The 58,057-nt window shown below is 39.9% G+C and overlaps 1 protein-coding gene across 2 annotated transcripts; it reads right to left on the bottom strand.

Annotated features, from left to right (window-relative positions):
* Positions 1–21,338: 21,338 nt before the first annotated feature.
* On the bottom strand, positions 21,339–43,288 carry PRDM1 (PR/SET domain 1). 2 transcript variants are annotated; one of them, XM_044674293.1, is made up of 7 exons: positions 43,082–43,288; positions 41,090–41,338; positions 33,417–33,536; positions 29,624–29,876; positions 23,107–24,218; positions 22,275–22,403; positions 21,339–21,914 (listed from the first exon to the last, which is right to left on the bottom strand). In XM_044674293.1, exons 1-7 carry the CDS (start codon positions 43,121–43,123, stop codon positions 21,339–21,341), a joined length of 2,481 nt encoding a protein of 826 aa, XP_044530228.1. In that variant the 5' UTR covers positions 43,124–43,288. The 2 variants fall into 2 exon arrangements, with proteins under 2 accessions (XP_044530228.1, XP_044530229.1); XM_044674294.1 differs by lacking the exons at positions 33,417–33,536; positions 41,090–41,338; positions 43,082–43,288 and adding an exon at positions 30,131–30,139.
* Between the last annotated feature and the right edge of the window lie 14,769 nt (positions 43,289–58,057).

The following is a 58,057-nucleotide window of genomic DNA, read 5'->3' as shown; positions in this document are numbered from 1 at the left end:
TCAAGTGACTTGCCCAGGGTCACACAGCTAGGAAGTGTCTGAGGCCACATTTGAACCTAGGACCTCCTGTCTCTAGGCCTGACTCTCACTCCACTGAGCTACCCAGCTGCCCCCACCTCCCATTTTTTTAATGCTAAAGCTTATTTATTTATTTATTGGTTACATTAGAATTCCCATATATCTCCTCCCCTCCCCCTCCCTGAACTAGAAAAGGCATCATTGGACAAAAAAATATCTAAATAGAAAAACTATGTCTTGCTTGTTTCTTGTTTTGTCAGTTCTTTCTCTGAAGGAGGGCATACACAAGTCATTCTTCAAACATTATTTTTGGTGCTATATATAATGTTCTCTTGGTTCTGCTTGTTCCCCTTGTTATAATTTCATGTAGGTCTTTCCATCTTTGTTTGTCTGTTTTTATCTTTTTAAAAATCCTTACCTTCTGTCTTAAAATTGATATTGTGTATGACTTCCAAAGAGAAAGAACAGTAAAGGCTAGACAATAGGGTAACAAAGCTGGAAGTGTCTGATGTCAAATTTGAACCCAAGTCCTCTTATCTCCAAGTCTGGCACTCAATACACTGTGCTACTTAATTGCCTCTTTTCCATGATATTTTTTCTTTGTTAAATTCTTACCTTCTGTGTATGGTCCCAAAGCAGAAGAGCAGTAAGGGTTAGGCAATAGGGGTTAAGTGACTTGCCCAGGGTCACACGGCCAGGAAGTGTCTAATGTCACATCTGAAGCCAAGACATCCCATCTCTAGGTCTGGATCTCAATCCACTGAGCCACCTAGCTATCACTCCCTTTTTTAAAAATTAAATTTATGTTAAGTATTTTCAAATTAAAATTAAATTGAAATTAAATTAAATGAAAAGTAATTAATTAATTTTTAAAATTTTTAATTAAAAAACATTTAACCTGCTTGTCATTTCTTATTGCAAAGTAATATTTCATCACAATCATATACTACAACTTGGTCATGCTTCTTAATAAGAATAACTCTTGTGTATATTTTAAAGTTCCCAAAGTACTTTTTAGTGAAACACCTCTACAGGTAAGGAGTTGAAAGAACTCTAGACTTGGCAGCAGAAGAAACCTAGGTTCACACCCTGGTCTCTTACCCTTGCTAGGTGCATGACCCTAGGCTGGTCACTTCTTAGATTCTCCATTTCCTCATCTTGACATAATAGACTCAGGGACTTGAGATTTCACCTAGTCTCACGCCTTCTTCTTGCAGATGAAGACACTGAGGCCCAGAAAGGTCAAGTGAATTGTCCAAGGTCACAAAGATAAGTAAGCAATAGAGTAGTGATTGTGTTGTTCAGTCGTGTCTGCTCTTGTCTAGTGATCATGGAGTTTTCTTGCAAGGATATTGCAGTGGTTTGCCATGTCCTTCTCCATTGGATACGGTGGATCTTTGTGTCGGGCAATCAGAGATTAAGTGACTTACCCAGGTTCACACAGCTAGGAAGTGTCAATCCAGATTTGAACTCAGGTCTTCCTGACTCCAGGTGCAGAGCTCTATCCACTGAGCTACCTAGTGACCTCCTAAGTAGCAGAATGGGATTTCCAAGTTGGAAAGTTCATAACTCCTACCACCATAATGCATGATAACATCACTTCTCTGTAAATCTGAAGAATAATGCCTGGAATTCTTAGTAGTTGGGGTGGTCAGGAGGCTCATATAAAAATAATGTACATGAAGCATTTTGCACACCTTCACATAGAGGGTTATTAGAATGTCAATTATGATCATTATGCCCATTTTGCAGATGATGAAACTTAAGGGCGTCTCAGAGAGGTGAGATGACTTGTCTATCATTACACAAAGCCAGTATTCAAACAAGCCTCTATTGTGTTCCAGGTGCTGTGGATCCAAATACAAAAATGAGATCTCCCCTTGCTCTCAAGGTGAGTACAGTCTAGTCAACCCAATTTTCTTGCCTCTAAGTTCAGAGTTTTCCCCACAACTTCTGAGGCATACTTGGGTGTGTTGATATGATTGCCTTTTCTTGTCTAAGTCCTTCACACTTAGAGTCATCACAAATGCAGAAGGCTACCATAAAAGCAAGCTTGATTGACTTGGGGCCATGGCGTTTGGCTTTTAAAGCCCTTCAAAGCCTGGTTCCAACCTTATTCTATGTTACTCATCCTACATTCTACCATCCAGGCAAACTGGTCTCCTTGATGTTCCTTATACATGGAGCCCCACATCCTACCTTTCCACTGGCTATCTCCATGGTTGGAATGCCCGCCTTCTTACCTCCGCCTCTTAAAATTCTCCTTCAAAATTGTATTCCCTTCACTCAGCTCCAATAGATTGTTAAATTTTCATTGTGAACATTTAAACCTTAGAAATCAACAAATACTACAAATAGAGCTTGATTTTTTGTTTCATTCATTATCAAGGCTTAAGAAAGTGATGGAGAAAGTATTAATCATTAGATTAAATTTAAAAGTGTATCATGTGTACATTATTTTTAGAGAGCTGGTGGTTAAACCTTTACCAGCATGCTCCTGACTCCCTCTTCCCCCATCCAATTCTATTTTTTTTTGTTGTTGTTGCTTTTAATTTTTAAAATATATTTATTACCAATTACATGTAATAAAAAATTTTCACATTTTCTAAAGTTATATGATCCAAATTATCTCCCTTCCTCCTTTCCTCTCTCCCCCTCCTAGAGCTGGTAAGCGATTTAATCTGGATTATACATGTATTATCATGCAAAATATATTTCCATATTCATTTTTGTAAGTGAATAATCTTATAAAACCAATACTCCCAAACATGTACCCAAATAAACAATTGAAAAACTATATGCTTTGATCTGCATTCCTACTCCAACAGTTCTTTCTCTGGAGGTGGATAACATTCTTTGTCATAAATACTTCAGAATTGTCCTGGATTACTCAGAGTAGCTAAGTCTATCACATTTGATCATTCTCTAATATTGCTGTTACTGTAGGTACAATGTCCTCCTGGTTCTGCTTCTTTCACTCTGCATCAGTCCATAGAAGTCTTTTCAGCTCTTTCTGAAATCATCCTGTTCCTCATTCCTTATAACACAATAATATTCCATCACCATCAAATACCACAATTTATTCAGCCATTCCCCAGGTGGGGGACATCCCTTTTGTTTCCAATTCTTTGTCACCACAAAAAGAGCAGCTATAAATATTTTGGTACCATAGGTCCTTTCCCATTTTTCCACCCAATTCTACCTTAAATTCATTTTGTATAAATTTATTTGTGTACCTGCTACTCCTATCAAATGTAAGCTTCTTAAGGATAGGAACAGTTTAAATTTTTTTTGGTAGGGTTTTTTTAATTTGTTACCTTACAAACTTGTAACCTTAGCACCTAACATAGTATATGGTGCCTAGGAGGACATTAGTAGTAAATACTTGTGAGTTGATTGATTGACTGATGGTGCTAAAATACTGGGAAAGTTAAGGGGAATTCATGGAGCTCAGCCAGAGCAGCAGTTTTCTATAAACTTGGGCCACAGTTGCCCGCTACAACCTCCCCTCCCAACACCAGTCCTGCCCACCCCAACTTCTGGCTGGCCGGGGACTTTCCCTCTGTAACCACTAGGGTCTATGGTGGTGAACAAAGATGATGACAAAAGGAGTTGTGTGGTTTTTGCTTTATTAGAAGTATAGGAAAAAGAGCTGTCAGGCAGCCCGTAAAGGGGAAGAAAGGTCAGTAGGGAAGGAGGTCAACATGGGTCCAGTACATAGACAGGTCACTTGGGCCCCATCCTTCTCAGAACTTGCATTGGTCTGTTCCCCCCAACCCACTGACTCCAGAAAATCTCTTTGGAGAGACCCAGGGCTGGTGGGCCCTGATCGAATAAAAGTCCTGAAGGGGATTCAGTATCTCTCCAAAGAGATAATCTCCCTTTCTTGTGAAAGCTCCCTTTTTACCTCCTTTCTCTGCCTTGACCAAGAGCCTGAATTTGAAGGCAGCATTTCCAGGCCAATATTCATTATTTCTAAGCTCTCCAGCTTGGTTTTCTGGGGAGGCCGGACCTCTTGAGGGCATATAATTCTTCGGGCTACAGAGGAGCAATAATATATTATGCTATTATGTTAACGTTGGGATTAGGGGTTGAAACAGCTGTAATCTATCTATGATAGGTTTGAAATGGTGTGCTTTGGGGAATGTAATTTTGGGTCTGGAACCCACATGTAGGTCAGAACCAGAGAGGACAAAAACCACCAATTTGAGACAGCTAGACCATAAATCTTCCGGGGTTTCTGTGGGTTGCAAAATCTTTATAACAGGTGGGAATATTGAAAGACGTCAGATAATCCTTGGGAGTAGGGGGAAAGCGGATCGTGCCTTTTGGGAATGCGTGGATTATAAAGAAAAAAAAGGGTTCAACAGCTTCTATTTATTCAGACTTATTCACAGCTCGCTAGAAATATAGTTTAATCATAGATAGAGAGGCAGACCTAAACTTCAGAAGAGACGATCTATTTTCTACATCCTTACATTAGAACCAATGCATCTTTTACGCCCTCCTGAAACCAACCCATGGCAGCCAGCTGTAGGCACTCCCTTCGCAGGAAATATAGTCTGGATGCTTTAAAATTTGATGAACTCTAAAGGCACTTCATCCAAAATATGATCCAGGAGCAGTCAGGGAGTTTTACAATTGGCCAGGGCTGTCTATATGAGGAGATTAATAGATTCTTTGTATAGAATAATAGAATCTCTGAGATTTCTCCATGGTGGGTATGTTCTCTGGGCCTCAGTTTGCCATTCTGGGTAGTTCTGAAGCCAGTAGTATCTTCCCTCCCTGAAGGCCAAATGATGACCCAAGGGCAAGACCTCTGACCAGAACTCTGCTCTCATCACAAAGCATCCCTGTACCTTGTTGTGGTGCCTGGTCTGGGTGAGCCGCAAAGTTCCCAACAAAAGGTACATTTGAAATGAACTCAGCTACAGGGGAGAGCATGGCATGTATGACTTCAGAGTTAGACAGATTATTAAAAACAATATTATGGAAAAGTCACCCATAGTTCTCTATGACTTTCTTCTCTCTGCTGAAATAGCTATGGAACCAGCTAAAAACTAGACTTCTGACAAGGGAAAGGATATCAATTCAATGCTGCACAAAATTTTGTTGTTTTGGCCATTCTGCCTTAAAAACAACATAAATGATTCCCAAGGGCCTTGCCCAAATTCAGCAATAGGACTGTTTGTCTGACTTGCTACAATAGCTTGAATTCTGTTCCCAGTTCCAATATTGACTTGTTGGGTGACGTTTGGACATGCTATTTAACCTCTACATATCTTGATTTGCCCATCTCCAAAATGGGTATATTGTAAGTCGGAGAGAAAAATTCTTGAGGATATCACAAACCTAGAATCAAAATGCTAACAAGTTCTATCACATGGCAAAACTAAGATGCAGGTGAAAAGACAAGGGAAGAGGGAAGAATACTCTGCCACCAAACTCTCCCCACCAATAACAGACCAAACACTTATTTTGGCCTCAATAGCACAGACCAAGATCTTTTTTGTATCTTTGAGGAAAATCTTAACAATTATCAGTCAGATTCCATCCCAGAATACACTGATCTTCCCAAACCAGATAAAAGTTCATGGACATCTCTACTAGTTCTTTTCATTGTACAGGCATCCCTTGATTATTTGTGGATTACCAACAAACTCTTTTAGATTATCCACTTTGGGGATGGTCTCTGTCACATATTTTCTTGGCCATCTGGCACATTTCAGGATGGCCTGCCCCTCCTAAACCATTTTCTTCAGCCAGTGTGTCCACAAAAAATCCAAACCCATTTTAATATGACTATAAATAAAAAATAATTAGGAAGATAAAACTGAACCCTTCCAAGTTCCCATAAAATAATGCTTATCATAATACTAGCTCAGATTTGTAGAGTCCTTTCTTATTTAGAACCCTTCGAGGTATGCAGAATAAGCATTATTATTCCAATAGAATGTAAGCTTCTTGAAGGCAGGGTCTAGACTATTCTATTTTTGTCTTTGTGAAGCTAGCCATTGGCACAGTATCTAGCATATAGTCGGTGCTTATTAAATGCTTTTTGAACCAATGAATGACTTCCTTATTTTACACATGAGGAAACCCAGATTCAGAAACATTAAGTGACTTGCTCATGGTCTCATAAATAGTAAATGTCAGTCAAGTCTCAAATCCTAGGCTCTGGACTCTAAGGGCAATGTTATACTTTCTCCAAATATAATCTATTCTAAAATAAGTAAAGATTGATTTTAGATTATCCATTGTGCACCATTCTTCTAGGGACCCAGATAAATGAGGGAAAATGATGTTGAGTAGTAGTGTGATGTGACAGAAAGGCCATTGGACTGAAAAGGTAGGAGAGGTCTGGGCTTGAGAATATTTAAGAAGAATGGATGTAGTGGAAAGAATGTTAGATTTAGAGCAATTATACCCTTGTGGCCTTGGGCAAGTCATTTCTCATTTTGTCCTCATCAGTAAAATGAGGATGTCAAACTAGTGCCTTTCCCATAAAATTTCCTTATATTAATTTTGTATATACTCCCATAATCCATCTTGTTTTCCTGATAGGATGGAAACTCCTTGACATCAGGGAATGTTTCATTTTTTCTTTGTATCTTGAGGATTGGTATATAGTAGATGCTTATTAATTTTTTTCATTTTTGTTTATTAATTTATTTCATTGTTGGCTACATTAAAATTCCCAGGTATCTCTCTCTGTCCCTCCTTCTCCTCCTCCCCACTCCAGTGAATGCATCATTTGACAAAAAAAAAGTATATATAAACTATGTCTTTTGTGTTTCTATTTATCAGTTCTTTCTCTGGAAATGGATATTCATAAGTTATTCTTAAAACATTAATTCTATAGCTGTATATAATGTTCTCTTGGTTCTATTTGTTTTGCTTTTCATAATTTCATATAGATCTTTCCATTTTCTAAAAATAAATTTGCTCAAGAAGTCCAAAGGGAACTCAAAAGCAGATGATGCTTATATTAGCACACATATATAATTTATATATTTTTAAACAAACTGTAAACAATGTGAATTTGTGGTTTGGCACATAATTTTTTTTGCATTTGATTATTTAAATGTTTTTTCTTGTTGATGGTTACTAAGTATATAATAAATTAAAAATAAATGCTTTTAAAAAGTCAACCTGCTCCTCATTTCTTATGCACAGGAGTATTTCATCACAATCATATACCACAACTTCTTCAGTCATTGCCCAATGATGGACACCCCCTCAATTTCCACTTCTTTGCCACCACAGAGAGAACAGCTATAAATATTTTAGAACATATGAGTTGTTTTCCTCTTTCCCTAATCTCCTTGGGAAACAGACCGAGCAATGGTTTTGCTAGGTTAAGGGTATATTATATATTTTATAACTCTCTGGGCATAATTCCAGATTGCTTTCTAGAATGTTTATATCAGTTCCCAGTTCCACCAACAGTGTATTAGTTTCTCCATTTTCCCACATGGTACTTCAAGCTTCAAATAATTTGATGGATTGATTAGATGGAGCACAAGGGTCCCTTTTAGTCCTATATCTATGATCTTATGAATCCCACCTTCAACCCTTACTAGTTGTTTGGTCATGGACTTCAATATATTTATGCCTCATTTTCATTGGTTAGATGGAGATAATAATACTTGCATCCTTTACCTGAGATGAAGGAGATGGTATTTGAAAGCTAAGGAACCCTGGGAGCAAAACTCCAGAGATGTATCTGACAGATGGCTAAAGCATAGAGCATAGGAAGAAGAGGAGTGTAAAATAAGGTGGCACTAAATCATGAAGGACCTTTGAATGACAAGGTAAGATTAAAAAACAAACAACCTTACCTTCCATCTTAGTATTAAGTCTAAGACAGAAAAGTGGTAAGGGCTAGGCAATCAAGGTTAAGTGACTTGCCCAGGGTCACACAGCAAGGAAGTGTCAGGAGCCATATCTGAACCCAGGATCTCCTGTCTCTAAGCCTGACTTTCAATCCACTGAGCCATCTAGCTGCCCTCTGAATTGCTAATGAAAAACATCACCCATTCTTTCCTAAGTATCTATATAGCTCCATCCAATCACTCCTCTTTCTGGGTGTTAGAGGAGCAGGATCCTACTGGTAAGACCAGTCTACTTCCCTCAGTGTTCCCAGTACTTCCTCGTGTCTGCAAAGGAGTGGAGGCAATGCTACTATGACTATCACTTGACTAACTGGGTCTGAGAACAAACTTATAACTCAGGAGGGACCAAGCATACATCCATAGAATAACCTTTCTGACAGCTCTGAGCACAGGTAGACACCATAGAAAAGCCAATGGCTGTGGAAGTGACTTTAAAAAGGAGAGAGAGAGAGAGAGAGAGAGAGGCTACACAAGGAAACCAGGGCCAGTCCAAGATACTTGATAGGGCAGCCTTTGGACAGAAGCTAACATTTGTACAGCTTTTATGGTTTCCAAAGCATTTTATGTGGATTACCTCTTTTGATCCTCACAGCCATCCAGTAAAGTAATGGCTATTATTCTCTTTTTGGAAATAAGGAAATTGAGTGAGACAAGTCACTTGTCCATGATCATGCATCTGAATTAGAATTTAAACACACACCCTCTCAACTCTAAGGTTAGAACTCCATCCATGATTAAACATCTATTATGTGCCAGCCACCATATTGGATGGTTGAATAGAGGAAGAGAATGGACTCAACTCATCTCTCTCTCTCTCTCTCTCTCTCTCTCTCTCTCTTCAATTTCTCTCTCTTTCTTTCTTTTCTTCTCTCTTCTCCCTTCTTTCTTCACCCTTCTCTCTTCTGTCTATCTCTATCTCGCTTCACTTTTCTCTCTTCTGTCTCTCTTCCTTTTTTCTCTCTCTTTCTCTCTTCTCTTTCCCTGCCTCTTTCTCTCCCTTCTTCTCTTTTCTCCTCCCTCCTCTCTTCTCTCTTTCTGCCTCCCTTGCACTCTGTCTGTCTGTCTGTCTGTCTCTCTCTCTTTCCTCTCTGTCTCTGTCTTTATCCCTCTCTCTCCTCCCACCCCATCTCTATCTCTCTCTCCCTCTCTCCCCATCTCTATCTTGTCTCTCTGTCTCTGTCTCTCTACCAGAAAGCTCTGAAGACATACCACCTTCCTCTTCTTCCTCCTCCCATCGTCCAGCTCACCCTTCTCTCAATGTGTGAGTTCCTGTCTTTTTTCTTCTCTGAAGGAATTTTGCCTGAACTGTGCAGGCAGCAAGAAGGGTAAAGGATAAGAATTGTGTTTTTTGAGCAGTAACATGGCCCACATGTCTCTCTGATGGAGGGTAATCACAGTGAAACTCCGCACTAAAGTAGAAAACAGTGGCCGCCCACAGGAACTGCAGTGTGTGCACCCACTGCCACAATGTAGGTGAGGAACAGAGCGGCCTTGATGAGGCGGCCTCGAGCTTCCATGCGCTCGTGACTCAGACATGACTGGAAATGGGATCACTTTTTCACTCACTGTTTTTGACGGTTTATTCATAAAGCAATTTTTCACTTTTCATTTATTTTCACATCTCCTCATGGTCTTCTTCTGCTGTGCAGGCACCCAGCCCTCCCTCAAGCTCTTTTCTGTTTAGTTTTTCTCCATCTCCTTCGTAAACTTCAACCTTTAGATGGTCTGGACCTTCTTCCCTTGGTTAACCCAAAAGTTTCCTTGTAACATCTTCTCTCATGAGTCTCAATTCTAGACTCATTCTCCTTCTTTCACTACCAGAATGTTTCTGTCCCTACTCTTTCTCTTCTTTTCTCTTCAGGGCAAGAGGAACAGCGATTGAATTCTCTTGAAATGTTATTTACTCAGACTCTAACAGATCTTACCTTGGCTAAAAGTAAAAAATAAAATAAACACCCCTCTTCTATCATGCTACTGAGATAGAACACTGAATACATTCTCATCCAAAGGCATAAACATGAATAAAAACATCATTATTCAAAATCAAACAGATCCTTGTTTAAGGAGTTTCAGTGGTGTTAGATTCTTTCTGATCCCATTTGAGACTTTTTTCAGCAAAAATACTGGAGTGGTTGGCCATTTCCTTCTCCAGCTCATTTTACAGATGAGGAAACTGAGGCTAACAGGGTTAAGTGACTTGCCTAGGGCCCTTCAGCTAGTAAGTGTCTGAGGCTGAATTTGAACTCAGGAAGATGAGTTTTCTAACTATCTACTGTACCACCTGACTGCTCAAACAGATTTTTTGCTAAAATAAATGAATAAATGAATGAATGAACAAATAAACAAATAAATAAGCACTTCCCTCCTCCCATGCAGGAGAGAAACAGGGTAATACTGAGATAAAACAATGTATATATTTTCATTTATGAGTACATGACATTAAGAAACATTATTGGCTCAAAATCTAACAGATTCTACCTTTGCTAATATATATAATACATATATACACATATATGTGTACACACACACACACACACACACACACAAACATACACATATGAGCATCTCCAACCCCTGATGCAGGAGAAGTGGGAGATGACTGAGACAGAATACTATATACAGTCTCAGCCAATAGCAAAAAGATTAATTGATTTTAAGTAAGCAAAAACCTTGGCTGATAGTTTTTGTTACAAGAAAAGGTAAATCCGGAGGAGGCTAAGAAATAACTATGAAATAAAAATTTAAAACCATTTTTAATCAATTTTAAATTGATTTTTAATATATTTTTTCTATTTTTTTCATCTTTTTTAATTTAAAAAATATTTTTAAAAACCAATTTAAAAACACTACAATAAGAAACTATTTTCCTTGTTTTCTTCCTCACAACAGGAAACCAGACCCACTATTGCTAGGGAAGTCACCATAGGCCTTTCAAGTGAGCATATTAAGTAAGAAAAAAGGTTTCTAGTCTTTATAAAATTCATTAAAAAAAAGGGTTCCTCTTCTGTAATTCTCTTTGCTCTGAAGAAGTTACAGTGGTTCTATCAAATGTGCCTGGTCCCTCCTAGACATTGGTTCTAACTTCTCTCCATAACTCTAAAGCAGTGATGGGCAAACTTTTTAAAGAGGGGGCCAAAGGAAAGGAAATGCTCATCTGTCAGTCTGTTTCTAAGGCAACTTTTTTGAAGTTTCATTGTATTGTATTCTACTCATTGTATTCCTCAGATTAGGAATAATGTTACAGGGCTGGATAGAACATTTCAGGGGGCCACATCTGGTCTGCAGGATGTAGTTTGCCCATCACTGCTCTAAAGCAAGGAAACCAAATGCCCTTGGCACTGTAATTCAGGTCTCCATGAAAGATAAACCAAAGAAAACAGAAAAGAAAGAACCGTAGAAATAAGGAATGTTAGATATGATTGGGGACGTAGACTCTAAGTCTAAACAATCACCCTAGTGCAAATATCAATAATATGGAAATAGGCTTTGAACAATGACACATGTAAAACCCAGTGGAATTGCTTGTTGGTTATGGGAGGGGGAAAGAACATGAATTATGGAACCATGGGAAAATTAATCAATAAAACAAAACAAAATAAAAAGAACTATGGAGTGTTAGAGATGGCAGAAGCTCTTGCAGATTACCATCTCCTCTCCTTATTTTATGGGTCTCCAAAGCACCCCGAGGCCCAGAAAAATGAAAGTGACTAATCTTTGGTCCCAAAGACTCTTAGTGGCAGATCCATGAATAGAATTAGGGACTCCTGAATTTGTGCAGAGCATCCCCGTACATGTCAGACAAAGCTAGAACATTTCTCAATAGCCTCAAATCACACTTGGATATTTTTTTTTTGAGTTTCTGACCAAGTTGACCATGAAGGCTAGGTGTAACGTAGGGTCTTTTTTCTGTCCTCAAACCCTTTTGTCAGTCTGGGGAAGCCTAGGAATCCTTTCTCAGCATAATGTTCTTAAATGCATAAAATATAATATGTTGATTACAAAAGGATATTAGTATATAATTGTCAAAATATTTTTTTAAAAAGTTAACAGACCCCCCAGTAAGAATTCCTTCTCTAATGCATTTTAGCTGATGGGAATTTCATCCGTCTTTTCTGGAGCAAAGGTTACTCCTCCCTTCTTTGGCTATTTTGTTGTATCTTCCATGGAAGAAGGCAAAATATAATCTAAATCTATGGGGAAGGCTCCTAGTATCCCATAGGAAAGAGCTACCCATCTTGAGATACTACCACTAAACTTCTTTTTTTTTTTAAACCCTTACCTTCCGTCTTGGAGTCAATACTGTGTCTCCTAGGACCAGAAATTCAAATCATTTGTTTTAACGAAATAACAATAAATGTGACAGGGGTGATATCAAGGGATGCTTCTTAATGGACTGGACTGGAACAACTCCCAGGGAGCTAGGCATGAGTGGAGAGGCATACTCTGGTTAGCAGACAAGGCAGTGGATGGGCTGCTGTGTTCATGGTTATTACCAATATATTCAGTGGACTCCTGCCTATTAAATTAAATAAATATACTAGACCACATGAGGCCCACAGGAAGGTAAATGGAATCAGTATCCTATACTAAAAACCTTGCACGTCTCTGTGGACTTGGTTATTTGAAAAGCTAATAATTAGAATTAATCCCACACTAGAAATCTGAAAGAGACCTAAAGCCGGCCTGCTCTAGGCTGCTAAGCAAAGTGTTTCAGGAATCTGAATCTTCTTATGAAACTCCAGAGAAAGCAAATTTCCCATCTTTGAGGTGGGGGGAAGATTCATTTTACTGGTATGATCATCACACGGGTAGATATTATTCCTTTTATTTTTAATCAAACCCCTTTCTTCTATGGTTTAATCTAATTTCCTTTGTTTTTACCTTATTGACAACCAATAGAGAATGCTCTGGATAATCATCCTTCTTAACCTTGAATGATGTCAGTACTCCCAAGAGAAGGAATTCCACCTTGAGAAATGCACCCTCTCTTATTATCTCTACTTACCAATTTTATCCCTTCAACCTTTACAGCCTGGTACCACCTTGCCACCCCCTCTTTTTCTCTCTTTGACACTGATAAAATTCAGGCATAAATTAGTCATTCATGCCAATGGGTCAACAGATCTATGATCTCATTGGTATGGGTAAAGGCTCCAATGACATATACTGTGACCCAGCCATGGGTGGCTTTGGCCAAAGAATTGTCACTAGCCTATTGGGTGATGAGCATCAATGTGATCAGCTGATTCTTGGGTCAGGAGACAACCTGGTACTGTGTCATACTTGAAGCCTTCCTTGCAGAACCAGCTGAGAACCAGCTGTAGCTAGTGTGCTGCTGGCAGGGGATGTTGAGAGTCCAGGATTTGGCAACTCTATTAAATATCTTAAACACAATTAAGCTCCTAAATATGAGAAGGGAAAGAGAGGTAAAGGTGTATTTGATTATTTATGGCATTTTGAGAGAGTTAACAACTCAATTCCTCACTTTTGTCATGTTAAAAAACAAAACAAACATGGCGGATGCAACACTTTGGCTTGATTCATCTTGGGAACTTGTGGGGCTTTTCCCTATGTTACATTTATAAAATGAAGGTGTTGGACTGCATAGCTTCAGAGATCCCTTCCAGGTCTTTATTATTATTTTTTTAATCCCTTACCTTCTGTCTTAGAAGCAATAGTGTCAGCTTCAAGGTAGCAGAGCAGTAAGGACTAGGAAACTGGGGTTAAATGACTTGCCCTGGGTCACACAGCTAGGAAGTATCTGAAGCCAAATTTGAACTCACTTCCAGTTCTTAATCCATGCTGAACTAACAGGGATTGGAGATGGACTCCATACTCTCAAATTCTTTTCCAGTTGCCAAGCTACCAAAATAAGAGGGTCTGCCTTCCCTTTACATTCATCTAGGAGAGGTGGCTGTAGCATTTCAGAAAAGTAGATTCTGGGGAGTTGGAACTTGTGAAGGGTTTATCCAGGGTGCAATCATTAGATGAAAAAGGCGAGTGGATCTCCAAAGGAGCTGTGGTGAATCACCTGCAAAACCTGACTGTTTCTGAGCAGAATTTGGCAAGAATATGAGATAGGCATAATAGGGATGAAATTGCTGAATTCCATGGTTCCCAAAATATGAGAATCCTGAGTCAGTTCAATGTTAGCATCTCCTCTGTGATCTCCTTACCATTCATTCATAATGCATATTATTCATTCCCTTCTTTCTAGAACCCACTTGATTTTTTCCATGGAAACCATTGACAATGTGCCTCTAATTATATTCATTACTTTTTGCTGGGCTTTTTAAAAATTGTATGTCCTTTTAAAGATGGCATCAGAAGACAAAACTATATTTTTTTTTTGAGGGAGAAAACTCAGTTGCTTATACAAATTATCAGGTCTTAAATTGATTTTATCTTAGGAAAGAGAATAGAAACGTGCCCAGCCTGTGTCGTCTCTCCACTGGAAGGTATTTATTCCATACCCTGGGAGACTGAAGATAGCATTCTGGTGGTAAGACTTTATTTCGCTAGGAAAGAGAGGAAGATTTAGAAATGAAAACAACTGATGGCATAGCCTCCATCTTTAATATGATAAAGGGCTACTTTTTAATGATTTCAAGCCAACCAAACCAAAAAACCTCAACCAAAAGCTGCTAACTTTAGCCCAGTAAAGCTATAACTTAGCATGTTCATTGTCTTTTCCCACATTTTATTAATCATTGTCCAAGACCCACAAAGTATCCTCAGGATATAACTCTTTAGTGCAGGCCAATTTCTTTGCCAAGAAATGAGGTATGATTTATGGTAGGGACTGTTATCCAAAGGGTTTGGGGGAACTTTTTTCTTGTTGACTTGGGGGGGGGTGCTAAAGGATTTCAAAAGCAATTACAGTAATGGTTCTGCAGAATAGAAGGACAGAACATGCAGCATTTGGTACATTTATGACAACAGGGTTCTGGTTTTTTTAACTCCACAGTTACATATTGGCAGGATTTCAAATTCTTGGGACAGATGTTTAAGTAAATTTCAAGAAGACAGTGAAAAATGGTTTAAAACACCATAGTGAAGGGTCACAATATGAAAAAAAAACACATAATTTCCCTCACTTGTAAGTATCAAGTTAACTTGAAAGTCAGAATAATGAAATAGAAAGGGTTGTGTTTTTGGATTCAGAGAACCTGGATTCAGATTCTGGCTATGCTATTTACTAGGTGGGTATCCATCTGCAAATTTTCTTCTTTCTTTCCTTCCTTCCTTTCTTTTTCCTTCCTCTTTCCTTATTTCTTTGACCTGCCTTCCTTCCTTCCTTCCTTCTTTCCTCTCTTTCTCCCCCTTACTTTCCATCTTTGAATCAATTCTAAGACAGAAGAGCAAGAACAAGGGCTAGGCAATGGGGGTTAAGTGAATTGCCCAAAGTCACAGAACTACAAGTGTCTGAGTTCACATTTGAACCTAGGTTTTCCCAACTCTAGGCCTGATACTTTACCCATTGTATTACCAAACTGCCCGAGTCTGTTCTCTCATATGTAAGATGATGGGGTTGGACACCAATGACTTTGAAGGTCTCTCTCAGATCTAAACAGGATCCCATTGCTCCCAAGATAGGAAAAGATGGCAGAAAGTTCATTTTGAACACAGAAAAGACCAAAATACCAGGCATGAAATGAGATTTTTCTGTCAGTAAAAAAACAGAAACAGAAGAGATTACATGGTTTCCAAGGGAATAATGGAGGATTAAAGTGGTCTTTTTCCCAAAGGGGGGACTCTTAAAGTGAGATAGGCAGTCAACAAACATTTATGAAGTGCCTGCTATGTGTTGGGCACATAGAATGAGGATACAAAGGCTAAATGCTAAGGATCCAAAGAAAAGCAAGAGAGGTTCTGCTCTAAAGGACCTCTCAGAAGAACACTATCCACATTCAGAGGAAGAACTGTGGGAGTAGAAACATGGAAGAAAAACAACTGGTTGAACACATGGATTGATGGGGGTATGATTGGGGACTTAGACTCTAAATGATCCCCTAGTGCAAATATCAATATGGAAATAGGTCTTGATCAATGACACACGTAAAACCCAGTGGAACTGCATGTTGGCTATGGGAGGGGGGCGGGGTTGGGGAGGAGGGAAAGAGCATGAATCGTGTAACCATGGAAAAATATTCTAAAAATAAAAAAATAATTTTTAAAATAAAGGACCTCTCAGGTTAATGGGAATGACAATATGCAAACAACCACAGAAAAAACAAGATTGACAGGATAAATTGGAGATAATCAATAGATGCAAGATGCTAGAAATAAGGAGGAACCAGGAAAGGATTCTTGTAGAGTTTGAGATTTTAACTGGAAGGAAGGAAGAGAAGTCAGGAGGTAGAGATGAGAAGAGTATTCCAGGCATGGGGAACTAACTACCAACAAAAAGGCTTGGAATCTGGAGATGGAATGTCTTCTATGAGAAGCAGCAAGGAGGCCAGTGTCACTAGAGGACTGGAAAGGTAGGAAGGGGCCAAGTGGTGAAGGGCTCTGAAAGCGAAAATAAGAGGATTTTATATTTGATTCTGGAGGTGATGGGGAGCCACTGGAGTTTAGTGAATGGAGTTACGTGTGAGACACAGAGATCTGCACTTTAGGAATATTAATTTGACATCTGAGTGGAGAATGGACTGGAATGAGGGAAAAGACTTAAGGCCAACAGACTAATCAGTAGGTTATCCCAGGCCTAAGGTGATATAGCATGGTCAAAGGAAATAAATGTTATCAAGAGGGTAAAATCGACAGTAGAGTTGACAAACTTGGATATGGGAGGGATGAGAATGAGGAGGGTTGTGAACCTGGACCTGGGAGATGGGTGGTCCCTTCAACAGCAACAGAGAAGCTTAGAAAGGACTTAGGAGGAAAGATATTTTCAGTTTGGGGCATGTTGAATTTAAGATGTCTATGGGACTTTTAGTTTGAGATACCTAATAAGCAGTTGGAGATACAAGTCTAGAGGTTTAGGGCTGGATAAAACATCTGAGAATCATCCACAGAGATGATGGAAACCATGGGAACTGGCAAGATCACCAAAGGAAAGAGCAGAGGGGCAGAAAAGACAAAGATACTTATACGTAGATTTGATATTTTAAAGTTCGTAATCCCAAGGACACAATTCACTTTGATTCCTGTCCACTCAAGAGGCCCACATTCCCATAGATCCAATGGAACCTGTTTTGTCTCTAGACTCCCAAGTCTGAACTCACATGTACCCAGCTGACCTAAGCCTAGGCAGAGTTGGGGCTTGCCTTTGAGGTGTCATTTCTAAGTCAAAAGGTACCCTCTGCTCATCCCCAACAAGGTCTTCCCTCAACTGTGGCTTGTGATTTTAAATTCCTTTAACAGAACAAGTCTTCCAACCCAAAATTAGAAACCATCTAAAAGGGGGAGAATAGAAGTTGACGTGCGTGTCCACGAGCTCTGGGAAAGTTAGAATGGTCCTTAGAAATCACCCAGGATAAAAAATACTTTACAAAGATCTTTTCCTGGAATCAGGTTTTGAGAGGAGGGAAAAGACCTGGTACCCAGAGGCTGTACTAGAGGACTAACATGCCAGATGAGGCACAAGACCATTTCTGTTTTCAGTTTGCCTACTACACAACCAAAGGAGGCCAAAGACAGGAGGGAAAATTCTATGTTTTAAAATGGAGTTACAGCAGTACTTTTTGTGGCAGTAAAAAAAAAAAAAAAAAAAAGAAACAAAGTAGATGCCCATTGGATTAAACATAAGTGGCCCATGAATGTAATAGATTAATTACTATTTTAATGTAATAGATTAATTACTATTAATTACTATTAAGAAATAGCTTCTATGAAGAATTCAGATCAACTTGCAAAAACTTTTCATGTATGAAAGAATTTACACTACGAGAATCCAATGATGTAAAAGAAAAAAAATACTGAGTCATGTTGATACCTAGTCAATTCAAGAGACTAGGTTGAATTGGGCCTTTTCTCTTGTAGGCAATGAGAAGAGGTGGAAAGGTATATAGACCCCTAACAAAGTAAATATACACTGTCAGACACAGCCAGTGTGTGTGTGCACTTTTCTTCATTACAGTAAAAAAGACTTCTATAATGTTGGGGTAGAGAATTGGGAAGTGACATCAAAAAAAGGAGTCAAACTTTTAAAGTCTGCCTATGGCAGTCCTCTCGGTGTGTATACAAAGCCACTACTGAGACAGCGGAAGACATGGCAGGAACCAGTAAAGCATGAACATTTATATTTAATTTACACTTTGACAATTTGTACATAAATAACAATGTAAACCAGTTCGTAAACATAAGATAAGTTTGTTGTTCTAGCAAAATAAAAAAAAAAAGCCCATTAACTTTGGTCAGTTTTTCCTTTGAGTAGAGAAAAGCAAAACCACTTCTGATTGTTTGCTACATTCACATGTAAAGAGGCCTAAAACAGGGGAGGGTCAGGAGAACTGTGGATAGCAAAAGAGAATTCAAAATTGTTAAAGCTGCAGTATATATAAATCCTTGAAAAACTTGCATGAAGTACATAAAAGCCCTAAAGGCCAGAAAAGATGGGGGACAGGAGTTAAGGATAAGGAAAGTGTGTCCAGTGTCCCAGTAGTGATACTTTGGTTTATCTACATTGAAGGACTGTGTTTGTTAAACCACATTGCTACAGGCAAATTGGTCCGCCTTGCTATCCCCTAGAGGCAGAAATGCAATATACACTATCACTTGTCCAGCAAAAGCTTCATTGATAAAACTTCCCTGGGTTATCTTAAATTGGATTTTTTCCCCCTAGTCTTCCACCTTTTCACCACTTTGATTTCCATCCGAAAATCTAAAATGGTCTGCTCAGAGACCTGTAAAGTAACAAGGACATAAAGACAATATATGCTGAGTGGTGATGGGTGTAATGATGAGATTTGCTTCTGACACTGGGTGTGACCACATAACTCAGGTGTCCAAATGGCTGTCCCTGACACTCTAAGATCATGTATTCTACTCGTATCCACTGGTTTTTGGGTGTTACGTCACACAAGGTAGGATTCTTATTTCCCCTTCCTGTCAAAGTTTGGGGTGGGGCGGGGTCTTTACCGTTGGACCTTAGAACCTACAGAAAGGGAGCACAGACCCATCCGCAGATGAAAGGTTCTAAAAAATGCCCAAAACGTCATGGTCCTGGGTTTGAGGTCATCAGGTGTGATGCAAAGTTCTCTGAAAAGGTTTGAGTTTCATCTTTTATGAAAAGTAGGTTCTATTACATGGTTTGGCTCACAATGTGATATAAATATATATTACATATACATATATGGTAAAGTGGTATAAATAAAATGCATAAATATACATCATTCTTTGCTACACCTTGAATGCCAACATGAGATCTTTGGGCTTAGCAAATGGAGGGGAAAAAATAATAACACACTCATGCGCTTGGAGGAAGGGGGGGGAAAATAGGAAAAGACGGGCCCCTTGGCAATTGTCTTCATCTGGCCCACCACTCTGAGGTGTAATCAGGGCTACTGATGATGCAGAGGGGGAGGAGGAGAAGAAAGGGTGTCTTTTCCCTTCCCTGAATTTTGGGGCCCCATTAGGATGAAATCCCCAGAATCTGACCCCACTGGTAGTTATGTTTTTATGTTGTCACCCTAACTAAACGTTTAAGTTCCTTCAAGACATGTTGCTTTCTCCAGTAGATTTACCGCAGTGTCTTGCACGCTAGAAGAGCTCAATAGGTACTTTGATTGCCCTTCTCTGCTTCCAGCTCTCTTACTATCCTCCTACCCTATTATTCCCGCTCCCTCCCCCTTTCTGGCCCCAGTCCTTCAGTATGATTTCTAAAAGTTTAAAGGAGATAGAAAGAAACTTAAAGGAAAAAAGCAAACAACACAGTCTACATTTTCTGTGCACATTCAGTTTCTTCTCTAAAGTAGCAAAGCATTAGATAGATAAAACAGCATTTCCTGCACTACTGGACACACTCAATGAGGTAATTGTTGTTGAATAACTTTGCAATGCCCTTTTCATCTTCAATTAAATTAACCACAAAATGTACAAATGCAAATACTGAGGAAAATCTGAGTCTTACAGAAAACAAAACAAAACTGATGTGCTGAAATAGGAATGTTCATCACTCACTTCAACCCAGAGACAACGAGAAAATACCCGTTTTTGTTTGTTTGTTGTTGTTTGTTTGCTTAGTTTTTCAAAATGTGGCCTAAGCCTTTCTACTCCCCAAATCCTTTCTGGGAAAGCACCATGTTTGTGCAATTCTGACATCTAGAATTTAAAACATACATACAACATACAAAATACCCCAAACTACAACCTGAAAAACTAACACACAAAGAACCACTTGTGCTTTCAACAGTGGCTTTAAACATGGCATTTTTATCATCTTCACATTTTCAGTTGCTACACTGGGATGCAAAGTTATACGGCAGTTTGGTGATGGATCGTGTGACTTTGGGGTTCTGTATTGCTTTTAGAAATCAAAAGCAAAGAATAAAACAGATTCAACCAACCAACAACAACAACAACCCCTGCTCATTGGTATAAAAAGTCAGGTTGGCACAGCCTTCCTGGTCATGTCACTATTCTGGGTAGAGCTGTAGGTAGGGGAAAAAAAAAGGTCTGGTCTACCTACACAAGAGGCAGGTACAGGATTCCTTTCCGTATTGCCACTATCCAAATTATTATTGGGTAATTCTGCACATCTACCCCCCCCCCCCAGTTACACAATGCTGTTCAAACTAAATGATCTCAAGTATGATTCAACATATCTACCTTTGGCAATACAAAACCTCATTTTCAAACCTTTGCTACGTAGGCATATTGACTGAAGTAATGTATTTTTGTTTTTCCAATCTTAACTTTACCTTAATTTAGACAGATGTGCAGAAATTATCTACAAAGAATGGCCACAAAAAAAAAAAACAACAAAAAACAAAAACCACCAAACATTTATACTCAAATTACAATGATTTTTCCAGTCATTGTAAACATTTTCTAATTATTGCTTTTAGAATAAGTTGCATAATAAATTATAAAGTACTATCATTGAAAAATAATTATAGATAGGAGATTGTCTTTAGTAAAGGCAAAAGGCTACGCAAACATACTTACAAACATATTAAAAACACACGCAGTCAAATATATATATATATGTATGTATATATAATACGTATACATATAATAAGTCTTTTGTTTTTTTTATGCCCTGAGATTACAATAACTTCAGAGTTCCTTCTTTGAACTGGAGGAAAAGTGGGAGGGGAACTCTTCTGTGATGTCAGGCAAGCTTTGCAGCACTGGAATCAATGTACAAACAAATTTGCTACAAGGCATCCTGACGTGCCAAGTCATAAATTAATTTTATATATATATATATATATATGTATATATACATATATAAACCACTCCTTTCATTTCCTGAAAGTCTTAAGGATCCATTGGTTCAACTGTTTCTTGTTTGACCTTTACAGGTAACAGAGGTAGTGGGTGACTGTGAGGCAACTTCATGAGGGATGGGTCTGATGACTCGTAAAAGTTACACCCTGAGGAGATGAGTCCATTCCCCATGTTCCTTTGCAAAGACATTTTCAGGTTGGCTCCTTCCATCTCTCTTCTGAGCAGAGCCAGGATCTCTTTCTCCACCACGGAGGTCATGTCGGTGGCATCCTCGGTGTCTTCCAGGCGGTCCGCATTGTCACTGATGTCAAACTTTTCTATTTCTTCGTTGACTCGGGTCAGGTCCTCCAAGGGCAGACCCGAGGTCGGGGCCAGGGGGCAATAACCGTTCAGGTGAACCTTGAGACTGCAGAGGTGGATGTAGCTCTTGTGGCACTGAGTACACTTGTGTGGCCTCTCTCGAGTGTGTAGGCGCTTGTGGAGTTTCAGGTGCACAAACTGGGTGAACTTGGCCGGGCACAGCTTACACTGGTACGGTTTCTCTCCAGAGTGAAGCCGCAGGTGGGTCTTCAGGTTGCTGGTGCTGCTGAATCGCTTGTGACAGACCTACATTTGGGGCCAGATGGGAGAGGAGATGGGAATATCAGAGGATGAAAAGAGATGCACCTGGGAGGGGTTAAGCAACATGAGGGCTATTAAGCAAACAGGGCTGTGTGAGCAGGATCCATGGGAGGTGGTGGCCCATTTCCCTGTCCCTCTTCCACCCACTGGATGGATGGACACTCCGGCTTGCCTGTTTGCTTTGCAGATTATAGGACAGGGCTGGGGCATGGAGCAGCCATCAGCCTCTAAGAGGAGCTACCTTGTTGGGCTTTAACCTACAGGGCTCTACCAAGCAGAGCTAGGAACTGGTTGCACGGATAGCCGACCAGTTGGTAAAATTTCACCCAGGACAAGTTTACCCACCTGACATTCGTGAGGCTTTTCTCCAGTGTGGACCAGGTAGTGTTTCTGCAGGTGGGCAAGCTGAGTGAAACCCTTATTGCAAGTTTGACATTTGAATGGCCGTTCTCCACTGTGCACTCTGAGGTGGACCTGAGATCAAAGAGCAGCAAGACTTATTTTTATCCCTCCAGGTTCAAAGCACTAAGATGTCGTTTCTTTGGACTACAGTACTATTATTTTTATCAGTTGTTCTGTTGGCTCTGTTCACTGTCTTTTGCATCAATTAGTACAGGACTTCCCAGTGATCGCTGAAGCTGTTCATTCCCTCATTTCTTATGGCACAATAATATTCCATTATATCCACGAGAGACATTCCCTGCTAAGTGGGCTCCTGGGAAAGGAGCTGCTACAAATATGGGGGTAGAGGACTAGTAGTGGTATGACCCAGTCAAGGGGGATGGAGTTCGGTGCCTTTTAAGATCATGAAGTCATCTAACCTTTGGTTGGCAACATCTATAATCTATAATACAAATTTCTAAAGAGAACAGAAATGAAGTAGATTCTTTTCACTATTCTTTTTTAAAAGCAAAGTTGTTATTATTCTCAAATCATAATCAATGCTACATAATTTACAGAGTACTGTCTTCACAACAACCCTATGGGGTTATCTCTATTTTGAAAATTTAAAAACTGAGGCATAACAAAGGTGAAACGATATATTAGTGGCAGGACCAAGACTAGAATTCTGGTCCCAGATCTCTTTTTTTATTCACACAATTGTAAGAAGATAGGAAAATATATAAATACACATGTACACACATATAAAATTCACAACTCAACCCGTAAAACCTACCTTAAGGTTCGAGAGTTGCCCAAAAGTCTTGGAACAAACGTTACACTCGTACTTAATCTTTCCATTCTGTTTCTTCAGTGGATATGGAAGTGTTTTGTAACCAGTCATATTTCTCTTACTTTTAATGAGATTCATGGCTTCTTCGCTGCTGTTGGCCGCCAACATCGCTGAGGTAGCTTTAGGTTGTATCATGTGTTCAGACGTGGCAGCTGTCCCAGCAGTTGGGGACCCACTCGTTGGGCTACATGGCTTGTCTTTCATACTGGTGGCTGCGCTGGTAATAGAAAAGGCACTGTGGGGTGCAGGTATGAGAACATCTCTGGGGTGTTCTGGCTGTAGTAATCTCCGGGATCCTTCAGAAGGCAATGAATTTGGAAGCGTAGCTGGGTTGAACACGGCAGGAGGCAAGTTACCGCCTCCACTGAGTATGTTACCGTAGACTGGATATAATCTTGGGAAGAGATTGAAGTTACTGATGCTATTTATATTGTTCACAGTACTCAGGCTATTACAGCCCATGCCATATGGAGGTAAAAGGAACTTGGAATAATGAGCATTATAAGAGGGGAAGAAAGCTGGAGAAAGGTGGCTAGGTGGTATATAGCCAGGGTAAGACCCCAATCCTTCTGTGCCATAGTGTGTATTCAAGTAAGAGTAAGATTCTCGATGTTCTTGAGAAATGGGAGCCAAAGGTGAAACGGTGTCCCCCAGGCTTCCGTGAGGGCTGGAGCTTTTTAAGCTTTGGTCTGGGCTGCTTATTGCTGAGGGGCTAGGAGTGGTGGATGATGGGATGGGGGAGTGAGTAATGTAAGTAGGTCTCTCCATCCTGTAGGTCAGAGAAGCTTTCAAAAAGTCTTCTGGATTGGGAACCCGAATTGGGTACATAACCCGAGGGCAGATAGGCCTTTCAGGGCTGCAATTTTTCCTCAAGTCGTCCATGTCCTTTTCTGGAGTGATGGGTGAAATGTTAGTATGGAAGAAGTTCTTTCCTTTTGAATGGTTGGAATCATTTTTCAGAATTTCTTTCACACTGTGCTCTCTCTTTGGGACACTTTTGGGGCAAAGGTCATTTTTCTCAGTGCTCTGTTGCTTTGGACTGATGTGTGTTTGAGCTGAAATAAAGAAGAACACACAATTACTTAGGGGATGTGAGAAAAAGGTACCCCATTCATTGCCAAAGAGTTAAGAACTTTCCTGCTTTGGGACCTTTGCGGTGTCTTGCTACTTGCTGGAGAAAATTGAGTCAAGTAAGAGAGGGACAACTGGTAAACTGAGGATGAAAGGTCTTAAGAGTCATTCAGGGGATATGGCTATCCCTTCTGTAGATTAGCACACCACACAAACCACTTAAAAACTTGCCATTTCTCTTTTCTTTCCCCTTCAAAACGATGAAAGAGAGTTCTTACCTATCATAAGAGGGTTATTGTTTGGATTATTTTGTTTCCATTGGTAAAGAACATAGGATGTGAAAAGTGCTATTCAAGCAAAAGATCAAACTTGCCAGAACAGATAGCTTCTATTAAAATGGGGTGGAAAAATACCATGAGGTGTCAGAAGCTAATAAAATAGTCATACTGACGGTTCACAGTTCACCTAAAGGAAATCAGCATGCACACAATGAGCTAGATTGGTCAGATTAAAGCTGTTTTGAATAGCATCAGTCATTAATTTTTCACATCAATGGGTTTTTTTAATTATGAATTTGATTAAACTCAGTTATAAATACCTATGTGTAGATGAATTAGTAGACTAAGTGGAGGGTCGGGGGTCCTCAAAACACTTGCTCACAATACAAAAATTTAACCAGATTTTGCCCTGTAAAATTTGGCTCCCCAAATGTTGTCCCCTAGAATCATAAGGCATGACAGATTAACCTTTGCCAAACCACAACATGTGCTCCACCAGTCAATTCAATTACGGTACAGTCCCAAAGAAAACATAAGCAGCTCAGATGAAAGCTTTTTTTCCCCTAAAAGAAGGTATTCTATACCTGTAAACACAGCATTACTCAGTAAATACACTATTTAAGAACATGAACAACAAGGAAGACCAGTTACAAAATACAGAAATCCTATGTAGGACAACATAGTGTAGGCAAAGGTAATGAAATCCAAATTCGTGGGACTCAAGTCCATCACTATCTTATATCAGACCTGAAATGCTAAAAATCTGAATCTAGAAACCTTTAGTTTGAGCTATGGGCACCTGACAACCATTGGCAATATTGCATGATTGTCTACATAGCAGCTATGACATGGAAAGATATAAACTAGAACATGTAAACAAATAGAATGACCTTTGGGAATAGCAGGGAGATAGGCTCCAGTCTAATTTTCCAAGAGTTTAAAAGCAGAGTTTGATGACCACTGGTTGGGTATGATAATTTTAAAAATAAGCTTTAATTGGATAAAAAAAATTGGGGAAGATACTTTAGTTATCAGGGGGGAAAAAAGGCCAGATATTAATGACACAAAATATCAGAAACTTTACTTTCTAAATCAGTACACTCCAGGCCACCAAGCTTAAGAAAAATTCTCTTCCATCTTAAGAATCCCTCAGAGAATGTTATCTCAACTAGCTATTATCAGTTGCTCCTTACTGAGCAGGCAGAGCCCAGAATAAACAGGGAGAGGGAAACTTATCAGGAAAGGTGCTGATCAGTGGGGATTGATAGAAAGCCTGCGGAGGGACAAGGGTTTCTGAAGCCACTAGACCAAAATAAATATCGCCTTATCAGACCAATATCAGTCTTTCAGTGGGGCCTGGGAGGCAGGAAGTTCAAATTGTCACTTTTGTTTTTTAAAGCTAAAATGGTAGAGGAAGAGAGAGACAGCTAACCTGGAAAACTGATAGGGGAGCCTCCACACAGCTAAAAGAAAGGAATTTAACTAAGGCGAAGTGGAATGCTCTGTGGGAAGAGTCTTTTAGAGAAGGCTACCTCATCATTTCCCTTCCTCATTCACCTAGCGCTCCCAGAGACCCATCAAACAGAGGTACAGGTACAAAAGGCTACCATCTTCACTTGAGAGATCAAATATAATCCCCTTCACTTTTGGCTGTGATATCAATAAAACCTTCTCGATCAATTTCAGCATGGGGATAACTTCATCAAGATGTTAGATGAAATCAGTTCATTAATCTTCCTAGTTTTCATAGCACTCTGACAGCCTTAATTGTGACTGAGTACACATCATTACTACTTAAACTAAAATAAATTTAGTTTTATGATCATTAAGTGGGTGAAATACCTTTCTGTCACCCTTGAAAGAAAATCAGATTCAAATACTGAGTTAATTCTAGACAAAAAAAAACCACGAAAACTTTAAATGAAATATTTTCTTTCGTAAAGTATCATTCTCTGTCATTCCTACTACCTGGAGCACACAACTATTTAGAATGACTTTTCCTCCTCAGCAAAAATGAGGAGGGAAAAAAAAACCCATAAAGAATCTCAAAAGCTTGATATGTACAAGTAAGAGTATTTTTTACTTCGTTGGTTCCCAAACTCCCAAGTTATTAATATTTACCATGATCACAACTTTAGAAAATCATGCCTGGAGAAAAGGTTGCTTCAATCTAGGTCAACAACCTAATTAGAATTGTTCTAAAGGGATAGTATTTTTAAGGGAAAAAATTTTTTTTAAATGTACATGTGTATTTATATATAGTAAATGATCTTTCAACACCTGCTGAGTAATCAGTAGTTCTGTTTTTTCTAATTCTTCCACTCAGTAACAACTTAACATTAAAAAAAAAAGAATTAAGAAAAAAAAAAAGATGTTTTGTTCTTAAATCTTATATGTCTGTAGGCGGACAGAGTCATTTCAAGAGTAAAATGATCTTGAAGGGCTTCAATGGCTTAATTATGCCGATTCACATTTTCAGTCTATAATAAGAGCCTCTGAGGCTAGAAGCAAGAGAACCTAGAAGTTCTACAGAAGGTAAAACAACGCATGTTTTCAGCTGAAACTGAGAAAGCAAACTAACATTTAGAAGTCTATAATTTGGTCATCTGTTTTCTAGATGGGTCCATGTCTCTTCTTTGTGTGTGTGCACCAAATCATTCCCCCCCCCCCCTAAAGGGAAGGTGGGGTAGAGAAAGGAAGAAGGGTATAAATCAATCTACCTTTTGATTTTCACATTTAAAATCATGTTCTCTCTTCTTAAAAAAAAAAGGGGGGGAGACAGCCAACAATTTTGATTTTAAAATTTAGGTGTTATCCTATCAAAGCTCTTCTTTTCTATTCTCACCATCTCTATTATTTAAACCATCATTATCATTGACTAATAATATGCGAGCCCCCACTGGGAGTCTGGCACAGACTTACATTGTGCTTTAAGTGTGGAAACTGAACCCAGCTCACTCAAGAGGCACAATCTACTTATTAGGCCTGATGAAATAGTGGAAATTTTCCTGATCAACAGTCTCAATCATCAACCACCACACCTAAGACAACTGATTTCACAACAGGCAATAAGAACCCTCTGCTGAGGGTGAGTAGTTGTTATAACTCAGAAATTGCTAAACAAAGACTGCCCCGAAACTTAATGGAAAGTGATACCCAAAAATGTTATTCTCCTATTGTATAGGAGCATTTAGAGAAAAACCTACTTAAATAAAAGATTCTATCTTAAGAGGCAGTACTGGTATTTTCAACATGAAAATGGAATCTGACAAAGAAATCTGAAAAAGTTAATATGTATATTTTGACAATTTTAAAATGCAAGAGGAAATAATTTTATTTTGAGGAAAGATTTTCTCACTTAGCAGAGCAGAAGAGAAAAGCAAACTAAGGAACCAATGTCTCAAGAAGAGAGACTTTGTGGGTTATTTTTAAGTCATTAGAACTGCTATGCTTTACTGATGAAGCTCTAAGAATTGCACTGTTGTTTCTATCTAAACCTCCTGAAATTTATTCACTTTTGCCTGCTGAAATAAGAGAATATTGAATTGTATGTGAAAAGCTTACAAAGGTTAAAGAGTTACACATTGGCAAGGAGTAAGAGATTAATTCTGGGTAAGTGATGGAAGAACAAGCAGAACTAAGTTACTCTTCAGTGGTTCAGTTGAGAACTAAATAGTTTCTGAAAACTTTATCCTATCTTACCTCAAAATAAATTAGGGCCACGACAATAAGAAACTCAGAAGACCCATCTGTAAGTGAGTGGAATCATACTTTAAAAATAACCTGAAGATGGCTTTAAAGCTCTCGTATTTCAAAGATCAGACTAATATATTTTCTCGAGAATTACAACACATTCTGGGGTCAGACACTTTATTTGTACAAGGCTGTAGAAGTAATTCATCTCTACCGAGGATCAGCTTCTAGAATTATTAGCTTGTTTGTGCATTCATGTCCCAAGAGCTAGAATGTGCTTTCATTGGATTATATATTGAGAAATGGAAGGTATCTTAGAAATTATCTAGGTTAGTCTCGTATTAAATGATGAGGGAACGGGTCTATCAACATGAAGTTACAGACCCAAGGTCACAAAGACAGGAGACAGGGGAAAGCCAAGATTTCCACCCAGATGCTTCCATTCTCTGACTTGAAAATCAGCAGTTAACAGAGCACCACCATATTAAGTTTTATTGACATTTCCCATTAAAACAACAACAACAAACAGTCAAGTACTACCAACTCGAGGATATAATCTATTCTTTAAAATAATCGGCTCTGTCTGGTTTTAGGAGCAAAATGAATGGCAGATCTCTGTGGATTTTATCTCACAGTAACAGATGAGAATTTTCTGACTTACTGGTAAGAATTTAGACAAGTAAGACTTTTTGTGGGAGGTAGGGGCAGGAAGGGGGTTACCAGGTTCAGGCCAGATGAATATATCTAAATAAAAAAGTGAAAGCCTATAAACTTGACTGAGGAACTGAGAATTTGTTAGATAAAGTGATATGAAGCTACTGTCAAACAGATTAAGAGATCAGATAATTAGATTTTACCATAAGAAAGGAAGTTAGATATGAAATCTTCAGAACAGCCACTCAGAATAGTCTTTCAAAAGATGGCTAATAGCTTATTGTTTCTAGAAAAATCCCTGGATACCAGAGTATTTACTCTCATGCCATCTCTTGGCAGACAGTGGTGTAGTTAGCAGTTGTATCCATTTCTAAGTAGCACAAAGAGTTGTAAAGAGTAACTGATTTATTCAGTGGTCTCAGACAGGCTGTACTAGTCACACTTTTCATTAAAAAATTTTTTTTAAAGCACTGCCAATTTTAATTTACTTTTCTCTACAGTTTTAGAAATTCAGCCCTCAAAAAAGCAATACTTAAAGGAAAAGAAAAAAAAAAAAAGAAGTGCCACTTGGCTGGACAAATGGAACTTAGAAAGAGAGAAGGGAAAGGAAGGAAAAAGAAGGAAGCAATTCCCCTCTTTCTGGTCCAAACCATCTACCCTGGCACAAACAAATGATACAGCCGTATAATTAACCACCATATTATCAGATCATACAGACAGAACAGACATTACTAGCATTTTTTAAAAAATTATAATCCACTTACTGAGATTCATCCTCATCAGCTCTCCAGAGGAAGGATAGTGGAGTCTTTCTGCAAAGTCCCGACAATACCACACAAGAAGTTCCTGGTTGGCAGGGATTGGCTTAATAGTGTAGAAATAGATGTTCATTCCATTCTGACATGCGGCCAAATTCTGCTCCTGCACGGAGTGAGCAGGGTTCACATAACGCATCCAGTTGCTTTTTTCCTCATTAAAGCCATCGATGAAGTGGTGAAGTTCCCCATTAGAATAGATCTGGAGGAAAAGACAGCACGATTAAGAGAGAAAAAAAAAATTCCTGAACCAACAAGAGGCTTAATTTTATTTAATTCTCTCTTCCTTCCCCACGACACAAGAATGGAGATGAGGAAAAAAGAATGATGTGTGCTTTCCCTTTCCCCAACTTTCCTGTTACAAAGGTAATGGAAAATCAGGGCATTCTTCTAGCTAGGGCAGAAATAAAGGAGTTCTAAGTGAAAGAAAGCGTGTGTGTGTCTCTCTCTCATTACCTTTTCCATTTTGGTTAATTTGTCATGCTAAGGAAAATAATAATAATAATAATAATAAAGGCTGAAACACACAGTTTCAGGGACCAGGTCGCCTTCAGCTCTGAAGTGAGGACCTCGGAGTGCTTTTAAAAGCTCCAACCTAGAATGGCAAGTGGATAATACGACGACAAGCTCCGGTTCTGATTATGTGCTGACTTTGAGTCACCTAGGCATAAGAGTAAGCTGTGTCAAACCCAGTCTCGGCTTTTTCTATGGCCTCTCTCTCTCCCTCCTTACAGTTTCCAACCACCCCCGCCCAGAGGCTTAAACTATGCAAACATCCTCCACCCCCCCACAAGTCCTAAAGTAACACTTGCTCATATGAATACTTGGAACCTTGCCTTTTTTTGTGGAAACACTGGGTGGGGCAAAGGTGAACTTCACCTGCCATAACAAAGTGGAGACCTGGACAGAGGCCAAAATTTGACAGTCTACTACTGAGAAGTCACTTTTCCTCTCAATGGGCATGTTGGGACCCGTGCTTTTCTTTTAAACTAAAAGGGGTGGGGGGTGGGGGGGAAGCAGAGGGCAGACAGGAAGCCTTATTCCTTTTATAAAGGGTTAGTATAAATCACTACACACTCCTTCCCCATCAGCCGGACGAGGGGAGAAAAAAAAATTTAGTCTGTTGAAGGAAAAGTAGGATGAAAAAAAATTTTAAAGCATTTCCTCTCTTTCCCTTCCAAAGAGTCCATCGGGGCAGAAATAGATATCAGATTAGTGATTAGACGAAGAAGCGGAGGGTAAAGAATAAGACAGGAAAACTCCCTCAGCTCTGGAGGACAGCCTCTCAAAATAAAACCTAATAACCCAAACTCTCATCCTTCCTGGTAGAGAGAGATGCCCCTCTTTGGCTCTTTTTCCCTGGTCTCATCCCCTACCTGATGATGGGTAGCGTGTGGTCTCCGGGAAGACTCATCCTGTCCCCGTGGGGCAGCAGAGACTCAGGCTGGATCCTGCCCTCTCACTCCCTGACTCTGCCTACTCGAGCCTTCCTTGCTGGTGTCTCTCCAACACTCTCAAAAATAAAAAGGGAACTCTGTCCCTTTAACGCAGGCAGTAAACACCAGAATCACTTTCTTTTAAGAGTAACTTCCTGTAAATTGTGAAGGGGGAAATACATGTGGCTTCATCAAAGAAGCTTGTGAGAGATTTTGCGGTGTGTTTTGTTATGAGAAAATGGAACAGGGCTGGGTGAATTCTGCTATCAAGAGGAGTCTTCAAGTTTGTTTACTGTGATGTGCAAACTTCCAGGAACATGGGGTTCCATTGCTCTGCACTCTTTGCTTGGGGCGGAAGCTGCTTTCTAAAGCTCAGGGCTGGCGAGGCACCTTCCAGTCAGCTTTCCCCAATTTACTGTACCCTCGTTTAGGAAGGGGCGATGACGACGCCGTGAAGTCACAGGGCTCACACCCACCAAAATATAAAATAAAAGCAAACGCTAAAACGAATGCCTTTCCCTATCTCGTGTTTCCATATATTATCATGAAGATTAAAAAATGTGCTGACTCACAGTACGGTTACAAGAAATAATGTCACTCTGTGGTTTACTCAACTCAAACATCCCTTCTCCTCTCTGACTATGTAATTTGCATGGAACTTTTTTTTTTCTTTGTACAGCAGATGTTCTTATTCCTGCCAGCAAAAGCAGGACGGTTTTTATAGCATGTGGGAAGATATCTCCGACAATTTCCTTTTCATGTGCAAGACTGATCCAAATCCTTTAGTTAGTAAGAAAACTGGGGACGGGAGAACAGGGACGGACACCAATGGAAGCTTATTGACTTCAGGAATTTTTCTGAGATGCAAGAACTTGGGTGCAGTTGTTGCCTTTTTTTTCTAGATAGCTTTGCACAAGAAAGGCTTATACATCGGATTGTCTTAATTGAAGACTTAGTCACTCTCCAGGAAATTATACACCTCCATAGCTTGCTTTTAACTGAAGGACTTACTGGCAATAAACTCAAATGAACCCACCCACTTTTTTCTAGGAAAAGCCTGTAGCAAATGTGTGTATGTGTATATACACACGTGTTAACATAGCTAAATAAATTTTGAGTAATTAAATAATTTTGGATTAAAAAGTATAAACATATTGCTTGTGTTTGGGGAAGATAATTTAAATACCAGTTTTTTGTGCACAGTAGAAACAGAATTTTAAAAATTAGAAATAGCTTCAAGTTAGAGAGAAAGAGAGAATGAGGAAGAGTAAAAGAAAAAGAAAAATTATTAGATAAAGAAAACCTAAGTTTTCTCAAGAACAATTTGGGAGAAGATTCTCTACTTTACAGCTTCCATAATGAATGACATTACTTATTAGTTATAATGCCTTTTTTCCCTAGAAGGTTTTAAAATGCCTGAGGAGATGATTTTCCTACTGATCATCTGGGCATTCCTTCAGGAAAAAGTAAGTGATGGGTTATTCTGTGTGTATGAAAAAATGAGGTCACAAAACAAACTGGTAAATTGAGGAAAAGAACCTAATTGTTTATATTTTTGGTGATTCAGGGTTCTTAGTATATCCAGGCCGCTTTAAAAATCACCTTCTATTCTGAGGTCAGGTTTCAAAAGTCTTCATGGACTTTATGGAAATATTCTAAATTATGTATGTGGTTGTGAGAATGTATGCATTCCAATAAACTTTATGAATTGAAACCCAGATTCTGAATTACAGCATATTCATTTTTAAAGGACCACTCTCTCCCCTGGCACCCCACCCAATACTAGCCTAGTCATCTTTAAAAATGAAACGTTTGGTTTTCAAGATTATATAATTCATTGATTTCAAGTTTATCCAATGAATTACAGTTTTAGTAAGAATTGAAGAATATTTGAAATTGAAAGACTTAATGACTCATTATTCCCTCCTGACAGAGAAATGCAAATGAATTTGCTCTGGAAGCAAGTAGCAAAACTGTTTCATTCTATCAGGAAGCTCTTATGAGTTGCAAAAATTCAAGTCAAGTATAGTCCATGTTATCTCCTTTTTCCTCCACCTACAAGCTTTATTTTTTTTTCCCAGAGGGCCCAGACACTTACTCAGCTACTTTAACATCCACTGAGAATTCTTATTCTGGGCACCCCTGGGAGAATAAAGTTTCATTTGTAGGTGAGCAAGTACACATAGGCATGCATGCAGGCAGATAGACACAAAGACACAGACACACACAGTAAGGGAGTCTGGCCTTTTAAGTTTTGCTTTTTTTTTTGATCATCAAATTAACATGGAATTTGAATTCTTCCTTACCCGCCAAAAATATTTTCTGTTGGCATTCTTGGGAACTGTATCATTGGTATAGATTTCACCTATCAGGGGTCCAAAACGTGTTCCTTTTGGTATGTATTCTTTGCTTATTACTCCAATAACCTAAAAGAGAAAGAGCATAAGAGTCAATGACCTAAATTTCAAAGCGATAATCCTATTTGAACCAAACTGGTTTCTCAGAAAAGGAAAGCACAAGAAAGTAAATAAATAAGGTAATAAATTAATATTATTTATAAAAAATAAATAAAAGAAAGCATTAAAAAAAACTCCTAATGGGGCAGAAATGAACCAGTAGAGTATTAATACCAAACTTTAATTAACTGAGTAAAGTTGTAGTTCCAAAAACTTCAAAAAGGACAAAACTCCATTTTCCCATGGGTTTTGCTTGTCAAATACTTGGTGATTTCTTAGATTAAGAACTTTAGAATAGCCTTTCTTTGTCACACTGGTGAGGCCTATGGATAATTTCAAGAGAGCTTTTAAATGCACAATATATAAAAGATGACAAAAGAAAGCATTTATATTGAAATCCAGTTATTAAAAAGTAAGTGTGTGTATATGTGTACAAACTCACACACAAATATAAAAAGAACAAGTTTAGAGAGCCCAGGTTAAGACCCCTCCCCCTTTCTAAATAATCAAGATTACAGAGATACAGATTAGATCATTCCAGCCCACTGATGTTTTTTCTTCAGTCTCCTTCCCCATTAAGACTATTAACATTATGTCATTTTTGAGGAATGAAATATTTAGCCTTAGAAAACAGAATCAGGCTCTTTTGGTTGCTCTTCAAAGGGTCAGAAACCATAAATTCACTCTATTATACTCTACTAACTCCTGATAAAGTCCAGCATAGCTTCCTGTTCCCTGATGGAGAAATAGCTTTCAAATAATTGTTTTTCTCTAAATGTGCAACAGGACAGGCCAGCTTCTTCTCTCCATAGAAAGGTGGCCAGGATCCTTTGGAGGTGCCTTCTGCCCCTCTCCTTTCCAAGACCCTGAGATCAGGAAATGCCTGAAAATCTACTATAGCCCATATAAAAAAAAAAAAAAAAGGCTTTGATAAAGAAACACATTATGCCAGTTCCTCCTGGATGGTAAATTTCTTTTGAGTAGAATAGAATCACCAACCACAAATCAGGAAGCAATTCATCACTATTCAAAAGAACTCATCTGTGAGTAGTCACTTACAACATTCTGCTGAGTTACCGGTATTTTCATTCTCCCTTCCCCTCCCCCTTTCCCAACTTTTGATTTTCTTCTCTTTCAGGGTGTCCAGTAGAATAATTGACTAAATTCTAAACCAGAATTGACCGACAAAGGGGGGAGGCGGGGAGATATATTCGCCGTTTTTCATTTTTCTTTTTTCACCATGCTTATTGGTACTTTTAAGTAAACTTTTTTTTTTTTTGGTTTGGGCCAGTGAACTAGCTACTTCCGTCATATTTTCTTTAAATTCCCCATATGCTAGTCAAACGGCACTGAACATTAAGACAAAACCATATGATTCATCTCAAATATTTATAGGTAGTCTCATGAAAAATATGGTCATTTCTGCTTCTAGTTACAAATATTCCACACAATTCCTAGCAATATTTTAAGCCCCTTTTCAAATGGAAATAAACCCGAAAGTTCTTTGGAAACATATAGCTAAGCCACAAAGCAGATGGACAAACTCTGGGTAGATGCCTAGCTTCAGCGCCTGCTCATCTCCCATTTCTTATCAACAAGTGATGGGGTCAATATAAAAGTCACTGAAGCATTTTAAAAGCTTCTGGGGTGGGGAGGGGAAAAGCTGGGGCCCAAAATTTCCTATACCTAACACACTGAAACAAAGTTGGCGGGGCCAGTTTTATTTTGGGGCTCTTTTCTGCATTTCTAGCAGAGCTGAAAGAGGCAGATGTTCATTTCATCTTCCTCCTCCTCTGTGCCTTCATTTACATCTGTCTGACCTCTCAATAAAAACTCATTCTTACTGATAAATCACTCCAGCCTGACTGACGGGCACCTCTAGGCCTCAGTTTCCTCACCTGTGACCTGAGGAGGCTGGGCTGGCGATCTCTACCGGACCTCAGGGTCCTGGCACTGTCTGTGACTGCCTAGTGAAATTTTCCCTGTTTTAGAGCATCCTGGAAACATTCATGTTGGCTCTTAGCGCAGAGCAAATTTTCTGACACTTATATTTGACTGATTGTAACACAGCATTAAAAAGCCCAAACAGGAACAGCAAATAATGCCATTTGCTGGTCAGCCAATAATTAACAGCTGATTTTTCAACATGTCCATATTAAAGTAGTAATTTTAAGAGAGGCACTCAACTGGTTCACCAACTTTTGTGTCTGCTAGAGACTATAATTTTAAACAGTCTTGAGAGACAGTGCATGATTACCAACAAGGCCATCGAGGTCAGTGCTTTTCCACCTAGTGGCCATTCTGGCAGACCAGAATGAGGTGCTTGCTTCTCAGCAGTAAACTCGCCTCCTAGCAGTAGTCAAATGCATCCTGTATCATGAAAACATCAGATAGCTTTTTCCAGGGGCCCAAAACGGGGAGGCAGTCTAGAACCCTGTTGTTGCCTTGCTTTTTAATTAGGAGAGTGTCTTATCAGAAAAAGTATTTACTTAGTAACACATACATGCGAAGCAGGGGACTTAAAGAGGTATAAATCCAATTTCTGCCCTCTAGGAGTTAACAATCTTGTTGGAGATGGGGTATATAGGCAGCTCTAAGGCCTAGGAAGCTGACCTAAAGATTTCAAAACGACAAGGGAAAATAATTCTAATTATAAGGGCCTTATGTTAAATCTGCCATCTTTCTTGAAATATATATAAGGAGTAAGTAATTTTGCCCTATACAGTAGAGTTTAAGAGATCAAGAGGGACAATTTAAATTAGGGTATAGCATAGAATACTAAATGGGATATCCATAAAAAAGCGCACATCATTCATATCTTCATTAAAGCCAGTTCAAGATACAGGGAGGGGGTTTGTTTATATACACATATAGAACAACTTACATAAGTATTTTTATGTTGATTTCCCCATAGGAGGTATAAAGCTAATTATTTTTATTATCAGCTAGAAAGTTAAGGCAGGCAATATATCACATTTAGAATTAATATATATGTACCCTAGCAAAAAGAATTAACATATGTCTCATCAGATGGGATTCTTCATCCAGCACGAAAGCTACAGCTTTTAAACAAATGTGTGGTGGTCAGGATATTTTCATGATACCAGCAGATCAATCAATCGATAAATATTTAATAAGCACCTACTTTGTGCCCATCTAAAAACTGGGGTCACAAAGCCAAAAGTCAAACAATCTCTGACAGAGTCAGGGATTTCCTATAAGATAAACCGCACTTCAGTGTTTATAAAAAAAGCCTGGCGTGATTCATTTTACCCTTTATCCCTTATGATATAAACATTGGGTAATCAAATAGAAAACCCCAATTGAGACCATTCTTTTCTCTGCAACTCTAATAATCTGAGATTTACACTATGTCTGAAAATGGGCATCTTCAACATTCTCTTTGCCGCCCTACAACCGGGAAATGCCTCACAGGGACTTTGTCTCTCCCGTGAATTCCCATGTTCTAAAAAAGCCACTTAAGCTGGTGCTCACCTAACCCAGGAAGGAAACATGATTGGAACTGACCAGGGTCCTAATGAATTACTGCTGGGGCAAGGCTACTGCATGCCTTCTATAAACATATCAGTGAGAAGACAAAAAGCTTCAACACATTCATGCTTCATCTATCCCTACAGAAGCCCGTCCACAGGATGCTTTATGAGCAGCACCGACCTCCCTACCATTTTGGAAGATCCGTCTCTGTCAACGGACTGGGTCACAGAGCACATCCTGACGCCCGTGGCTTCTAGACAAAAAACAGGACTCTTGGGGCTTTGTGTTTTACAAAAAATACAAAGGTAATTTTAAAACTTTGGAATGGTTGAGCAAAGGAGGGGTGGTGGTGGTATGGAATTCATATCCATTAGTAGTGGGAAGAGAAAAGGAATTCCCCAAAAGCAAATCTCTCCCTTAAAGGACTATGTAGGCTAAAACAAAGCAAAACAAAACCAGCATATATTATTTAGAACTTTATGGTTTCTAAAGTGCTTTACATATATTATCCCACAACAGACAAAAACCCACAACAATGGTATTTAAGCTGAGCAGTATTATGCAGGTATATTCATGATGTGGTCAAACTCACCCTAAATCATTAAGATCACAAATTACTAGTTCTGTCTCACCCCCTCCTCTCCATAAAACTGATTCAAGTCTATTAAAATTCTGTTTTGGACCTAAGACTGTTTGCACTGTGATGATTGGGACTCTACTGAAAGATCATGGATTAAGACCTACAGTCTGTAATTCATCTGATTTTTTTTAAGGGGTGGAGTGAAAGGAAATGTTTTCAGATGGTTTCCTCCTTAATTATCTTTGTATTAAAGGAAACACAGTAGCAGCCTCCCTGTATCATCTCCAAAATAAAAGACCATCCCCAAGAACATAGGATTGCATGTTATGGTGAGATACTTTTTTCAGATGGCTTAAGTTAATAATGGACTTCAACTAAAATAGGCATATGGCAGACTGATTTTTATCACAGTATTGCTTTAGGAGACCAAACACTGAACCTACAAAGCAACTGACTTTCCAGAACAGGAGCTTCCCTGCCTGAGAAGTATATTCTAAATCTCAGTTTTTCAAGACATAAAATGTCCAAACTAATATTTTCATATTTTTTAAAAAATGCTCACAAAATACCATCCAAAGGAAACAACAGTCAAGTTTCCACCAAAGGAGTGAGAACACAAGCAAAGACTTAAGCACCCAGAGATTAAGATTTTTTTTTAAATAAAGGTTTAAAAAAAAAACGTAGCTGTGGCAATAAATATTAAAAATAGGCTCTTCAAAATGCAACACTATCCCAAATCAAATCTAGAAGCTCCAAGGGGTAATAGCAGAAAGTTTTTTCAATAAAAAGAGGTGACACTGTATTCATAAGGGGGGGAAAAGTCTTACAAAAAGGAAAAATCTCCAGCATGTCAGAAGAATAACATGTAATTTGACATCTACTACTATTTAAACAAGAACATTTAAAGGACTTGATAACAGATTAAAACTATATGCAAATAAAGTTTTTTTTTAAAAATTCCCATGGGATATATGACAAAGGATAAATCTATTCCTGACAAACTGTACACTTTGCTAATCATGAATATTTGTTCTTAAACCTGTTGAATCCCAAATCCCTCTCATTTGGAAAATGATCATTCCTTTAACAAAGAAAACCATTCTAGTACAAATTCCAGAGTTAGCTTCTAAGTTAAGTGTGCATATGAAATTTCTATCTTGATTGATTTATCCAGTACCCCCGAGATTGCTTGTTTCTGTTAAGTATGATTTAGAAGAGGAAATGGGAAATAGCACATGCCTCAGTGAGCTCACTCTCATGTACCACACCTTTGCAGGGGGTTAAAAATCTCTCCTAAACTAAGCAAAGTAATCGGTTCTGGGTTGTATGGGAGAGCCAGCTAAGCTACACCTTGAAGTCAAGTAAATAAATAAAATCATACTGAGACCCAGAGTGGCAATCATGTTAAAATGCAAAGAATACTGGCCAGTGTTAGGAGACCTGAGTTCTAGTCCTGGCTCGGCCAATAATTAGCTGTGGTAGCCTTGGGCAAACCACTTAACACTTAAATCTCAGTTTCATCATTTATAAAATGAAGGTGTTGAACTGGATGGTCTCCAAGGTACCTTCTAGTTCTAAAACTCAAGGATTCTAAGAATGAGGCCAAGTGGTAAAAATTCTGACAGTAGTACACAGGGGACACACCAATGTAATACAGGTTGAAAAAGAGGGAGAAGCAACTTTCTTAAATGCTACGGCATGGGTCAAGATCAGAGTTTCTCTTAGCTGCCTTCTGAATAAAATGGGGAACTCCGGAGGAGAACAAAAGAAGGAAGGAGGCTCTGTACCTTCACCCCAAGTCTTCTCTTCCCAGTACTGTGATCCATCTTGGTTAAATTTCATATTGGGAGTGGGGGCTGGGAGAATACACCTCCTTAAAACTAATGTTAAACAAATCCATAAACAGGCCAAGTTAGCCTGTGGGTTATAGAATTTTGACAAATAACTCAAGATTTTCGACTTGGAAAAACGTCTATTTAATGGGATGCATAGGGCATGGTGGATTGGGGACATCTCCAACAATTTAATATGAGAGAGTTCATTGTACAAAAGGCAGCAGGTCAGTTGAAGTAGTTAACAAAATGTGTTTGTAGAATTCCATCCTTCATTTCCCTAACACCTCTGCCCCTAGTTTTAATAACCAGGTGAGTAGGCTGAGACCTGGAGTCCTAAAGATCTGAGTTCAAATTCTGTTTTATTTTCTAGCTGTGTGACCCTCAGTTAAGTCATTTAACTTCTATTTCCCCTTTTGTAAAAATGAGGGGATTTGCCTGGGGGTTCGAAGGTCCTATGTCTAACTCTCAATCTATGATTTTGGGGAATATAATAAATGTTTTCTTTTAGGCAGTTTTGTCTCACAACTCACAAAAAGGAAAGAGACAAAGCTTTCCCCAAAAGTCTCCTAAGTTCTTTAAATGCTACTCTTGGGGGGGGGGGTAAAAGAAAGTGATTTAACATGGCTGTAATAACCATTCCCAGGAACAAACTGTATTCATAAAGGAGAAGAAACCCTTTCTCACTGATCACACCAAGACATACTAATATAATTTACACATAGTGGAGGTGGAGTCAATTTGTCTGGGCTGAGTAGCAGCACTACTTAAAAAAGGAGTGGGTGGGGGGCAGCCTTCACCAAGTTCCAGAAATAAAGAGGTAATTTTTCAGATTACCTAGCTGAACATCACACCTAGCTAAGATAGTTACACAAATGGGTGAACACAAATCGAATTGCCCTTGGGGGGGGGGGGACACAGCCCTTTGGAAATAATAACAAAGGGCAGCCCCACTTTTAGAGGCTGGGGTGGTGGTTGGAGGGGAGGTGTTTGCAAGTCTAGGAGGGAGCAAAGGCACTGTTGCAGATAAACAGTAGTTAACTCTTAAGTCATCCTGACAAAGGACACTTTTTCCAGTTTATATACCATCCCTCCAGTTCATAAACACGTCAATGTTTCAAGAATAATTTTAGAAACACAGCTAATAAAGCTAGCTCATTAAAAAGAATAAAGCACTTTAATAATTGAAGGGAGACAAAAGAAAAGAAAAGATTAAGAGTGTTTTCCAAGGAAACTTGACTTTTCTTTCCCTCCCTAAAGCTATTATACAACCAAGGCAATTTAATCCAGTGGCCAGAGGCAATGGATACATTGGCTGCTGACAGCAGTTTAAACCTGGCTCAGGGGTCTTACCCCCAACCCCCCATGCTGTGCATATACCAATTCTAGCTTGCCAGAAGATTTTAACTGCTTGCTAATTGGTATGATGGGGGATGGGGGGGGCGGGGAGGAAAGCAGAAAGAAACTGATTCAAGGAAAGAGAAAGCAACGAAATGGATATATTATTTATAGGTACTTACAAAGAAGTCTCCCAGACTTATGGGGCCTCAGTGGGAGTGTATGGGAGATTTGGCTGTCAGGTGCCAATCTTCTTCAGCAAAAAACGTGAGGCTTACCTCTTTGCAGTTCGGTGCATATTTGAAAACCAGATTCCTTGGCAAAGATGCCTCGGCTTGAATGGCAGTTCCTCCATCAGCACCAGAGTCCCAGGGGTGGTCATTCACAATGTATGTGCACTTTTCTTCAAAATCTGCCTCTGTCCACAGAGTCATGTCGGCATCTTCCATGTCCATTTTCATGGTTCCCTCTGCCCCCTCTACCAAGGTCGGAAAATTTACGGTGTCGGAGCTACACTGGGTGGCAGCCTGGAAAAGAAGGAAAAAGCCTTTAATCCCCATTGTCCTGCAGTTTCTGTGGTTTCCTCTGAGACACTGTGACTAATACAGTAGTCTGTGGCACTTGAAAAGCCTATGCAGAAGAGCTGGTACAGTTGAGTAATAGCCAAAAGAGCAGTATAACCGAGATTGCCCGGACTGAATGCAGAAGGGTTTTCAAATGCTAGGCTTAGTTTAAAAAAAAAAAAAAAAAAAAAAAAAGTGAAGCAGGCTTGCTGGGGGAAAAATCAAAACAAATCAGCTCGGAGATCCATTTCTGGCGTTACCTCTCAAAGCACAGAACCCACTTTCTGGGCTCCCCAATCTTGTATCCAAGAAAAGCTAGGGTCATGGCCACCAGACCACTCAGTGCCGGTGGAAAAGCTGCCTCAGAGCAAAAAAAAAAGTGTCACAAACAAGGAAAGGAAGAGGAAGGAGCTGCTGTCTGCGTCTGAATGAAGCTAAAAATGGAAAGCGCGTGTTGCAGGAGCGGAACCCAGCCTGCCTTTTCCAAATGGGGAAGACTGAACTTTCCCACCAGCTTCCAAAGCACAAACAACTTTCAAAACAACCTGCCCCCCCCCATCCTCCCCCTTCTGCCTTGCTCTCTTTCATCCTCTAGCAAGGAAGACTGCAAAAGGCTGCATCTTGGCCAGCATCCTGGTAGCGAGAGCCGGTCACAAATCATTGGAGAGCACTCATTTGGACCAAAGCGGGAGAAGGGAAAATGGGGTTTTTGTGATTTGTTGGCATCTCACGCCATCACGAAAAGGCACAACAAAAATGCAAAGCGCTGTCCCTGGAGAGAATTCCTTCCAGCCACCTCGGCTACAAACAGTGCTTTCTGCTGAAAACACTGACCACCCATTCCATTCTCAGAAGTCACAAGTGTTTCAATTTAACTGTAATGAAACTCGTAGCAAACACAGAAAAGTGAGTGAAAAAGGTAAGTCCTTCCTCAACTCAACGATGGGCTACTTTCCCCACAAGCCTACTTTACCCCTCTAGGTAAGAGCACATATTAGAGGGTCAGTTGGCTTCTCTATGCCCGCCCCCCACCAAAGGTTACCCTCTCTCACACTAGGAAACAAACAAGGTGACAAAGGAGCAAATGTATCTTGGACACTGATTAAAATCATTCCGAGTAATTCTAATCAAGGATTTCTATTCAAGTAAAGAGAATACTCACTTGACTTCCAAAATAAGATAATGTCCCAAGGAAGACGTTTAAAAAAGTATACTTTATCTTCTTTCACTTAGCCATAACTGCTTGTTTGTGGTTTTTTTTTTTTGGGGGGGGGGGGAAGGGGAGACTGATGCATCCAATAAAAGAATCTGGGACATAAACTGTTCGAAATGTAAAAAGAACTGCTTGTCTACGGGTGGCTCCAGTTAGCACAGTAATGATGCTAAATAAATATTAACTAATAATAAAGGTTTTAAAATTAAGCCACCACCGAATATTTACTCTTCTTTGATCTTATGGGGGGGGGGGGCGCCGCGGAAGAACTACTACTGAAACTTCAATGAATTGACAATCACACCCAGAACTGAAAGGGTTAATGATTCATAGAGGAGAAAAGAGGTCTTATAATAAACACGTTTGAAGTCGTGAGGGCACCAAGGTAAAAGTATTACCTGTTTGCAACTGCTACCACATTGGTTAACCAGGGGAAGAAAAAAGTTGAAACTACTCAAGAGAAAAGAAACAATAAAAAAAAAAAAATTCCTTACCAAGGTCGTATCCACAAGTTTTTCCAAACAAAAATCCAACATCTAAGGTAAGTCTCACTCATTTCTACACAGTAAACATTTCTTCTTCCTTCCAATTGCCGGCTTAGAGAAAGACTGAGTCACACCTCCAGCGTTAAATCCTTTTTCTACGGTGTCTCCGGCCCCCCCGCCTGTCTCTCTCTCTCTCTCTCCCTCCGTCCCTCTCTCCTTCTCTCTCTCTTTTTCAGTCCGTCACAGACAGGTGCTGCGGCACTTACTGCTTTTGCCTCGCCGAAACACTGGAGGGCTGAATGCTACAGCACTTTCATGTCTGTGTTAACCAAACAGACTGAGCCTTTCCTCCCCATTTACTCATACTCCACAGCCAGAAGCTCAGAGAGGGGTGGAGCAATACCTTTAGTCAAATGACCAATCAAATTAGCTGGCCCCAAAAGAGGGCTTTCCCTCCCCCTCCCCTTCCAAATAGTTCAGGCTTTATAGGTTTTCCTCTTATTACAGGTGAAGTTCACCATTCACTTGGAACTTTCTTACTTCCCCTTGAAACACACTTAACCTCAAAGTGAAAGAGTTGACATTAGCTGCTTTCTGCTACAAATTCATTACCTACTCCCGTCTTCCAGTTGAGGCTTAAAGTACCATGAAACACTTTTCTCATTTAAAAAAAAAGCTTAAAACTTCCATTGTTCCTGGGGGGGAGGGGGGGGCGGGAAGCCCCGGTTAGGGCATGAGAACTTTACTTTGGGCACTTCCGAGTTGGGGGGGTGGGGTTCCTAGCTGGGCGAGAGTCCCTGGGGGGGGATGGGTGTCTTAATATTTTAGGATATAATGCCATACGTTTCAGTTACCCAAGTTTCCAGTAATTTCCTGTGAAGCATCTTAAGACTTGTAGTTATCTGTCTTACAAGTAGGTAATTAAATAATTTTACACTTGGTATATCTCTTCTCCTTTAAAATAATCTTTGGTCAGTAGTGAAATGGGAAGAAACCAGAATCCTTTCCCATAGAAATCTCTTTGCCCCCCCCCCCCTTTTCTCTTTTCAGGTCCAAACTGCCAGCCTCAAGCTATGTATTCAAATAAAATGTAAAATATTCATAATTTCACCATTAGAGAGCATAATGGATTGATCCTTCTTTGAGTGTATTACAAATGTCAGAAGTATTGGGATAGTAATTAGTGGGTTCTGAGTTCTTGTCAATCTTTTCCTCCCCTTCAAGTCAGTCCTCTGGCTGAAGGAAGGACATCCTGTGATGATGGCATACAATGTCCTGTTTGTTTATTGTTAAGAGCAAGGACCTAGCATTCCTGCTCCTCATTACAAAACAAACCAGATGCTTTTACTTCCTTCAATGGTCCTATTCCTCCAGCAAGGAATCCTCCAATTCAGAGAAACAATGATGCAAAAGATCCATTTATAGACATCCACTGGGTTGCAAACACTCTTTAGATCCATGAAGGGCAAGTCTCCGACTTTTCCTGCTGGTCAGATACTCAGATTTATTTATCAGCTCTTCCCTCTGCCTCAGGATGCAGTGTCTTTTCTAACATTTTAAACACACATGTGTGTACACACCCACCCACACGTATACACACACCCAGCCCCAACCTACTGATACCAACTTAGTCATACAATGAAGTGGACATTTGAGTATTTGTTTACAAGGAAGATCAAAACAAATTAAAAAAAAAAAAACAACTTCCAACTCACAATCACAATTGTGCCTATATATATTTCCTTTTTTTTTTTTAAATCAAAACAGCAAAACAAACAAACAAACAAACAAAAAACCCTGACAAAACAAAACTTTTCTATGGATCTGACAGCTAAAAAGTGAAGCAGGCTTCCTCCATTTGAGAATGGCATCTGTGTCTAAAGGTCTTGGACAGGCTCTAATCAACACCTACCAGGGGATATTAGTAGAGCTGAAAGTTGCCCTCAGCACCCTGGTTTATCTGCTATAGCATGAAATACCACAGGGGACGCTGGCTCCTTAGAAGAGTCACAGCCCTCCTTTGGGAGATGTGGTAGGGGTGTAAAACTGAATGAACACTTCCTAAAAGAGATCTCAGAAAGCTCTGAAGATGATAATTAAACCAGAGAAATCCAGCCTCCTTGGGAGGGTTAATTAACTGATGCTGAGTCAGAGCCACATTGGACAGAAAAACAATGTAGTCATACTGGAGGCAGGCCTTCTATTAAAACACAGTCTCACTTTGAGATGCAGATGTTGGGAGAGCTTTTCACTTCCCTTTTAGCATTAAATCTGTTCTTAGGTCACACATGCCATTCAGGGGCTATTTAAGTCCATCTGATACAGTAAAAGAACAGGAAAATGGTGGGTCTTTAAAAAAAAAAAAACAACATTTGGAGGGTGGTGGGAGGGCTTGGCTGTTTTAAGGCAAATATTTACTTCAATGACTGGAGGATGCCAGTGATTCAACTCACTGTTAATTAATATCAGCCTGCACTCACCTTCAGAGGCGGTGAAAAGGGCTTGAGTCTAGGGAGGACGCACACTTCAAATACCTTTGTAGGGCTTACTCAGGCAACCCTGAAATTAATTCCAGCTGTTTCAGCTAAGCTGGACAGGGCTACAAGTAGAACTGTAGCCCTTAAGGGGTGGAAATGATAAAGCAAGGGAGTACAGGAATATGGGGACTCCCTCTAGGGTTTGTTTTATCACTGAGGAGAATACCGACCCAACTCAACCACCTTTCTTTTTTCCATTTTGGAGGATCAAAGGAGCATTGATTTATTGGTAGAGGCTGCCTTAGAAATGAATACAATTATCACATTTTACAAAAGTCGATGGGGTGGAAATGACTTGTCCAGGATCACATGGTGGGATTACGGGCCCAATTCTTTTGACTTGGAATTCATCGATCTTTAAGGATGGCACCCACACCTAGAATCAAATCTCAACACCTCCAAATAGTCCAGATGACTGGCAAACCTAGAATCAAATTCTAATACCTCCAAATAGTCCAGATAACTGACAAACCTAGAATCAAATCCCAACACCTTCCAAATAGTCCATTTAAAACAGCAGAAGGTTGTTGTTTTGTTTTGTGAAGAAAATAAAAGGCAGTGGGTAATGAGTGACTTCTTGACCCTCTATCTCTTTAGAAAGGCATTAAAAATAGTTTGACATAGAGAGAAGCCATCTAGTTGTTTTATCACCGCATAGGCAGGCCTTTCAAAAGTTATCTTTGTCCGAACTTTTATGTTTCAAAATGTTCATTTTGAAGTCATAATTTGGTGCTTTTTTTAGTCATGGCATTTCCCCCTCCCCTCCTGGTTCACAAAGAAAAAAAAGGGCACCCAAAACCTCAATTACTTTATTAATCAGCATTTCTCAGGCAGAGCTCTCTCTTTGTTGCTCTCAGGTTGGCAGCAAGTCATGAATGGCCTAAACAGCTCTGATCTCAGAAATCCCCATCCATTTTCTTTGATGCTATCACCACAGCTGATGTTACTCAGCTCCAGCTACTGCCACAGAATTTTCAAGTCTTCTGGTGGGGACAGGCGAGCATATGCTTGCTCAGAGGGGCCTATGATCAGTGAGCAAAAGGATGGATGGGAAGAGAGGACTATTGAGTTAAATGGAACTGAGAACCAAATCTGCAGAGCTGGCTCCAAAAGGAAAAAAAAACACACACATACACACACACAAAAACTTTCCAAAGCAAGTCAAAAGAGGGATGAAATGCGCCCAAGATGAAATGTGGTCTCATTTTCGAATTCAACCCTTCTTTACCAAAACAAGGTCAATGACAGACTAACCACATCAAGCGTAAACCCCCTCCCACCCTCTGCTTTGACCCTCCCCTTCCCCCTCCCCTTTTCCCACTTCCTGTAGGTTAGGGCATCTTTATGCTGGTAAACATTTGGGGACCAACTGCAGCCTTTCCTAGGAAGAGAAGGGCATGGGGGCCTTTGAAGCCCTCCCACATGTCTTAAAAGCCAGGCTGAGAACTAAGGGCCCTGACTCCTAGTGGGACACTAGATTTTTAAACTCAAACAGCCTTTTCTAAATCGAAACGACTTGACTTTCTGCCTGCTTGCCTGCATTCTTCCCCCTCAAAGCTGACAAGGGGAGCAAGTATGTGTGCATGAACGAGAGAGAATGTATGACACACTCTAGAGCGCAATTCTGTATATGTGTCATTGGTATGATTTACGTGCATGAACCAGTTTGGTGATGAGTGAAACAAAGTTTAAAAATAGAACATTTCCCTTCCGGTGACAAGGCTCTCCAACCCAGCCAGATATTTTGGTTTAAAACAACAACAACAACAATAACAGAAAAAATAAACAAACAAAAAAATAAGGACTGAAATTTTGATTCTAGAGACTCTGATCTCTGAGCCAGACCTCTTAGATAAAAGGATGGAAACGAATCCTACCTGGAAGGCCTCCAAATAAAAAAATGACCTGATTTTCAAAGGAGACATGCACCTCCCTAGAAATATAGATGGGATGAGAAGTGTTACATCCAAGAACCTTATACTACGGGGTGTCCCAAAGTCTTAAGTGCAGGTTTAAGGCATAAATAACAGCAAAAGTATTGATGCTACAAACATAAACCAATGCTTGAAATGTTAATGACATTAAAATGGGAATTTTAAAAATGAAAATTCGACATAAACACTACTTTCTTGTGCTATACAATACTTTAGTCAATTTTCAAAATACGTACAAAACTTCTTTCATCAACTGAGGCTCAGTGATTGAAAAGATCACATTTGTATCAGTACCCTTAGGATAATCCAAAGAATAAGGTTTTGATGCATATTCGAGGTTTTTTTTTAAACCCCTATTTTCTGCCTAAGGATAGGTATTAAGTATCAGTTCCAAGGCAGAAAAACAGTAAGAGCTAGGCAGTTAGGGTTAAGTGGACTCACCTAGGCTGACATAGCTTAGGAACTATCTAAAGCCAAATTTGAATCCAGAACCTCTCATCTTTAAGTCTGGCTCTTTTCTCCACTGAATCACCAAGCTACCACTTTAGCATTTACTTCTAACTTTAAAATTCCAAGTTAGAATTGTTATATCCCATAAAATAACAAATATAGCTTTTATCACCTATGGGGAAATCTGCAATTTTCTTTTAATTTTCTTTAATTTTTCTTTTTCCATAGTTTATTTAATTAGAGTATTTTCCCATGATTCCATGATTTATGTTCTTTCCTTCCCCTCCTCCTTCCCCCCTACTGGAACCTACAAACAATTCCACTGAGTTTTACATGCATCATTGTTCAAAACCTATTTCCATATTATTACTATTTGCAATAGAGTGATCATTTAAAGTCAACATCCCCAATCATATTCCCATTGAACCATGTGATCAATTATATGTCTTCCTTCTGTATTTCTATTCCCACAGTTCTTTCCCTGAAAGTGGGTAGAGTTCTTTCTTATAAGTCCCTCAGAATTGTCCTAGATCATTGCATTGCTGCTAGTTTTCTTTTCATTTGAGATAAATATGGGTAATGGATAGCTATTCAGTATCTTATTTTAAGAGAGTGGTAACAGAGTGGAAATGGGAATGGATTTGGAAGAAAAGGATCTAGGTTTGAATCCTGTCTCTGATATGCATCTGTGTGATTTCAGGCAAATCCTTTTACCCTCCAGGTAAATTCTAGAGTCCTCATCTAGAAAATGAGGAGTTGAACTAGATGACTTTTAAATCTATGATCTTTTGATTGAGAGTCAAAGGGGAAGAAAGAAGTGAAATAATGGATCATAGAAGTTACTTAAGGTTTAAGGCTACAAGGGGAAGATGAAGAGAAAGGAACCAATGCTGAGAAACCAACTTTCTCTATTTAGAGGAAGAGAAGAGGCCAAAGTAAACCTGAACACTGGGAATGAAAGAATGTGGGACTTTCTGGGCTTGGACACTGCCCAATTTCCAGATGCCCAAATGAGGTTCAAACTGGAAGTCACTAGGCCTTCCCATCCCCTCCTCACCAAATTATAGAGTCAGAATCAATGGATTCTAAGAACTGAAAGGGAAATTATAGTTCACCCAATCTAATGTGCTCATTTCACAGATGAATAAACTAAGATCCAGGGAAGTTGTTACTTGCACAAAGTCACTTATCTAGATCTTTCAGGTATCCAGCTATTTTTAGGACCTGGCTGCATCCACACTGAAGGACCGGAAGGCATGGAATATGATATTCTAGAAAGCAAGGGAACTGGGTCTACAACCAAGAATCAACTACCCAGTAAAAATGACTATATTCTTATAGGAGAAAGTATGATCATTTAATACAATAAAAGACTTCCATGCATTCCTAAAGAAAAGACCTGACTTAAATAGAAAACTTGATGCCCAAATACAGAACTCAAGAGAATCACCTAAAGGTAATTAAGAAAGGGGAAAAATTCTTTTAAGTTCAATGATTTATATTCCTATAAGAAAAGATGATCTTGGTAACTCTTAAAATTATTATTATCATCAGGGTAGTTAGAACAAGTATACTTCAAGGGTACAGTGACAAACTGTATAGGATGATATGTCAAAAATATATTAAAAACAAGAGGTAAAAAAAGAGAATAATACTAAGAGAAATGGGAAAAGAGATAAATGGGGTAAATACATATTTCAGAGCTATTTTTAGGGATTGCTCTAAGTACAAGAATCAATCATTGGTTTAAGATACTGAGTCACAAACACTATTTTCATTACTAAAAGGTTTCTTGGGCTTATATGAAGCAGAAGTTAGAGGGGAAAAAAAATCATCTTAAGTTATTTCCCCCCCTACTGAATAGCAAGTAAATTACTTTCCTTTGCTTCCTCCCTCAAAGCTACATTGGTGGAAAAGCAGGTTTCGGAGAGACACAATCCTACCCCCCTCACTTGCCCCTAACATTTGCCCTAGCTCCACCTTCCCCATTTTGGGGGTAAGGGTTATTTTTTCTTTGAAATGTCTATAATCTTGCATACAAAGGGTGCTTCAAGAAGAGGAGCCAAATGTCCCCTACTTGGAAGCTTTTAGCTTTCTTTTAGTTCCATTCAATTAACATTTATTCAGCACCAAGAATATGCTAAGCCTTTGGAGAGAAAAAGAGCCAAAGAAACAAAGTCAGTGTCCTCAAAGACTTTATAATCTAATTTGTAGTTCTGTCCAATCTGATTCTTCATGACCCAATTTGGAATTTTATTGGCAAAGATACTGAAATGGTTTTCTCATTTCTTTCTCCAGCTCATTTTACAGATGAGGAAAGTAAGGTAAACAGGATTAAGTGACTTGTCCAACATCACACAGCTACTAAGTGTCTGAGGTTAGATTTGAACTCAGGATGAGGAGTCTTTCTGACTCTAGGCCTGGTACTCTATCCACTGTGCCACCTAGCTGCCCCATAATCTATTAGCTGTTTGCTCTTAGTTTCAAAGAGGACTAGTGGCATCAGTGAGTAGTATCTTCTCTCTGGCATGAATTATATTTAAATGAGGAAGAGTTGCATAAAGTTGTCATCCTCACTCTCTTCTAAAGTCATTGAAGTCCAGTGGCAAGTCAGAACGGTGATGGCCCTGGATGCAGTGTATTCTTGAGGTCCAACTAAGCTCTTAGTGCTCCACCAATGCCTACTTCAATCACCTTCATGGCCACTGGATCGAATTGTTTTTATTGGTCCATTCTGAAGCCCAGGGAAGTCCTCACATGCTTGGGGTAGACATTCCCCCTAACACGAAAGTGGGTTTGAAGCCTGTTGGTGCCTCTCAACCTGATTTAGCCTATGCCTCTGCACATGCTACAACTTCTTGAAGCCAGTTTAGACTGGGGTGCAAGGTGGAAACCAAAGGTGGATGAGCAGCCCCAAAAAGGGCATGGAGAGCCCCCACACCAAAAGTGCTAGTCCTCAGAACCCCTATACACTTCAGGCTAGTAGTATGCCAGAATTAGAGAAAGGTGTCTATGAAATGGCCTAAACTACCCCAGCTGCTCTAATTTTCCATCTGTGCTCCCTTTCCTTCCCCCCCTACTCTCAACTCCATCTTTGATGTAATGGAGAGTTCATTGGAATTAGAATCCTGGAAACCTACAAACTAATCTCAGCTCTGTCACAAATGAATTATGTGCAGATTAGAGGAAGTCATTTTATTTTGAGGGTTTTAGAATTTCCTTATCTATGATACAGAGTGCTGAGAATGAAGTCAGGAAGAGCTAGATGCAAATGGGACTTGGACACTGACTAGTGTCTGGGTACCCAAAGCCTCTATCTAGAGCTAGAAGGAACCTCAACGGCCATGTAAATCTAACTTCTCCCTCTTCCTCCTAGATTACATAGCAGCGTGACAAGAATTATTAACAAGAATTTGAATGTACTAGAAGCTGTATTCTTTTCATTGTACCAGGACACATTCCTGAAATCCTGTAAACTCTCTGACCCTTGGTTTTTACACACACACACAAAATGGGGAAAATGATATCTGTGAAAGCCAGTATAAAGTAGTGGCCTTCAAAGCTGGAAGAAATGGGTTCAAGAACCATCTCCCTTATATGACGACTCTGTGACCCTGGGCAAGTCACTTAGCCTTTCAGAATTCTCAAGGACTTATCGACGTGGAATCTAGAGACCCCAAACTTGTGGCCTAGTGAGATCTGATGAACCCCAAGTTTTAGGAATAGCTTGTAGGTTGGAGACCCCCAAAGCTTGTGCTTGTTCCCCGTTCCCATGAGAATCCACCCTGAAGGGAATCTCTGGCTAGCAGTTGCAGACTAAATAATGGACCCTAGGGTAAAGGCTAAGTGACTCTTTAGTTCAGTAGGCAGGGCATCAAGTGAGATGTGGTACAATGGGAGAAGTTTCTAAGGCAAAAGAATCACTTAGCTTTTACCCTAGGGTCCTTCAGTCTGCAACTGCTAGCCTGAGATTCCCTTCAGGGTGGATTCTCATGGGAACGGGGAACAAGCACAAGCTTTGGGGGTCTCCAACCTACAAGCTATTCCTAAAACTTGGGGTTCATCAGATCTCACTAGGCCACAAGTTTGGGGTCTCTAGATTCCACGTCGACAGACTCTTTAAATTGTATTTGCACTGGTAGGAGTTTCCATATCTGGAAACTTCTTAGAAACCATGAAATCACAGGTCCAGGCCCAATTCCAATACTGGTAGTACCCACCCCAGATCATTGAGAGGATTAAATGAAAGAATTATGAAGGATAACTAGGTGGCACAGTAGATAGAGCACCAGGCCTGGAGTTGGGAAGACCTGAGTTCAAACCTGGCCTCAGATACTTACTAGGTGTGTCACCCTGGGCAACTCACTTAACTTCATTTGCCCAGCCCTTGCCCTTCTCTCTTAAGAGTTGGTACTGAGACAAAAAGTAGGGGTTTGAGAGAGAGAGAGAGAGAGAGAGAGAGAGAGAGAGAGAGAGAGAGAGAGAGAGAGAGAGAGAGAGAGAGAATGTATTTAAAGTCCTTTGTAGACTTTAAAGCACTATATTAACATTTAATCTCATTATGATTGTTATTACTATTTTCACTGGAAGACAAGAATGGATTTTGGAGGGAAGAGCTAGCCCAGGGGAAAGAGAAAAGGAAAGATGCAATTCGGGTCATTTCTTAAGTTGGTATAGTCAGGCGGAATAAACTAGGTTTTAAGAAGAATGATAGATGTTCGAGGGGGCACCACAAAGGATTTTTATGTATATAACAGAGAAGCCCAGGAATTCTCTTCTGGCATTTGAAAGAGAAGCTGAACAGCTAGCTTATCATGGGAGTGTAGCAAAAGTGTCCAAAGGTTTGAGACCTTCAGCCATGAGGGGCAATGTTCCTTTAGAAAATCTCAACATTCAAGGAAGATTTGGTTAAGTGATTGAACTAGTGATAGAAAGAAAATCAAAGGATTTGAAATTGGAAGGGACTTTAATAATCACCCAGTCCAGATCTCTTTATTTTACAAAGAGAGAAGCCCAAGTATGAATTGGTGATGTGACTTACTCAGGGTCACAGGACTAGTCTCTAGATCTCCTGGGGCCCAATTCCAACTCACTCTCCATTACTCCTTAGATGGGGTTGGAGAAAGGTATAGATGGAGAGTGAAGAGTGGGGTGGTTATGCCACTTTTTATATACTTTCTCTAGTACACTGTCTGATTAGGGCTATTCAAGAGGACATGGACTATGTGATCTTTCCTTTTTTTTCCTTTCTGTTTGCCTAGCATATTGTTGGAACTTCATCAGGTTTATTGAACTAAAAGGTTTTTTTTAAGTGTGGTATTTTGAATGAATGAATGACAAAGAATTCATTATGCCCCTCCTAGGTGCCAAGCTCTGGACTAAGATGCACAGGATGTGGCACTTAGTAGACACTTTTAACAAATGCCAACTGACTTAAAATACAATGAGAAAAGCAAATGATCTTACCCTCAAGCCAAGAAGAAAGGCACCTTAAGATTATCTAAAGGGCTAAGAAAAGAGCTAAATCCAGGGACTAAAAAGAAATGCAAAAATACCCACATTCTCTGACCTCAAGGAGCATACATTCAAAGGTTTTTATAGTATCCTTTGTATGCAAACCCGTAGGTTTTTAAAGAAAAAAAAATAAAAGAGACCGAGGGGAGGCCGGGATGGGGAAGTTGGAAAAAAGAATTAAAACAGTATCAGGCTCTGAAATGCCTCTCTTCTTACTAGTGCACTCTTCAGTCATTCTGACTGCTTCTCTAAGGCCAAAGTGATTTTCCTGAAGTACAATTCTGATCTGATCACATCTCTACCCAGGCTCTAATGGCTCCCTAATATGTCCAGGGGCATCCAAAGGGTGAATGGAATGGGGTGAGTCAGGTCTGGAAGACCAGAGTTCAAATCTGTCCTAAGACTTACTAGCTGTGTGACCCTAGACAAGTCATTTAATCCCATTTGCTTCAGTTTGCTCATCTCTAAAACGAGCTGGAGAAGAAAATGGCAAACCATTCGATCATTTTTGCCAAGTAAACCCCAAATGGAGTCAGGGAAGTTGGATCTAAATGAGCAGCAACAACTGATTCTAGAGTCAAATAGAAACACCTCGAGTTAGCTTTGAAAGCCTTTCACAACCTTGTCCAAACTATATTTTCAGCTTCATTTCCCTCATTCCTAAATTACACTATTTGGCCAAACTTTGTTCCTTCACAGGAAGGATTGTGTCTCTTTCTCATGCCTTTGCAATGGCAGCTCCTCTATGTCAGAAAGGCACTCTTTTATCAACTCCTCCTCCTCCTCCTCCTCTTCCTTCAAGATATAGCTGGAGCACCATCAGATTCTACCTTTCCTGAGCCCCTCAGCAGTAAGCATCCTCTCTCTCTCAAGCCACCATATGTGTGTGTGTGTGTGTGTGTGTGTGTTTATATACATACACACACACATTTGTCAAAGAGCCCAGGTGGGGAAACTAAAAAAATTGTGCATGTGAACACACACACACACACACACACACACACACACACACACACACACACAGCCTGGTCTCTGCTGTTAGAATGCAAACTTTCTTTTTTTTTTTTTTTTAACCCTTACCTTCCGTCTTGGAGTCAATACTGACTGTGTATTGGCTCTAAGGCAGAAGAGTGGTAAGGGTAGGTAATGGGGGCCAAGTGACTTGCCCAGGGTCACACAGCAGGGAAGTGTCTGAGGCCACATTTGAACCCAGGACCTCCCTTCTCTAGGCCTGGCTCTCAATCCACTGAGCTACTCAGCTGCCCCCAAGAATGCAAACTTTCAAATAGGAATTGTTTTCCTTATTCTATCAGATTTCCCAGGGCCTAGCACTTAGGCCTTTAAGAATGCAAACTTTCAAGTAGAGATTGTTTTCATTCATTCTATTCGCTTTCCCAGTGTTTAGCACTTAGTAGGGCTTTAATAAATGCTCACAGACTGACCTTGAAGAATTAAGGACAAAGAATCCAATGAATAATTCATTGGAAAAAAATTCCTCTTTTCAAAGCTGCCATTTTCTTTCTCTTTCACCTAGCAGGTTTCTGCTTCCCATAATCCAGAAAACCTTTAAAAAATTAAGACAGTGTGGAGACTGTCTGAGCCACAGAGTCCGGGCTTATCTAGTCTTTATCAGCAGTCTATTGTTTCCTGAAGGAACTCATTGAGGAAGAGGCAGTAAAGGGTTAAGGTTCACTTAGTCCCTTCAAGTCTGTCCCCAACCCGCCCCCCCCCCATCTTCTCCACTTCAGGTATAGACAAGAGAAAGAATTGGGAAGAAATCCAGCCCCCGCCCCCCACGCACATCTTCCTTCCAAGGATTCACCCTCCAATCCACCTCTAGAAGAGCAGCCCCAGAACTAAGGGGACACACTCTATGACTCCCCCAACGGAGAGTCCATTAAAGGTATTAGGATTAAGGCAGAAGCCCCAGATCTCTAAGATGAGCTCTTTCCTGACAATAGACAATTAATGCTGATAAATCTAGGCTACTTGTTGGCCTTTTAATTCCTCCTAATTGTCCCACTCCTTGTCCCAGCCTCCAGCACGCAGGGATGAAGCGTGCTCCTTTAATCTCCGAAGTACCCGACCTACTTCCTAGAGATGGCCTTTAGAGAACAGTTTTCTTCCCCATCTGGCCCCTTTTCCCTCCCCAACTTCCCTACTCCTTGGGGGAGGGGGCACACCGGGAGGGGAAAGCTCGAGCCCAATCAGGGATCCGGAACTGCAGACAAAGCTGGCCCTAATCTGCAGCTAACAGCTAATCAAGAGGTTTGGCCCACCAGTCCCCTATTCAAGGGTCCTCCTGCGGCAGGCAATGGGTTCCACCAGTGGGAGCGAGCCACATTGACAATTCAATCGTTAGATCCCTCTGAGCTGCCAACTTTGCATGTGTTCGTGTGTGCAAATAGGAGATGCCTCAGTGGTTCCATTTGCAGCTGGCACTGTCCCCCTAATTATGTTGTCACAACCAGCCACTTGGAGCGAGAGCAGAGTATTCATGTTCACACAACCGCTGCTAAAAGGATAGAATTTTTACCTAACAGATTGCCCTTTGAATGTCAGTTTAGTGACTTCCTTCTGCCTGCATGATTCCCCATCTAGAGTGTGCATACCAGACTCCAGCCTCCCCCCAATTGGCTTGGGTAGCAAGTGAATCCTTTTTCCTGCTTAAATGGTTGGGCTGAAAATCTCTGCATCAGTGTCTCTCCCAATCATCATCTTGGCTAGCCCCAAAGAGTTGACAATTTAGAGGAATTATGGCACAATGGAAAGAACTCTTATTGTGTATGTGTGTGGGGGTGGGGGTGTGTCTGAGAAGCTCTGGGTTCAAATCCTACCTTTGAGACTTACAACCTTCTAGAAGTGATTAAATCTCCCGGGGCCTCAGTTTTCTCATTTATTTATATTTTTTTATTTAGGATACTAGTTTACTTAATTTAAAGGTTTAAAAAATCAGTTTTGTCATTCTTTAAGTTGAGGTTTTGACTTTGAAGGCTTTATCTACATCTACAATCATATAGATTGTGCTTCAAAATAAAATAATGATGACAGGGGCAGCTAGGTGACTCAATGGATTTGAGAGCCAGGCCTAGAATTGGGAGGTCCTGGGTTCAAATTTGACTTCAGATATTGCAGCTGTGTGACCCTGGGCAAGTCACAGCCCTTACCACTCTTCTGCCTTAGAACAGATACCCAGGATTCTAAGACAGATGATAAGGGTTTAAAAGAATAAAAAACAAAGTATTGATTCTGGGAAGGGAGGGATTAGAATATGATATAAAATAGAAGATAGCAAAATTAAAAAAACAACAACAGCACAGAAAGGGCTGTCAGCATAGAATGTTGCAAACTCTAGCAGACTGATACTGTATCTTAGGTTTTCCAGATTAATAAAAAAACAACAACAAATTCTTTTTTGGTTGTTTGGGTGGGGTATAGCTACAAACAACCACAGTGTAAAAAACAAAACATATCTGTAACATTTTAACAGTTTTAGGGGTGGCCTTGGTGGCCCCCTCCCACCCTTGAATAAATGGGAACAAACGATGGGAGAACCTGGCATAAAAAGTGAAGATTGGATTGATGGTCACTCAAGGTAGAAGACATCCTTTCTCTTCATCTTCTTCCCTTTATCTCAGCCCCCTTTAGCTTCTTAATCCAACATCATTTTCTTCCCCAAACCCCATTTCACAGAAGCTAAGGATGGAAATTTCAATATGCTGGTCAACTACCAGTGATATAATGGAAATTAACCAACAAGACTGAAAAGGTGCTTCTCCCCCCCTTCCCCGCCCCCCCCCCCCCAATACTCACAACAACCCAATTACCATAACATTCACTCCTCTAGACAAGCAGTAGATCTTGGAACTAGATCCCCAGAGGGACAAAAGTGAAAGCGAAAGTTTCAGCAAAAAGAGATCCCACCAGGGACAAAAGTGAAACCTCAGCTCCAAAAATACCCCAGAGTATAAAAATGAAAGCCTCAGTGCAGGCCTCTGGTTGCCCTTTCCCCGCCCCCTCCTTCCCTTGGGGGTGGGGGTGAGGGGTTGGTGGTGGCTTGAATTATGGCAAAAGAAAAGGAACACAACAAAGTGAACTAAATAAAGCTTCTGCTTCCATACAACCCTCCCCTCCCACCTGTCAAAGGAAAAGGTTTTCAGTAGGTCCATTCAATCTAGTGGCCAGTGATTAAAGAAAAGTCCTCTCTTTCCTCTCTTCTCCTTTCAAGGAAATGGCTTTGACTTAAGGCTGATCCTGGAAGAAGAGGGGAACTTTGATGGTGAGGGTGAAGGAAACTAAACCAAACTTAAGGAAAGAACCGTAATTTGGTGTGACTCTTCTGAAAAGGGGAAGTTGGGCGAAGGCACAACCCTCCCCCTATCCCACCCCAGGGTGAAGGAAAGGACTTCAACTTGGTCTTATGCCTACAGTAGGGAAGAACAAGAACTCAGCTCTTGAGGCCTATGGAAGGAAGCAGGGAAGGAAGGAAGGAAGGAAGGAAGGAAGGAAGGAAGGAAGGAAGGAAGGAAGGAAGGAAGGAAGGAAGGAAG

Source organism: Gracilinanus agilis, chromosome 4 (assembly GCF_016433145.1).
Source record: "Gracilinanus agilis isolate LMUSP501 chromosome 4, AgileGrace, whole genome shotgun sequence".
NCBI lineage: Eukaryota > Metazoa > Chordata > Mammalia > Didelphimorphia > Didelphidae > Gracilinanus > Gracilinanus agilis.
The sequence above is the reverse complement of the archived record's forward strand: the minus strand, read 5'-3'. Positions and strand labels throughout refer to the sequence as shown.

Bases quoted from the DNA above. Each gene is read 5' to 3' on its own strand.
- PRDM1 (XM_044674293.1), bottom strand. From the start codon at position 43,123: ATGTTGGATTTTTGTTTGGAAAAACTTGTGGATACGACCTTG. The intron at 33,537-41,089 runs GTAAGCCTCACG...TTTCTCTTTTAG, and splicing joins ATGCACCGAACTGCAAAGAG to GTTATTGGAGTAATAAGCAA. The intron at 24,219-29,623 runs GTAAGTGGATTA...TCTTTATTTCAG, and splicing joins GCTGATGAGGATGAATCTCA to CTCAAACACACATCAGTCCA.